We start from the raw sequence: 61657 nt of genomic DNA, 5'->3' as shown, positions 1-61657 counted from the left end.
AGAGAAAGAGAAGAGGCGGTGGGGGGGGGGGGGGGGGGGGGAATCAGGGAGGTTAAAAAGGTGGGGGAGGAATGATAGAGAGAAAGAGTGTTTTGTGTCAGCTTTACAACGATGACATTACGATGCTGATGTTGACCAGTATTGACAGGGTCGAGGGAGTGTTTACACTAGAGTCCATTATCAAGTTTGCTCAGCTGAGAGCAGATCCATATTTTGACCTCAGGAGACCCCCCAACCCTTCCTGCCACTGGAGCCCAGAGAGGACAGACTCGGCCCTGGGCAGGGAGGGGAGTGGAGGGGTTTGGATTCTGGATGTCAGAGATGTTTCACACACTTAAAAAACAGTGTGGTGTGTGTTTGCATCATTACCATAATTGAGAGTGACTGCTAATGGGGCATGGATGGGGAGGTGTTGGCACTCCCCCTCCGAAATTCCCGTTTGACAAATTATGTGAATGAATGAGAGGAGAGGCAAAGCTGGCTCGGGCCCAGGCTCCTGAGCGACAGACGGGGTCAAACAGAGTAGATATGGGACTTGTGTGAGTGTGCTGGGTGAGCTTACTGCTGTGCATTGGCTGGCACTCTCACAATCACAGTTTAGGCCGTGTGCCAAGCAAAACATATCCACTTTATCTAGCAGACGTCTACCAGAGACAAGCTCAGGATCATGCCAAAGATGGTAGACCATTGTATCTTTTGTCCTTCCACGGCTGTGTTTTCCTCCAGCTTAAAATGTTGAGTTATGTAGTAAGTCTTTGGCTCCTGCTCAGCGGAGCAGCCGGCGAGGCGAGGTTACTCCATGTCATTGGAATCTGTGCACAATGGACTCAGCCCCCCCTTCCTCCTCCTTAGCACCAGCTTGTGAACCCCTCTGCAAGAGCTCTGGCTTTATTGACCCCCACCTCCCCTCCCTGCTCCTCTACCCCATCATCCATCCATGCACATTTTGGGTCCCCACACACACAGGAGCCCTCAGTGTTAAATGGCTCCCTGATGGAGCAATATAAACATCAGTGTTCAATTCAAGGCCACGGTTCACTTGGAATGCACCCCACCACAACTCCTTGTAGTAAGCACTTCATGTCTCTCTTCCTCTCTCTCTCCTTATTTGTCTCTCTTCCCTCCCTCCTTAACTCTCCCCCTCTCTCTCTCTCTCATACATCGAGGACAGAGCGTCGTTGCCATGGCACCGCCTGCCTTAGTCAGTACAGCGTTAAAACACGGTCACTCTTCTGGCTTGCGCGTGGGATGTTCAGTCAGCATGTTGGTGCGCACCGGTTGAAAGCTGCGCTGGTACTCGTGTGTGTGTGTAACTCCGCTCTGTCCCGGGATGAGACTTCACCAGCAGCTGCGAGAGCTGTGAGGTCCATAGTGGAAGCACGCGGGGACACGTCGCGTACACCTGCGGCTGGATGGAGGGACTTGCGCCGCAGCCGCTGTCGCCGCACTCCACCGATTGCTTCACCTCCACTCGTGGTCCACGAGGGAGCGCGCTTGTAAGCTGATTTAACCCGGGGGATGTGAATACCTCTCCGGGATTAGTAGGTTATTGGGTGAACGACAATGCCCCGCGGCTCGGTCCGGCACTCCCGGCTATTGTTCGTGCGGCGGCGGACGCTGGGTGCCCGGTCTAGCCCGGTTCATCTCCAGTAAACTGTACAGCGTCTGCTCCTGTGGCCCCCCTCCCTCGCTGCTTCGCTCAGGTCGCCCTCCCGGTGTGGACAGGATAATATGACTTCCTGGCTCCGCGCATACGGCAGCGTCCCTCTGTGTCTCCTGCTCTGCTGCGTGGTGGTCGCTGTCTGCGCAGAAGCTTCCAGTGCCGGTGAGTGGAGGCTCATTAGGGCCAATTACATCATCCAGCAATTAGCCGACATCATGTATCAGTGTCGAGACATCACTGCGCAACATCAGCTGCCGTGCTGCGCTCTCTGCAGGGGGTCGATGGTTTCCCAAATGTTTCATTTAAAGGACTCCTCATCCCCTTATATTTCCACTGTCATTGTGGCAAGTTTTAGGCAGACTACCAACCTCTGAACAAAGCAATCAAGCTTATAAACTGTCTCATTTAACACACATTAAAGCAGGGGAGTAACAAACTATTCATTTTTTTGAAGGGAAACCTCCAAACCCACAACAAGGGGACCCACTGGAGTAGCCCGCACCACATCAACCTCTTGTTTCAGCATGTATTGATCAGTTATAATTGCAACTTAAACGCTTCACCTATTTTGATGTTTGCCAGAGGCCAGGAGTGCTAATTGGGTCAACACTGCTTGTTAGTGGGCTGTTAGGGATGCTGGGACCTGCAGCATTTTCTCTGTCCTACATTCCAACCCTGTAGCTCACTGAAATTGCTCTGGAAAATTGAATTTCACCAGATAAATCACTTCAATGAATCATTAATCGCACCACGGGGAGCTCAAGGTTCATTTTGTGTTGCCCTGTATAAAGTCCTCAGTGTCTACGTCATGCTGTAATTTTTCTGCTAATGTTGCATAAAAGTATCTTGCATGAGCGATTTGTCACAGTGTCCCTCCATTAATTGTGTGCATGTTGCATTCACAGAGTGACTCATGATTAGTTAGTCCTGTCTGTGCATGTGTTTGCATATGTGTGTGTGGGGGTGTGGGAAATGATCCATTGCACCACTCCAACGACTCAAGCACCTGTTCCCACACTCCAGGCCGTTTTCCCACTACACGGCTGGCTGATGCTCGCTGAATAGCCTCATATGCGATGCTAAGTGGTGCTTCCATCATCAAAAGTGTGCATGAGATGTCTAAATATCCACAGGGGCTCGGCTGCATGGCTAATGAGTGTTGACACACACATTCTTTCATATGCTAATCGTAGACTCTTCTCTTTACATCCCGTTTCTGTCTCCCTTTCTACCTCTTTCCCCATCTCTCTCTCTCTCTCTCTGCAGGTGACAGTGTGTGTTGGTCTCCTAGTGTCGCTTCTTGTACAGAGTGTCTCAGACGTGGGCCACAGTGTGCCTGGTGCTTCAAGGAGGTAGGAATGTGTATACAAAGTGTGGGTTTGAGACAGAAAAAGAGAGAACGTGGCAGACATTCAGCAGCATTCCTCAGATGACACACACCAAAGCTGTGATGCCATCCACGGATGCGAATATAATGTGTGTGTTCGGGCTCAGTGGCCCGCCCTATGACCTGTGTGAGTGTGTCTTTGTGTGTGTGAATGTCTCCTCGCGTGCTTTCTCAGGGACAGAGCCACTTTCTATCCATGTGTTTAGTCTGGGCGCTCACACATATCACTGCATTTGTTTCAACGTGTGCATCTGCCTGTGTGTTTGTCTGTATCTGCTCTCTGGGTGTCAGTGTGTCTCGTAAAGAGCCCACCCTGAATCAGCCTTGGGAAGCTGTAAAGCCTCCAAGCGCCACACCAGTCATAACACACACACACTGCACCGTCTAGACCAGACTGTCAACATGTGTGTGTTTACAGACTTCAGGTGCTTTCCCATCCTGTGAGCCCTAACCTTAACTGACATCATTAAGTAGGGCCGGAAAGCATTCACACAGCAACCACCTACACACGACGTCACAGATCCATGATTGGAAAAGCACTGACAGTAAGCAGGTACAGTGCTTGTAATTATGCATGCTCACATTTTGCCACTGACATTCGGCATCAGGCGAAGGGGCAAACTCTGTGAGGAAAGTCCGGGGAAGTCGCTGTGAAACTTTCTGGTATTCAGAGTCCCTACAGGACAAATTATAGCCACAGAGACAGCCATAAATAAAGCTTTCAAGTTACATGGTCACATATTTAGCTGTAGTTTCAGCTTTCATTGCAGAGTGTTTGCTGCTCTGCTCTTGTGCTATTTCTGCTTCAGAAGTTGTAGTAATCTCAATCAATGGCGCTGTTTCATTCCCTATCCGCTTGATTATGTCACACTCGTACCAATCAGGCCCATGACATGCTGTAAACACACACATTTAATGGCGTAGTTGTATTTTTCCAGTGTTAGTCACTGTGTTGTTGAGTGAGTTTCTCACAGACGGAAGTACCAAAGGTCACTAATCCATCCCCAAAGCTGCAATGCGTGACGCTGTTGTGCCGTATTATTGGAGCAAGTAGCTATTAGGCAGCGAAGAGGTTAATCACAGCAAGATTTACGGAAATCTCCTATGGTTCTATCCATCAGAGCTGCTGCTTTTATTTCACCCTCCTTTCCTCTGTAATCAGATACGGACAGATTAGATGTGGACACAAGCAGGACACTTCTTCCTGATTCGCTAAACTGATGACTCACTTCAGAATTACATAATGATATGGTAATGGCTCTGAAGTCAGTGTAACTACGTCACAGATCAATACAAACATCATGAAAACGACAGAAACGAAAAATGAAACCAAGGTGAGTCATTGTGGCGTCAGTTTCAACGTGTGAAATAAAGGTCTTTCACACTGTGCTGTGCAGTGAGATCAGAAAATGAAGAGGGCGAAAGAGCTCATGCATTTCAAACCTTGCACTCTGGAGTGTTCGTACTCCTGCATGTGTGAGTAGAAATTGATTCTTTTGACCTTGAAATCTTGCTTCACAGTGACTCAAAGGGATGCATCTGACAGAGTATACATTCATGATGGTCATATATTTGGTAGCAGCAGTGCGTCTTGCCTGTGGGTTCATGGAGGATAATGTGGTATTCTACTTGACCTACTTGTTTGTGTCACTTGTTCTCATTTCCGAGATGCGACTATTGTGATAAAATCTTTAAAGACGGCTTAGTTGTATTATCTTCACAACTGTCTGGCAGCTTTTCCTCCTGGGTCTTGTTTAGTTTTTTGTGTTGTTCTCTGAATTTTACACAATATGATATCATCGGGGCTTATGAGATGTCTAAACTCACCACTTCCCTTCTTGACCTTGTGTGACCTCTAGGACTTTCTGGATGGGGCCGGGCCGAACCAGCGCTGCGACCTGCCAGTGAAGCTGCTCAGGAGAGGCTGTGGACCGGAGTTCATGGAACAGTCAGAGATCAAGGTGGAGGTCAACGCGACGGTCAGCAGCACTCAAGTGTCCCCACGAGACATCAGCGTCACCCTCAGACCAGGTAGATGAAGGGCACCTCTGGATTTGTGCCGTGAATGCAGCTTTAAGTCAAGTATAAAATGGTGTATCCATATCATTGTAGTGTGTGATCAGGCAGCTGAGGTAAAGTTTAAAACAGAGTTATTATAGTTTTTATTTTCATTTTGTTTATAATTTTTGCTTTCGGTTTAGTTTCCAGGGTTGCCACCCATTTTATTGTCTAAAATGTTTAGTTTTAGTTTAGTTTTGATGAGTTTCGGTATTGGTGTTGCTTATTTATTATTATTTCTATTTCAGGTACTTTTCAGGGGCAAAATTTAAGAAGTTCAGAACAGGTTTTAAAACATAAACACAACTCTTTGTGAGGACAGGTGACTCACAGTCATGTAGAGACCACAGTTTCAATAAACAAACATACCAGTGCCCCATTGTGGTTGTTGTGTTGACAGATAAGACCAAATTAACACAGATTAAACTAAAGACATTTCCTGTTTATTCTATCTCTAACTTTAATAACCTTGGTTCAAAATGAATGATTTTATTGTGTGTATGTGTGTGTGTGTGTTCCTAGGTGCAGAGGCTAGCGTCGTAGTGGCTGTGAAGCAGCTTGAGCGTTACCCTGTGGACCTGTACTACCTGGTTGATGTGTCGGCGTCTATGCAGGAAAACCTTGATCATGTAAGTGTCCGTCGTGTTTCTCAGTGCCGAAGCATTTCACTTATTTTTCTCAAACGACCTGTACACGACATTCAGAGCAATGTCTATGAGTCAGTGTCTGAGCTGGTGTCGTCTGCACATGGCTCTTAACATGGAGGTGACAGCTTATGGTGCCAACAGCGCGAGCAGTGTTGACAAGGGTGTTAACATGTGGAGGGACTAGAGGGTGGGCGTTTTGCGAAGACACTGTTGCTGTTTTTAGCGGTAATCACCCGTAATGGCTGTATGAGCACAGTTCAAAGCAATGGCGAGTAAGCAAGTCAGTGGGACACACACACACACACACACACACACACACAGCGACTCACATGCACTAACATGCACGCGCAGCTGGACTGTCTATCACAACAAAGAACAGAGAGAGTGACTTCATTCTCTGCTCTGGACACCATGACTCCACTGTATCTTTACACAGCACAAGTTGTTTGCTGCTTTATAATGCTCTGAATGTTGCGTACAGCACCTTTAAGGAAAGAGTGTATTTTTAAAAGGTTTAAATTCTGAATCCTCACAACCTCCTACACTGTTATTATGGTGGTTGGAAACAAACAAGCCCAGCTCAGATAACAGATATCATCATGGGCAGATATCAAGTGTAGAAATTTTAGAGCTCAATCTAATTTACTCAAGTGAGCAATCTCTTTAAAGATTAATTAAAAAGTTGTCATCTCATTCTGTCTCACCCTCTACCTTTTCACCGTTTCTGTTTCTCCCTCCTACCATCCTTTATCCGCCCTCTGATTTCCCAAATGTCATCAACCTCCCTCTGCATTTTCGCTGTGGTCCAGTTGAAGACAGTGGGCGTAGCGCTGTCTCTTCGTATGACGGAGCACTCCTCGGACCTTTGGCTGGGTTTCGGCTCGTTTGTTGATAAACCTGTGTCCCCTTACATCAATGTCCACCCCTCCAAGATCAACAACCCCTGCAGGTAAGATGCACAATCTGTTGGTTGGCTTACTGATTGTTGATAAAGCAGGGATAGTCCTCACAGCATAGCTCATTTTGTGATTTTTTTTTTTATTAGTATGAATAAAATAGATCTTTAAAACCTTAAAAGTTTGCCTTGCTATGTTCATCGGCGAACTTTTTTTCTTTTAATGAGACCGGAAGAGTGATGATTATTTAAAAATACATGCGAGCAAGCTGTTCCCATTAGTTGCTCCCAATTTTGTGTGACTCAGAGAGAGATTCATCAGTTGTTGTGGGGCAACATTGTTGTGATGATGAGCTGTGCTGGGAGACGGAAACAACAGATGTAGCATTTTGATTTGTCCTGAGATCTGCAGCTTTGGATGTTGCAATTTAAAGAAAACTTTCTGGACCATCTCCGTCTCTCACCAGTGATTATGAGATCCGCTGTCGCCCGGCCCACGGCTTCCACCACGTCCTGAGCATGACTGGAAACATGAGCGAGTTCACGCGTGTGATAAAACGCCAGCGAATCTCTGGAAACATGGACACACCTGAGGGAGGACTGGATGCTATGCTGCAAGCTGCCGTCTGCCAGGTGTGTATGCACAGATACTGAAAGCCAGGCTTGTGTGTGCAACAAACAGAAAGGGAGTTAGCGGCATGTTTTTTAAGGCGGGTCATTTTCAATGTTTTGAATATGTTAAGAAAATGAGGCATAACCCCAAATTTGGTAGTAAGCCTGCATGGTGGTGAAAGGGGCGTTTATCCTGGGAGAATAGTGGCACTCTGACTCAGCACTGGATATCACCACTGGAATCTCACTAAGTAATGACACCACCGCTGGGGTATGGCAGACACACACACACAGAGTTGCTTATGCTATGGCTGCAGGAGGGCCGTGAGTCACAGCACGCAGGGGGCCCCTGAGTAACAACCCTGCAGGGAAACACCACGGTGGTCATCGCTCTAGAAATAGACTCTCCATTATGTCAGGCCTACTTATAAACTCACTGGGTTTCCTTAAATACACACATGTGTACACACACACTCACATAGACCCATTTTTCTCACACTGCGTATGACAAGTCACAGACATAAAGAGGCAGCGTCTGTGACTGGTGGCGGAATTTCTGCTGTGTTTCCTTTAATTGGGCATAACAGACGGAGCTGATCACCACGGGAGCTAATGTAGGTCAGATGAGTAAAATGTTTGAATTTGCAGTTTCTTACCACATGTGTAAAAAATATAAAGCATGCACATATTTTCCACATCAGTCTGTGTGAATGCAGTTGACTAATGGGGATAGAAATGAGAGAATCTATAAAACTACTCTATGGAAACAGAATACACATGATTTACACACATTACACAATGTCCTGATTCTCCTCCGTCTCTCTTCTAGAGATCCGTGGGTTGGCGACCACAGGCCAAGCGTCTGCTGCTCCTGATGACCGATCAGCCGTCTCACCTTGCCTTGGATAGCCGACTGGCGGGGATTGTGACGCCGCACGACGGACTGTGTCACCTGGAAAACAATGTCTACACAGGGAGCACGAAGATGGTAAGAGGAGGAGGAAGCTTGGCTTATAAGAGCTGAACAGTTTAACTGGGTGTTTAATGCATCTTAAAGCTCACTTGGTGTCACATACATATGGAGTGTGCAGATAAAATGAGTCTTACAGAGTATTAAAAATGGGACAAAACAATATTAATTAATGAATTTTAGAGGTGCTGGTATACAGATTTTGTTACCTTTGCATATAGCCAAGTGTTTTCCAGCCTTTGTGCTAAGCTAAGCTGCTGCTGGCAATAGCTGCATATTCAATGTACAGTAGTAGTACAGTAGAGTAGTAGTGATCTTCTCATCTAATGCCTGCCAAGAAAATTAAATAAGCTTATTTCCCAAAATGTCAAACTATTCCTTTAAAGGAATACGTCACACCCCAAATGATAATCTGTGTATCAGTTTTTCGGCCCATGTTATGTTGACTTTGTGGAGAAAATGTTGTTTTTCCCCACATGCCTCCATGGTGAATTAAGAATCCAAAAATGGAGAAAACTCTTGATGAGTTGAAGTCATTGGGGTCCACGTTTAACAGCAGCAAAACTATATCAAAACATTAGTTTACAAACTCTCAGAGAACATGTGCAGTAATCCATGTCGCATTTTTCCAGTCGTAAACTCAGTTGCTCCCAAACACACAGCCGTTTTCGACGGGGGAAACAAATTAAAAGGGAAATTTGTCTCTTCAAAGCCAGACTCCATTGACAAAAACAGTAATTTAGTGTTTACTTTGGTGAATCCCGAACTACAATAACACAAACTAACTGATGGAGGCAGTGGTAGACCAGCGTCTAACATGTTCAGCAAGGTTCTGTTTTTGTCAATGGAGTCTAGCTTTGAAAAGAGTAAAGGCAAGTTTTACTTTTAGTTCAGTTCCTTGTCGCACAGGGCTGTCTGCTTGGGAAGTGCTGAGCATACGACTGATGCGACTATGACTTCAATTCATCAAGAAGAATGTTTGGATTCTCCATTCACTGGAGGCATGCAAGAAAAACAAAGTGATCTCTACAAATTCAACATAACACAAGGTGAGTAAATGATAAGCAACGATCATTTGGGGGGTAAAGTATTCCTTTACAGCTATGGACTGTGTACACTCTACTACATGGGGTGCAGTTGAATCGTGGGCCATGTAGATGCAAGTTTGTAGACAAATTACGGTATATCAGGAATAGTGGGCTTAAATTTGATACGGTACATTAGGGGGAAAAAGGGAGTGCATTCCTGAGAAAATACTTTTTTGTATAAAGCCTGTTGTTTGTCTCCCTTTCAGGACCACCCTAGTTTGGGTCAGTTGTCTGATAAGCTGCTTGAAAACCATATTTACTCCATCTTTGCTGTGGAGAAGCAGCAGTACCAGTGGTACGAGGTAATCACCCCCACACAAGTGTCCACAACAACATCATTTTTAGGGTCGAGAGGCTTCCATAAGGGAGTATAATGTCTTTACCTTCATCTCCCTTTGCTTCTCTAGGAGTTGGTACGATTACTGCCTGGCTCCCACCTGGGAAAGTTAGGCCTCTTCCAAGCTCCGAACCTTATAGAGCTGGTGGTGGACGCCTACAAGGTACAGAGCACTCACTCACTTCCTCTGCAACTTCTTTCTCGTTTTTATCCTCAGTATATTATTCATCCTTCAGAGTACAAAGAGAAGGATGGGGACAAGTGAAAGGTTAGGGAGAAGAGAGCAGCAGCACAGCATGAGCTGAATTCATGAGCCCACGCAGTATCGGTTCAGATGTGTTGAGGCATTGGTCCGCTGATCTGCTGAGGCAACATGAACTCAGATCATAGCACTAACAGCACATTCCTGTTTGCGGGAAACAAAAGGCCCAGGAGAATTAGGTTTGACTGCGCAGAGTCCAGGGGAATGACACTTTTATTTTAAACCTTAATTAAGTTGGAGATGATTGGAGATGTTTTGGGTCGCTGAAGGCGTAATCAAACAGAAAAACATGGATAAGAACATGAGGTTAAGGAGGGGTAAGACCTTGTGTGTGTGTGCGTGTGTGAGAGAGAGAGAGAGAGAGAGAGAGAGAGAGGGAGAGAGAGAGAGAGAGAGACTAGGGGTTTGTTCAGTTGGAAGCAGTTTAGGCTATAATCTTGCCTCAGGCACAGCGCTCCATTGTTTGCCTGGAGAATCTGCCGAATCCACAGATCTGGGTGCACAGCCATGCCTACGTGCAGACACACACACACACACGCACACACACACACACACACGCATACACAAGCAGCAGAGCCTGAACAGAAGCTGGCTTTATAATAGCTATCAGATGCCCACGGAAAACCATGTGTCCTAATCATGGACGAATACAAAGATGCTATTTTTGGCCCCACCTCCTGGTTCCCATACCACCACCCCCCCGTATTTCAAACAGAAAGAAAGAAAGGAGGGCTTTCTGGGGACATGTGACAACTTTGATTAATCACACTTCTCCCTTTCTATCTCTCTTTCCCGCTCTTGCCTCATTACTTTTCACTCACGCAGATTATATTCATTAAATTTTTAAACTGTCGCTGCTCTTCCCACTCTCTTTTATCGCAACCCACATTCCCTTAAAAGCAGCATAATACATTGGATTTGTTGCTATCAGGCAGTGAAGTTAATGTTGCCATTTCTCTCTGTCTCTGCCCTCGCTTCTTCAGAGGTTGTTGTCAGAGGTGTCAGTGTCAGTGTCAGTGGAGGACAAGGCAGTCAGCAGGTACTGGGTGTCTGTAACTCCTCTCTGTCCCGATGGATCCACTGTGAAGGACCAGAGCTGCACGGGGGTGCAGCCAGATCAGACGGTAATTACACAAGCATTCCTTCAGTACACAGTGGTGGATCATGCCACTGGCGACAAAGACGACCACCTAGGTCAAGACGCTGAAAAAATAATTTGTCTAAGTTGTTCATACACAACAGTATCAAAGCACACACTGCGCAAAACTTTGGCTTAATGTTACTCATATTTACACAGCAATCTTTCATTTAAACTGCCAGCAGTGTCACAGGACATTTATTGGGTGTATTGGATTACCGTGACACATACAAACACGCTCACACACAAACATCACTGAGCTAAAGATTTGGCAAATAATCCGAGTTGAGCGGATTACAGACTGTGTTTAACAGGAAAACATTTCACAGGGATTCCATGACCTATGCGTCCTAAAATCCTTACCTTGCTCAATATGAGAGGCTTTATGCCAACAAATAGGACATTTATATTTAGAAATAGGTCACTGGACTTCCATGGCTCTCATACCTGTTCCATTTATTCACCATGTGAAAAAATAAGTCTGCACCACTTCTGCAGAGGAGCTCTGCTTCAGTAGTTATGGTTGTACAAGAGGTTACTGTCCAGAAATGCTCAACTATAACGACTAAAGAAACCCCCGCTTTGGTACAAATTATAACATTTTCAGTACATTTGGAAATTGTCTTTCTGTTCACTCCCTAAACTGCTGATGAGACTCATCTCCTCCGTAACCTTCTGGGGCTCTTAACTCAGTCGAACACCAAGATGCTTAATGACTGCTCCATAGTTACTCCATTGTGCACATAGACTGAAGTTCAGCCTTTTAATCCATGGGTGGATTAAAGTGAATTATGGAAAGTACCCACATTTACCAGAAAGGCGATAAAAATCAAGTGAAAGGCCTGGCTGTAAATTCAAAGCTTCGGCGTGCACAATTTTCCGCCCACATGAGCAGAATAATTATTCACATTAAGAATTACACTTAGAATTCAGTTACTTATGTTGGATAAGTGACCTGGAAGTATTTAAGTCTTATCAGAGATTGGCTTAATTATGCAATGAGTGGTGGCTCATTTTGTGTTATTCTTTTCGAGAATCACAGCAAGACTTTCATGGGGGGAAATACATGTTTACTCTGCTGTAATTCTCTGGAACTGTGTGGGATCTGTGAAGCAACAGCAGACACATGAGAGAGAAATGTTTGTGAGTTAGTCAGTCATGAATCTGTTTTGTTGGTGTGCTTTTAAACCTGTCCTGCCTTCCATGAATATTTGTCATCCTCTACTCTTTCTATCAGGGAAAACCACAGAAACAAGTTTTAGTCTTAGGCAGTGTCCTCATTTAGTGTACTCGTGGCCTGAGGGTAGAAGCTCTCCCTAATGTGTCCCCCTGGTGTATCAAGTACCTTCTTCTCAATCTCAGCGGGGAGGAAAAGGCATTATCCAGGTGGTGGGGGTCCTTGATGATTCACCTAGCTTTATTCTTGCACATCTGGTATAAATTATCTCGGCAGAGTAGAGCGTCCTTTAGACCTTGCTCTACTTGCCTTGCATTCATGCACCAGGCAGTGGTGTTCCCTGTCAGGACACTCTCGATGGCACAGACATAGACATTCCTCAATATTTGAAGGGACACCCAGGATTTCCTCAAGCGTCTGAAGTGAATCCGTCTCTGCTTTGCCTTTCTCACCACTGAGTCAGTATGCAATGCCGAGGCCAGGCCCTCAATGATGTGGACACCAAGGTACTGGAACCTGTCCACCCTTTATGCCGAGGGCCCATTGATATTAAAGGTGGTGTTGTTCCGTCCCTGTATCATCTCCTTAGTCTTGCTAACGTTCAGGAGTAGGTTGTCGTCCTGACACCAGTGGGTAAAGTCCTCTACTTTCTTCAGGTAGGCCTTTTCATTGTTATCTGAGATCAGGCCCACCACACATCAGGGGGCTCACAACGCAGCCCTGGGGTGCTCCGGTGTTAAGAATGAGGATAGAAGAGGTGTGTCCGCTCACTCTCACCACCTGGGCTCCGCCTGTCAGGAAGTCAAGGATCCACGTGCACAGTGAGGTGTTTAGTCCCAGGTCCTTGAGCTTTGTGACGAGCCTGGAAAGTAGACTAGCTGAAGCTGATTGGAAAGTGAGTAGTTTTGCAGAGATTTGATCATAAACCATAGAACTACTAGAAATAGTCCCAAAAGTTATTAGAACTTATACTCTGGGCACTATGAATGTCTGTATCAAATTTAATGGCAATCCATCCAGTAGCTGTTGAGATATTTCAGTCTGCACTGAAGTGATGATTGTCTTTTTGTCCTCCCATGAAGGTCTACTTCAATATCACCATCGGCATGCGCTCTTGTCCTGACGACGGCAAAGATGAAGATGTCACAGTGTTGGTTCGACCTTTGGGTTACAATGAATCGACAGTTGTAAGGATCCACTCCAAATGCCGCTGCAATTGTGGACCCACGGGGCGCTGCAACGATGAAGACCAGTCACCATGCGGAGGAGCACAGGAGAGCTCCAATCAGGAGCAGACGCCAGCGCATGGACTAATTAAGGACTCAGACGGAGATTCAAACCACAACTGCAGAGCAGATGGGTCTGATGTGGACTGCAGTGGTCGGGGAGTGTGTGAGTGTGGGAGGTGTGTGTGTGATGAAACCAGGCTTGGGACTGTATACGGGAAATACTGCGAGATAGATGACTTCTCCTGCCCGTATGAAGGGGGACTGCTGTGTGGAGGTAAGGGAGGAACACAGAGATATCAAAAAGCAACAGTCTACTATTATTTTATTTGTCTCTAAAACACTCTTTCCTCCCATGTCTGTCTGTTCCTCTCAGGGCGTGGTGTGTGTGTGTCAGGTGAGTGTGTGTGCGAGGATGACTGGACGGGTGATAGCTGTGCTTGTCCCGTCTCCACAGCAACCTGCCAATCCGCCGACGGCTTGCTTTGCAGCGGGCGGGGCAGATGTGTGTGTGGCCAGTGTGTGTGTGACGACCCCCGACAATCTGGAGACTTCTGTGAGAGATGTCCTGCTTGCCAAAGCACCTGCCAATCATACTGGTACTTGTCAGTTTCTGTTTGCTACCACAAAGCATGATGGGAGCTGTTACAGAACTATTCGTAGCTGAGGCTGACACTGTTGTCCTCTGTCTTTCAGGAAGTGTGTCGACTGCCACCTTTCTCACGGTCTCACACAGAAAGAGGCAGGAGTCTGCAACAACACCTGTGCTCCATTGGTGGGCTACATGGACGACGTATTAGGTAAAGCTGGGTTTAATTCAATGTCTGGGCTTCTTGTAAAAAAGATTGAGCTTCCTGTTTACCATTTGACCCAGAATTTAACCATACACCATGCAGGACTGTCCTAAAAAGCAAAGTATAAACTGCAGAAATGCCGAAATCATCCCTCTCAATCATCACGTATGACTCACTGGAAGTGTGTGGTGGTGTATTTATCTGCAGAGACTCTGCCCTCTGCCAGTATTTAACTGCCAGGACACTATTGTAATCCTAGGTATTCTTCTTCTTCTTCTTCTTCTTCTTTATTCTTCTTCTTCTTCTTTATTCTTCTTCTTCTTCTTCTTCTTCTTTATTCTTCTGAGGAAATCATACTTCCCATGGGTGAAAACTCACCAAACTTTGCACAAAGGTCCAGTCTCATGCCAGATATCCTCAGCTGTAAACTCAAGCGCCATCAGGACGGTGGCGCTACAGCAAGCGTCTAAAGTTCAAAACTTTGAAAATTCATAACAAATCAACCATACGTGCTACAACTTCACAACTCTCATCAAACTGTAGCCCCAATACTGAAGAAACTTTTGTACATTTAAACCTATTAAAAATTTTTTTCAAAAACTGTAAAACTTCGTAAACCTATCTCCTCCCACAATTTTTGCTCAATTGACACCAAACTTGCTACAGAGCATCTTCAGACTGTCCTGATTTATCAAAAATTGAGCCTACAGTGCATCAAAATGTTTGACTGTAAACGGTACTGTAAACATATACATGCAAATTCTTGCTAAATAAATCTTCAATGTTCATGAAAAAAATGACAAAATTCTAGAGTCATGGTAGATGATGTGTGGCAAATTTCAGAATTTTATCTCAAAAAATGAATTTTTGACAGCATTTTGAATTTTGCTCTAATGTGAACAATTGGAGTCAATGTAAAAATGGCAATTTTAAACATCAGTTTTTCACTTATGGAGCAAATCACTCATTCACTCATCATCACCAACATCTCCATGCTGTCTAGATGCAATATGTGTATTTTCAGATTTTTGTTTCAATAACTGAATTTTTTACAGTGGTTTGAAATCTGCTTTTCCATGCATGGACGGCTGCTAAACCTGCACGTCTGGCTTAGTCAATTTGTGAAGCTACACATGAATTGTCACTGACTAATTAGCTCAGTGAGATAGAGATTGATCCTTAGTCTCAGAGGTTGTGAGTTCAAGCCTCAGCTGATGCAAAAGGCAGATTGTGTTGCTAAATTCCTAAATGTCTTCCAATTCTTCTGCTTGTTGCTCAGAATTGCCTAAAAATGCCCGGACCCGACCCATCGCTGCGCAGCAGCTATAATTTCTTCTTATTTTCTGTGTTTGGGACATTTTGCTTTCTACAATTCGTTTTTTGTTGACCACCTCATAGTTTTTCTATGTGAGCAAAATTATCTTTGGTATCATTTTTTCATGGTTCTCTCCTGCAGATTGTTCGGATGCTATAGGTTCACACAAAGTGGATTTGGGAAACTATTTGTCGACTGGTTGGGACTGAATAGCGTTAATGTTCATTGTTTCAATAAATCAAGGGAAGAAAATTGGTTCATGACACACATTTTAAGTAACGTTAATCTCTTGGCTTGGGGGGAGGTATCAAGTATCAGATCAAAAGGCTCAAGTCCAAGTGAGGTCTTGAGTCATTGGTGAGTCTTTTTTGATTTTGTTGAGCCCAAAGTCATCAAATTTAGTCTGACTCAAGTCCATTCGTGTGACTCGAATCCACATCTCTTGTTAAAAGCAGCAACAATGTGCAGTAGAGCTGAGGTTGCCTTGTGAGTTGTGGGACAAGGTTATGGATTTGTCACTTCCAGCGACACCGTTCACATTACACACACTGATTTGAGTCATTGTAACAGTGGTATAGAAATATTGATCAGTACAACTTTAACACAAAAGCTGAAGAGCTGTAAAACACAGCAGCTCTCTTGTAATGCCTCTCACATTGATTCCTTTGTTTTAAGTAATCCAGGAGGATTTTCACCAGGGTTCGGAGTTTAACGTGTCTGGACTGAATAACAACTCACTTCAACTCACGTCTCTCTATTTTCAGGCCAAGCAGGGGAGATGTGGATCCAGTGTATGTACATCAGTAATGACGGCTGTCGCTATCGCTTTCAAACAAGCTCGCAGTCGAGTCAGACACAGCTTCACATAAGCAGAAGACCAGGTATGATGTACACACACACACACACACACATACAAGTCTTCATTTGAGGTCACTTCCGTTGCTACTATTGCTTCACTACTACACCCTGGTGCGTTTGAGTCAGCAAGCCTGCTGTCAGTGTTACAGCTGTTTTTTACATTTCCCCTCGGCTCCCAGCTCACCTTCTCATGGCCACACACACACGCACACACACACACGATTTAAAGCCCACTAACTCAAACATGCCCTGGGTTACACGCTCACACATTACCGCACATCCAAGTGTTACAGTTCAACCCCGCCTTCCCGATTTTTGGAACAGCACCGTTCATTGTGCGTCCCCCCCCCCCTGTTCCCCTCACCCCTCCACCTCCCCCTGTTCCCCTCATCCCTCCACCCAACGGGACAGTCTCTTCCGGCTCACGCCTACTCCTCCCGGGTGCAGCAGGAGCCAGGTCTCCATGGAAACTCTGTTACAAAATGTCAGAGCACTCTTTGGGCTCTTTGTTTTGAGCGATGAGCCCGTCATCCACACATGCTCCCCAGCAGATACACAGCCAGCTGACTATTCAGTGCAGCACCACTGGCACAGCTGCCACCGACTGAGCTCTGTGTGTGTGTGTGTGTGTGTGTTTGTATGGAGAGTAGCTAAGTATATTTATTGAGGTATTTGTATTTTACATGAGTGTTTCCATTTTATGCTTCTTACTACTTCTTCTCCACTTCATTTTAGAGGCGAAACTTGTGAGTGTGAACTTTTTGCCCGCCACAGTGAAAGGCACCCTGTCCCAGTTCTCCACAGTGAAACCTTATGTCCGTGTCCACAGAGTGTGCCAGCAGCAGCCGACTGGTAGGAACATTCCTGAGCGTGTGTGCCCTGACAGTGCTGTGCGGGCTGGTGGTGGTGGCTGTGTCCCGGCTGCTGCTACAGAAGAGAGGCTTGTCACCAGAGGGCGTTGCTGAGGACAGAGGCTATCACTGCACTGGAAAGGTTAGATCTCAAAGGTCAAGTACGCTTGAGGCGGTCAGCAGGGTTTTAATTGGGGGAAAGGCTGAATTGTCCCTGAAGCCCGGCCTCAGAAGCATCAGGGACCCCTCAGTGCAGGATATTTTTGTTCATGTATACTGTCCGCTGAAACCAAGAGTGAGAAATTTGAGTCTGCTGTTTTGAGGTACAGCTGTATTTTACATTTCCTCTCAACTCCCAGCTCGCCATCTACAGTGTCCAGATTTGTGACCTTACAATGATGTACAGCACCTTTGAGAAGAAGGAAGCGATGAACATTTCACTGGGGGGGGGGGGGGGGGTTCTGGAGACATGTGTGCCCAAAGTGGTGTGAAAGTATTTGGAACCCCTCATTTATTGTTCATCGTTCACTGCAGATCATCTTAATGGCACAAATGACTGCGTGAATTCTTAAATGGAGCACAATTCCCTGCAGATGTTGCAGACGTAACGTTATACTCTCAGGGGGATCTTGTTCTTATTTACATTAGCTGGGAGTTTTGCAAGTGTTGGAAAGCTGCACATACTCCCTCAACAAATGGTCACTCTCTGCATTTTAGTTTGAATATTTATGAAATCCACCCAAAGGGAGCTCCTGATTTTAAAAGGTCACTATTAAAGTCAATGTACTAGTCACTTGGATAACAACACAGCAAAATACCCAAAATGCATTGCCCTTGTTAACCTGCCATCCCTGTGCATCTCCTGGGTGCTGACCCACATGCTGTCCTCTCCAGACCCAGACTTATAACCAGCACAGAATTTGTAGCGTTGTTTTACTGACCAGGAAACTCACCAACCAAATGCATGTGTTAAATCACCTCATGTGATGGTACTTAGCCAATCAGATCTGTGCATCACAACTTGAGCGAGGGAGCTGAGACACTCACACAGGACAGATGAGACGAGAGACAACAGTTGGATAAAGGAGAGAGTCGGAGAAAAGTAGTTTCACATGGTGTGTTTCAAAGAGAGAAAAGTAGACAGTGAAAACAGAGCTTTAATGAGGGCTGTGCAGAGACCTTTAGGGGGGCAGGTGCTCCAGGTTAAAAGGGGGCACATGGAGCAATATTTTAAACCAAGATACACCAACATCATTTAAAGCCTAACCTGTTATATTATACGCAACATGCAAAGTTGCTTAGAACAAACTGCATAAAATCAGAGGGGGATACTATGACTTAAAGTGAGGAAATTTTAATTTTTAATGTCATTTGAGTTGACTGCCCCTTTAAATTTCTCAAAAACTCTACAGAAAACCACATGGACTTGATCATGGTCATAATTAGCGTAATCCTGAACAGGAATCCTTTGACATTTTCACATAACCTTTGAAGGATTTTTAATTAAATCTCAAATACAATGACTTTCCTTTTATCCATCCATCCATTTTCGTAACTGCTTATCCTCTTTGGGGTCGCGGGGGGGCTGGAGCCTATCCCAGCTGACAGTGGGCGAGAGACTATCACAGGGCTGACACATAGAGACAGACAACCATTCACACTCACATTCACACCTACGGACAATTTAGAGTCACCAGTTAACCTGCATGTCTTTGGACTGTGGGAGGAAGCTGGAGTACCTGGAGAAAACCCACGCTGATACAGGGAGAACATGCAAACTCTGGGCCTCCATTTTTTTTATAAAAAAGCTGTACAGATGGATAACTTCAGTTTTTAATGTAATTAGATTTAATATAATATGCAATGTGTGTGTGTCGCTTTTGCTGACTGCATATTCCTCTCACCCTTCAGGACCTGTCGTACATCCCAACAACCAATGAGAAGACAGTCACCTACAGGAGGGATCGTCCACCTGACCGGCCCGTTGAGATGCACATCCAGGTTTCCAAGATGAACCTCAGCGACGCCTGGCAGTGCTAGGCAAAGGTCAAAGGTCAGACGGATATTAACACAGAGGGAGATTCAACTAAAGGCTTCTTTTCTGCCTCTAAACCTTCATGAAACTTCAACCAGCTGCATGTGGAGACGCAGATAACGAATAACTAAACTATGAAACCTCCATGGGATCCCATTGGTTAAACGAACTGACCAAGCTCTCATCAACTGTGTGACTGAAGTGGCCAGTATCCTGGAAGACGAAACGAAGAGCACATGTCCCCCCACCTCTTTTTCCTCTGTAGCAGCTTCTTCCGCAGGGTAAAGGGTGGTCGTTCTTCATTTTTTAGCCATGCAGCAATCACTGCTCTAACTTATGAGTGTGTGTGTGAGCGGGTGTGTGTGAGAAAGAGAGATAAGGAGAGTGCATGTGGTGCGGGTAGACACATTTTTGCTCTATTTAGGCCTTCTATTTATGATTTTATAGTAAAAACACTACATGTTTTGGGTTTATGTGATCATGAGGCACTCCAACACTTCAATGCTCCAACTGAACCATCTCCCTGTCTTATTCTGCCCCCTTGTGGCCAGCTTGAGGTACGACATTTTCTCCTCCAATAATACTGTCAACACATTACTGACCTCAGCTGTACTGCCTTGGGATTTAATCCACAAAGCACACCATTGACTCTGTATGCCTTTTTTTTTGTGTTCTTGATTTATTTAGATGTTTAGTCATGTGTGGCATACTTCTCGTTTCTTTGTTGCATTTTGTTTTTGTTAACCGATCAACTGCAAATTAGTGTTACCTTATGACATTTTTTTTTATCATGATCAGTGAGAGTATAGTTTCATGTGATTGTCAGTCGTTGACGATCTGATTAGACTTGCACTAGAACAATTGTTTTTGCATTATACTACTGAAGACTGTGGGATCTCTGGGGCAGGAGAGCTGCGATTGTGGGTTTGACATGTTGGGCATTAGAAGTCACCTATCTACGCATTAAGTGCATTTGAAGCTAATGTAACAAATCCACAACACTGGAATAACTATGGATTGGAAAATCTTATTTTTAAAAAAGCGACATACTGGCAAGTAATGGCAACTGCATCATCAAACGCCTGCACGTGTAGCCTCTATAACAGACAGAGAGCAAAGAACTGTGTCTGCATGCATCTACTGATCATCCCAGAGCCATTACTGATGCGTTTAGACTCCGAGACTAACTCCTGGGCAGAGGTACAAATCAGCTCTGAAGGCACTGGGATCAGTGAGATCAGAGGAGGACTTACACCCCTCATGCACTAGATCCTCTGGATCCAGAGTGCCAGTTGCATCTTGTAAGACTTGCGCTCGCCCAATCCTGTTCCTCTTTGAGTTTTATTTAACACATTGTTGTTTACAGCAATAGCTGCTTTCTGTTACTGTAAGTCAGGAACACTAATTATTATTTATTGTGATTTTTTTTTCCTTTTTATTTATGTTAATTGTACTATTTTATGATTAGGCTACTTGGGTGACAGGTAGTAAGTACTGTTTGTGTTTATGAAGAGTGGTCTCTGTCTCTAACCACGAGAGTAATGCAGCAATAAGGTTATAATCATCTCATCTGACCGGACACTGAGTTCGGAGTAACAACAGCACTTTCCTGTGTAGTTTTGCTGTCTATTAATGTGATTAGTTGCGTAGCGTGAATGTTTTCATCACAATAAAATGTGCAAGATTTTTTTTTTTATCATATCTTGAGTTCTTTTTTCCTCTAAAGGTTGTATTTGAAATATTTTGAAAGAAAATGTGGCCCAAGTCAAGTTAGTCTGGTGAAAAGTTTAACAAATTTTTACTAAGATAGTGTCTCATTTGCAAGCTGTATTTTTAACTATGAGCTCAATGTTTTTAGGTCAGGCTAATGTATGGTTTTAAGCAGATCAGGCAAATAACTAACAAAAAGGGAAAAGCATGGTGTGACCAACCTGTGTGCTCCAAAAAAGAGCTGCTATATAAACTGAACACTAGGTGGAGATGCACACTAAGGCAACTGAGATGACTTCCACTGAGGCAAGAGACAGTTACAGAAAGTGTGCAACATACAGTGTTTGATAAAGTATCAGTACCACTCTTTGTCAACAGAACAAGGCAGAACTGACATAATTTCAATACCATGTTGTGGCTGATTTTATTCTCACAAGCTTGCTGTTAAAAGGCCCCAACTGAACTGAAACATTACTGCAAGTTCAAATATAATTGATTTAATTGCGCATGTCTAATACAATGTACAGCTAAGCCTACATCAAAAATCAATTGATCAAATCCAAGAAGTGAATTTTAAAAATACTTTAAATTATTAAACTTAACTTGCCTCGTTTACAGTGTGATTAATTCTAGCAGTACTTAAATCGTATCTATTTTATTTATTTTTTGTTAGTTTGAAATAGATAGATAGGTATAAGATATAAGGAAATAGACTGTTTTATATTTGTAATTACCAAAAAAGAAGTAATAAATAATGTACAAAAAATGCTAAGGCTAAATCACAGGCCTAACAAGAAAGGAAATATATTCAAAAAATTGTCCTCTTTATTGATAACCATTTATATCCATAACTTACAAGCAGAGATGAATCATAAAAATTTAGTCTTTCATCCAAGCGTGTTTTGAAATAACCTATAATGGGATATATTAACCTTAAATAAAAATTAGAGTGATTAATGTCAGAAATAACCCAGATATTAATCTGACAGGCAACTTGTTTAATGCTGAACAAACAGTAGAGTTTGAAGATAATAAATTACGCGCATATAACTTGTCTTCAAATAACACAAGTCTGATAAAACTGTAGAGTAAAAATTTATTTTTTAAAGAAGGCTACAAATAACATTTGAGGTAAAGACACAGTGTTCATCCACAGCTGAGGTTCATCATAAAGTGCCATTTCTGTTTTTAAGTGTCCAAGAAAACACTCCACGTGTTGCTTTGTTCGTGTTTAGCTTTGTAAATTATTCCACCGCACCCTGTCCCTCCGTGGTTTGGACAGTCTCACGCACGTGCACCCCGGGTGACTGGCTCGGGCTACCGGAGAGGCTGTTGTCCGTGTCGCTGCTTCCTTTAGCGAGTCCCGGTTCCGCGCCATCCTCCGAGCCCTCCGCGCTGTGCGTCCTCACGTGCTTGCTGAGGTGGTCGGAGCGCATGAACCGTTTGTGGCAAATGGAGCACTCGAATCTCTTCTCCCCGGTGTGCGTGCGTAAATGCCGCTGGAGCTCGTCGGAGCGCGTGAAGCGTTTCCCGCAGAAGAGCCAGTTGCAGACAAACGGCCTCTCTCCGGTGTGCCAGCGCAGGTGGGCCTTCAGGTGAGAGGTCTTACCGTAGACTTTACCACAACCAGGGATGTGGCAGCTGTGTAAGCCCCTCCGCCGCGGGCTCGTGCCCCCCTGCCCGAGGCTCTCCGCCTCCTGACAGTTCGGGCAGTCGCACGTGGCCCTGCCGGAGTACCGCCGTGATGAGGAGCGGGAAGATGGTAGAGAAACGACGGTGGTTCCTGTCAGCGCAGGCGCACCCGTCGTTGTAGACTCTGTGTAGGGAGCCTGGACAGGTGGCCTGAAGCCGTCAAACAGGTGCTGTGTGGCGGGAAGCAGGTGCTGAGAGGCACCGGGGCCGAAGGCCGGGCTGTAGTCAGTGCTGTAGCCGCTCAGATGAGAGGGCAACCCGGCCGGGCTCTGTGTGTCCACCCAGCCGGTCCCCATGTCCCACCAAGCAGTGGACCCGTTACTGACGTCTCCCACTGGCTTAAACCACGACTCATATGGATGTGCGTGCATCCTCGGATAGATCCCCGTTATGCCCTCTACCGAGGAGGGGAATTTGGTCAGAAACACAGACCGCTGTGCGTGCGCAGGATCAGGAACACTGTTGTCTGGTGGCACAGAAGTCTGGTACATCGAAAAATCATTTCCAAAAGGAGAGTTGGCAGAGGTCACTGAGAAAGCGCTGGAGGTCTCTGTCAGTCCGGTCCCGTTAGTCCTGGAGGTTCCAGAGGGGACACCGAGAGATGTGAAGCTCGCACCAAGGCTGCCGGTCCCTGGAGCGCCTCTCCTCCACGGGTGAAAGCCCTTCACCAGTCCGGGGGCTCCATCGGAAAGAGCAGGGGAGCACGAGGGGCTGGGCTCACCGATTCTGCTGCAGGTGGCGGCCAGCATTGCCAGCGGAGCGCTGCCGAGCCGGGGCTCCTCCTGTTGGGAACACACAGACATTTAGGCCTGTCACTTTGCCACACATGCTGTGCGTAAAGACGCACAAAATGTAGCCTAAACTAATGTTGGTACGCGATCTGCGCAAAATTTTGGGCCTAACGGATTAAATTAAGTCATGTAAATTAATAACTTGACCTGGCTGACGTTTTACAAACACCGTGCGTGACGTGGATCAGTCGGAGACAATGGAGGAGCGTCTCCGAGTGTTTTGTCAGCCAGCAGCACTGACGCTACAGCAGGTAAACTTTTTCATACCATGAATAACAAATAAAGTGGACGTCTGTGCCACATTGTATCGTCATTAGATCAATCGCATAACACTGAGAGTTTCTAAAATCTAAATGGATAATGTGTCTTTCAATTAAAACGCTTTTACGCACAGCTCGACGAACTGACATGATCAGTGAAAACAACAGGTCAAAAAGCCAACAAGTGAAAACAACCGCTGTTAATAAAGAGTAAACACGTGATCAAATGCACAGTATTATGGATATCACTGGTTATGTCAGTGACACAACAGGAGTTAAGTAACTTTGGTTAACTTTGGTGTGCCTTGAACGCAACACAGACTGAGCGCTTTAAATATAGTATAACTATATAAAACAAATATTTTATCGACTTTTGGGATTATTAAGATGTTTAAGAAAATACATAGAAATATAAACTCACCCCGAGCAGTGTAGCAGCCATGGTCTGTGCTGAGATATCGTCCTCTGAGTGTGTGTATCTGTGTGTGTGAGCGCTCGCGGTGACTGGATGTGATGAATCCGTGTGTCCTCTCACACTGCTTCAGTAGTTGTAGCTTCTTCGTGTCTTTGAAGTGCCGCTGAGAGCCGGAGGACCAATCAGGGAGCAGCTCGCACTGTCTGACTGAGCGTTTGCGCTCGAGGACGTCGTAAATTTTAAAAGTGAGGTCTCGCGGCTGGCGCGCTGCAAAGTGCAACAAGTAGGAGAAAATATGAAGTCAGAGAAAACAATGAATCCTGTGGAGCTGTTTGACCACAACACATCCTTCACACACACCACACTCTTACTTTTATAAACAGGTGTTTGACTCATCATGTAGCCTACATGTGTCATCATTTGTGTGATACAGTTTTATTAGAAAAGGTCAATTCTTTACTTATTTACAGAGCTAAAAATGCTCCATTATAACCAGGCAAAGTGGGCAAAATGCAAGACACTTTGGTGAGATCCAGATCACTTTATTGCCCATTAGTTTTGCATAAAATGGAAAACTGTCTTTGGCACACAGGACAACACACACCATACACAACAATTATGCATCTTCAAATCTGAAACTGACCAAGTGGCAGTAATTAAAGTGATGAGTGGTTTGTTCCTACACTGGCATATAGGTCTATAAAAATGTCACAACAATGCATTATACTCAGCTGTGTTTGACAATGAATAAATAAATGTGCATTAAAATAAGTAATGGTTTTGGTAACAGATGGGGAACCGGCTAATCGATTGCATTTAAGATGTGTTAAATTTTAGTGTATATATTGACAATTTGACCTAAAAACAAAAAGCAACAGCACTCTCCAGGTAAAGAGACGTCTTGACAGTTTAGACAAGTGTGTTTAAAGTTTGTCACTCCAAGGTTTTGAATGTTTCAGACAGGAGAGGCTTTGTTTCTATACAACCTGATGTTTTTTTTCTACTGACGTTGTGACACCATGCAGATGGAGAGGCTGATGAATGAGAGGCAGGCCCGGTTCATCCCATCCTGTCCCTGGGGCGTATCTCGTCAGCCCTGGGGCAGGGAGGGGAGGACACCACCGCTGCCTCTGCAATTTCATCTCATTCAACCCAAAACAAATGTTGTCTTTCAAAAAAAAAAAGAAGGAAAAAAACACCTCTTCCTGTGTTTACCTCAGTTTTATAGATGATTTAAAGCTCAGACTCAAGCTGTGAGGGGAAACTTCTATCACTTGAATGCAAACAGGTAAAGAGGTAATCCTATTCTTAAACCATTGGATGGTCAACCAGTGTGATGACGCACACGCTGGAAATAAACCCAGAATGATCTTCAGCCTCTTAATATAGGAGCAAAACCACAGAGGGAGCATTTCATTTGAATTTCAAATTTAATAAAACAGCAGGATTTAATCCATTTCCTTCATTTGTTTGGTATTAACTGCTTCCCTGCCCTTTCTTCATCTCTCTTGTTCTATCACCAGCCTGAATGAAGTCAGCCGGACACACATAGATGGAAAAGTTAATCACATTCCTCATCCACTCAAACCCCCCGAACACACACACACACACACCAAGCCAGCGTTTACCCCGGGTGATTGATAGTGTGCAAGATTAATTTTGGTGATGCTATGCAAAGACAAGTAGTTCACTCCATCAGAGAGCTTCACATGGTCTGTTGTTTAAAAAATGTTTTCAGAGATATTTTTTGAAATGTGTAAAGATGAGTAGGTCATGTAGATTATTCTACATTATGTTTAGTGGCTAACACAAAGCACACAGATGCACCTCTAATGTCTCACATACAGATGCAATACATTTCCCCCACTCTTTTAAACAGAGCTCTCTGTGCAGGTAGTTTGTAATTTTGCAAAGGGATTATCATGACTTTCTATCTAAATCTGTGGGCTTTAAAAGCGGCCATGGCATTTTTGTAAATGCCATAAGATTATTTTTCTAAAGAACTGGTTTGACAGAAACCTATTTCTGATGAGTCAACTGATTCTCCCAGAAGGTCGTCGAATTATGAACGCTGATGAATTCATTTCTCATTTAAAGTCTCCTGTCACAGTTAAGGAATTGGATGGGTCCAACAAACACCTGACTTTCACCTGAAGTCCTGGTGTTCACCTCTCATATGAAAACTGAGCCGAACCCTAATGTTTTTTTCCGTAACCTAACCACATGCTTTTGTTGCATGATGAAGTAAACGTCATTACGAGGTGTTGACGATGCATCTAAGGAGCAGAAACTGCACAGTTCAAATACCAACTGATACCAATTATTGGATGTAAATTAACTTATAATAATGATTTCAGTAGGTCAAACAGGCACATCCACCTTACTCCTAGCCACCATGATACGTTGTGTGAATTATGGGGGCATCTTCCAGCGTTGAACTGAAACCGGCGATTTCCAATGGTAACAGTTTGTTTACAGCACTCTATTCTTCTTTCCGAGCAACTGGGAAATAAAACGTGGAACACACCACCTGTTATAGCTCAAACAGGATTATGTGATCATACCTCTGTCAGACAGCCATCTCAAAGCTTTTCAACCGAGCATGCTAGCAATTAGCTCGCCTTGCTCTGTTAAAATATTAACTTTAACATGGCCCGAACTAGCTTACGGTAAACATCTGCTCCTTCTAAAGATGATTTCTGATGACTTATTAAGAGACACTAACACACTCAGCAAACATTTAACATAATTCAGTTTTAACTGTAGCTCCATGTAAAGTGAATAAACGTGATGTTTCCCAGCTAATCCTCCGCTTGTCTGCGTTAACGACGCAGTTTACACGTTTTTTTAACTTCTGATTTGTTAAAAACTGTTCTGAACGAAACATGAAGCTGAATTTAGCAGCAGACTTCAGTCATAGTAATATAAAGTAGGAGTAAAAGAAATAACTTTTGGCATTCATTTTTTTATATGATATAAAGGAAGTACAGTAAATCAGTAACACATTCTCAGCCCTAATGACTAAATACATATTTTAAGGTATGTTGCTGAGTTTATCTTCTAATGTAGGTTGAGAATGAAGTCAGACGGGAAAACTCGTGAAAACTCTTGTGGTTTTATTTCTCATATCAATGGTAACCATGGCAACAGGAACAATTCCATTTTTGTTCTGGTTACATGTTCAACACACAGTTGCTGAAGACAAAAATTTAGCTTAGACTGGTTGTTAGCCGTTACAGACGCGGACAGTGCAACAGGTACCAGAGCTCTACAAAGACATTTTAGAAAATGCTAAGTTAACATTAGTTAAATATTTGTTAAAATAAATCAGTATTTGCTAAACTGAAGGCAAATTACTTTAGAAAAGAACCAGTGTTGTTGGTTAGCCACCAAGAGTAGCCACTGGGACTAACCACAGACAGTCTGTGGGACCAACTAGCTTACTGCTACTTCCGCTGTCTTCTGGGAGTTGCGCACATAATCATTTCTACAGCAGTGCGCTCAGGAATAAGGTGGATAGCAAAACATTTTTTGAGTTTTAGGATTTTTCTAAAGTTTTTTTTTTTATCATTTATGAGAATTTCTTATTTAAAAAAAAACACACACAATAAAATGGTGGTCTATCATGGATCTATTTAGGTGTCATTTTGGGAGACACTGATAACAGACCGGACAAAATCACAGGCTCCCACATTGGCCCTGGTTTTCCCCCACAGCCTGAGGCACGGCTCTATGCACAGGTGGAGTTTACAGTAGGCCATCTTGCCATCCTCACGAGCCACCCAAACAGCTGTCCCTCTTTTAAATGCATTCTTTTCCCACACTGAAAGTGTGTGTGCTTGCATGTGTGTGTGTGTGCTTTAAAGGCCCCCAGTGAAACCCTGTCTGAGCCTCAACCTGTTCCTTTGGCGATGATAATGACCACATTATCTCGCGCCATCGAACGTCGACAAAAAAAGATTGTCGTGTGCTTTCCAATCACTTTGTGGGCACTGAGACAGAAAAAGCAGAGAGAAAAGAGTGAAATAAAGATCTGGCACCTCTCGGGGAGAGGGATGGGTGAAGTATTTTATTTCTCCTTGGTGTTTTCCTCAACTTCTCTTTTGTTGGCGGGGTATAGTCACAGTTATCCAGAGGGCAGGGCGGCCATCTTGGTCAGCTGCCCTGCTGAGACAATTAGCAGGAGAATCAGAGAGTCAAAAGACAAGCTGCTAAACATGACACAAAAAATATTCATCACAACCAGGGGGTTAGCCAGTCAATTTGTGTATGAGAGAGAAAAAAGCAAACAGGTTCCAGATTGTGTAAAGTCCTGTGGTGCATTTGTGACGACAATAACCACTTGGTGCTCCCTCTTAGTAGTTACTTACTGCATTCTCATTTCTCCTGTTATTATTCTGTTGTTAATAATACTGAATATTGTGAAGCCTCGAATGATTGGAGTAGAAACATGACTTGGACTAGAGTCGCACTCAAGTAATAAATTTGATGACTTAGGAGTCAGCTTGACTAAATAAAAAAACACTTGCAACACCACTTGGTTGGACTTTAATACCAGTGACTGACTTGAGCCTTTTAACTTGAAAATACTTGATACCTTACCCCAAGCCCAAAGATTAGAAATATGTTATTTAGATAGTGTGCTATGGATCAAATTATTTCCCTTCATTTCCGGAATCAACTAACACTATGTATTCCCAGCTAGTCAACACCTGATTCCCCAAATTCACTTCGTTAGAACCAATCTGACAGCATCTGATCCAGTTGCACGGGAGAACTATGAAGTACTAATAATTAAATGAAACAGAAGCTAATTTAATTTGCATACAAAAACTATAAGGTGGACAACAACAATAAATTGCAGTACGCGCATGTGCAGGTAGAAAATAACAGACGGAGACACAACAACTTCCGTCTTTGTTTTGAAATTTGAAGTTGCACAAAGAACAATAAGTTCAGACCAAAGATCTGCGACGGGACGAGTTGAAACAGGCAACTACTTGCTTCCGTTCTAAAAACCTGCTGGTTCATACCAATGCAACTAGATAAGATGGTGTATCATCGCTATGCAACAACTCTCTGTCTTAAAATATGAATGAGGATAGTGAGAGTGAGATAGTGGCTGCAGCTGCATTTGTAGTCGTGATGAAATGGCAAAAACAGAAACAAAACAAGTGTCAGGTGGACTGTATTCATAAGATATACACCACAATGCGGTCTGCGGTCATTTTGACTTGACCAGCAGACTTCACTACATGCTCATTGGCTGTTGAAACAGGTGGCGAGCGTAACGTACTAAAACCAGACGCCAGCGATTTGACCAGCAGAGTTGCAGGTGACATCATCAGCCGGCATGAGTCGAGCTCAGACGGCCAGTTCACACCGCTGCAGCTTTTCTCTGCAACGTTCTAAAACAGTTTCGTCGTCTGAACTGGGCTGAATATTTAGCGAGCTAATGCTTAGCTAACGTTATCTTAACAGCTAAATAACTTTTGAACAAACTTGTTCTAAACATTATGTTTAAAAAAGCACGTTTAAAAAAGCATTTATGATTTGTTTACGACTTAAAACGTAAAGTTTAGGACTGCAGGAAGTTCATGATAAAATGTACCTTAGAGACAATACTGTAAAAAATAAACTGCACTGAAATGAATGAATGAATAGACTAATAGCATCATGTTGTCAAACTACACGCAGTTCTTTGTTAAAATCTCACGCTGACAGTGTTCATTTACTTTTGTAGGCTGAAACAAAACTTTAGAAACCGTAAAATACACCCTGAGTACAAAAAGTACGAGAGGAAAGCACGTGAGTATATCTCTGACAGACTGACTTGAATTTGTCTTTTGATGCCCTTTAAACTCAAAGCCCTAAAACAAATTGCAAGAGGATAAAGTTATCCAGGTGAGCCGTGTGCCAGGATGTGCCTGGAGCAGCTCCTCCTCGGCTTCCTGTAATTACGTGCGTGGAGAGGGCACGTCCGCCGTCTGTCAGCACGGGGCTGATGGACGACTGTAGCAGCAGAGCAGGGAAAACGTGTTCGGGTTGCCGTGATGAAAACTTTCACAAAAAAGCGATTTACAAGATCCCATTTCATCTGCACCTACAATACAGGATCAATAAGCACCTGAAACTCCTCTTTCTCTCATGCAAACACACATTAACTCTTTCTTTCTTTGCTGTGTGCATTTTGTGCATGCTGTCTTGCAAGTCAAGCTTAACTGCACACACACACATATGCAGGGGTCAGAAAGGTCATCTCTCATCAGTCTATATCCATGCAGCACACTGAGGGAATCCTGGCCAATGTAATTACTCTGTTGAAGCACTTCATTCACATTCATGTATACAGCACATCTACATACACCAGCAGACATGCTCACTCATGAAATGAGGTGGAACAGGATGGATTCATGGGTGAGGAGAGGCTTCCACTGTGTGTTCGTTAGGCACAAGTTTGTGCTGAAGGTGAATTGAAATTGTACTTTATGAGTAGCATCTCTCTCTCTCTTTGTCCCCCCCCCACCCCACTCACTCACTCACTCACACACACACACACACACACACACACACACACTTAGGTTAGGGTTGATGGATGCCTGGGGTTTGTTAAGTCATACATCACAGAGGTCATTTAAGCTGCCAACACATCTGCTGTCTCTGCCCTCAGAAAGAGAGGAAGAGGTGGAGAGGGAGGAAAGATTTATAAAGGCGAGGGGGAGAATTATGCAGGGTGAGAGAGAATGAGACTGTGATTAGTAACTGGAGTGGATGAAAAGCGCTCTCTCTCTCACACACACACACACACACACACTCGTGCTGTAAAGTGGTATCTTTACTGAAGCTGCTTGCGTTATGAGTTTCTCTGCTCCTCCATCAACTTTTCGTCTTGTCTCTGTTAACTACTGACAATAAAGTTGCTGATTAATGCCAAGGGGCTGTTTCGTGCGCCAACATATTAATGAGATGCTTCTGAAGGAGGAGTCCTCATTGATTTCCTCAGATGCTGTTGACGTTTGTGAGGTGGCTTTATCTCAGACGTTTCAATGTGTGTGTGTGTGTGTGTGTTGATTGCAGATCGATAGCTTTTATCCACTCATGCTGGACTGTTACTGTGACTTACTGTAGCTGCTTCTTAGTCAGTGTGTTATCTCCTTTTCCTCTTAACCTGCAGCTGCCATGAAGTCGCTACCAAAAGGAGGAATATCACACTTTTATCCATGAACTAGATGCTAACATAGATGCTAGCAAGACTCCAAAGTGCAGATCAAAGTTCTGTATTTGATCAAATCTAACAACAGAAATCTTCGGTAAGGTGGTGAGTGTGACATTGTGTAATTCAATAGCAGTATGTGACTTAAAAATATTGAAGTCCACTGCTAAAATCCGGATTTCTCACCTCCTGTCAACCTCGAATTTCATTTTTCACTTGACACCCGGTGATCAGTTTACATCCCAAGTTTCTGCACATTCATCTCCCTCGTGCTCCTTCTACTCACCTTGCGTTCCTTGTTTTCCTCTCTTACCGGCTCTCTTGGTGTTTTACCGTCAGCTAGCCACAGCCAACATTTTCGTGGCGACAGATCTGCACGGCAACAAAAACACATTTAAAGGCCACAGCAGGGTTTTCATGATATTTTGACATGTTTCATTACAGCCAACCATTTGTATTGTTTTGTTTAAGAAATGTGAATGTATTTCTTTTTATATACTTTTCCACACAGCCCGTTTCCATTCATTCTGTAAAATTCGAAATTCAGTGTTCTTGAAACAAAGTTTTCTGTCAAGTTGTTTTACTGTTGCGTTGTATTTGAGGCAAATCAATCTGCACTAAAATTCTATTACCATAAAATTATCATGTAACCCTGTCTCCTAGAAGTTACATTTATATACAACTAATTTGAAACAGCAACCTTTCTCCACCTTTAACCAAAGTGCTCTTGTTGCCTCAACCTAAAGACAAGAGTCTGGATGTGAACCCAGAGGACTGGTGTCAAGGTACTGCACTTTGTTTGCATGTAACATAATTAAAAAGTAATGCAGACTTGATGTAATATGTGTCAGGTTTATAATTTTTTTGCTAATTTGTTTTTTATACCCGACTGAGAGGAATGGAAACAAATGACCGCATTGCATGGAAAGAGAAGAACATCCAAAATTCTAAAACTGTACACCGTGAAGTTTAAAATGGTCCCCAACATTAAATAAAAATGATTTGTGGTTTGGTGCGCTTCCTAAGTCACAATTTTAGAATTAAAAGTTTATTAAAATTTATTAATGACATTTATTCAAATGTATTTTTACTTTTTATTAAAAGTAAAAATGTATATTTTTTCATGTCTGTGTGATTTAGACAAAGAAACTGTAGTGAAAGGTGGTACGATGTCAATATGTCTACCACAACACCGCTTTCATTGTCTATTTTTTTTTTATCATGGTCCGGCTGTGCCTCCCTCTCATTCCTGTTGTTTTCAGCTGTTTCCCCCTCCCTTGTGTTTCTCGTCAGTCCCCGTTTGTCTTCTGTGTGTGTGTGTGTGTGTGTGTGTGTGTGTGTGTCTCCTTCCTTTACCTGGCTGCCTGATTATCTGCACAGCTGTGATCACCTACTCACCTGAGGCTCGTCAGCTCATCAAGCCCTGCAATATAAAACCCCAGTTCTTCAGACCAATCTTCGCCAGATTGTTCAGTTTGCCAGCTTGGTACATTCATATGGTCAAATTTAGGCTTTTGTTTGATTCAGTTTTCTTGCTTTTTTTCACTCCTGCTGACTCATGCTTTTGCCCGTGTCTCAGGTTTCATCCAGCTACAGATCTCAGCCAGCCTGCCCGTTAGTCTCTCTGCCGCCTGCCCAGCTTCATCGTGGACACCTACCAAGATCACTATTCATTTTTGACAATAAAACACCCTTTGGAACTTTTTTCATAACATTTTGTCCGCATTCTGCTTTTTGGGTCCTAAGGTGTACAAATCCTCACATTTTTGTGGAAAAAAAGGGCGAGCAGGAGAATACTTGTGCAATGGTGCTCATGTTGGCAGTGTGGCTGCTCTAACCTGTTAACCCTTTGGGCCCAAGCCAAGGCCTTTTTTTGGGGTATTTTTACTGCCTTTACTTTAAAGCTCATATCACAGTCATTATAAAGGCTACATACACATGCTATATATTGGGGGGGGGGTTCAGGACAATCTGGGCTATCCAGATTTGCCATCATTTCATGTCCTTCTATGTGCCTGTATTTTATATTCATTTTTATATCAATGGAAAAATAAATCTGTGTGACTAAATTCTTACATTTTTACATGTATCTCACCATAGCAAGTTGGAAGGAGACATATTCTGCCATATATGAAGAGGGGAGACTCTCTGGAATCTGGCATTATAAGAACCATGATGCTGGGACATTCTGTCACTTCACAGCTGTCCAAAACATGTGGATTGTTCCAGGCGGACATGATTGCCAGTATTTTTTCAATATTGCAAGAAATTCCATTGACTCATTTTTTTTTGTTTTTCTTTTTTTTTTTTTTTGAAAGAAACATGCAATATTTACATCTAAGATAAAAGAAAAATACTAATAATATTATTCCTCACTATATGAAGTGACTGATAACAAGATCTGTATAATGGATTGTAAAGAAATTTGTCAGGTTTTTATTTTGTAGACATGTGATCTGTATTTCTAGCATGATGGGATGACAGCACAATGATGTGTTCGGTATCATTGGAAAGCTCCGGTCCTGCGCTTTCATGTGATATGTGTGGCATTTCTGTGCAACCCACGAGTCGCGAGTAATCCATCCAAGAGTAATGTGTGTGCAAAGCTTTATGAAAGCTTTGTTATACATCATTTTATTGTAAATTTATCTTTTTTCATCCTTGTGAAAACATGACTGCCGACAAATGGTCTTGTCGGAAAGCTGCGGTTCCACTGATTCACGTGATATGAGTGGCTTCTCGTTATGACGAGAAAATCCATAGAGAAGAACAGGTGTGAATTTGAACGCACTTTGCTTCGTTCGGGCCCATAGGGTTAATACTGCTTATAGAGCCAGGGCAGCTGATTCCCCTGCTTCCTATTTCCAGTGTTTATCCTCCTGAGACCCTGTGTCCTCATATGAGGACATCACATTTGGGTTTACTTGACCTTACACTTAATTCTGCTTAACTTAGACCTGTTGTCCTCGTTTGTGGACACTTTTTTGTGCCATCTAGTGGTAGTAAAAGCACAATACACCAATCCATGTAAAAACAAGATGGCAGCCATCTCTGCCAAGTCAGTCTGTGGATGATCTTGACACAAAAGTGGACAAGGTCCAAAACCTGATCACATTTTATGGTTGAAACGTGTTTATTTATGATTAATAATGTTTGTAGTGTGATATACAAATTTTACCAATGTTAGTAACGGTAACAAGCTAAGACGCTATTAATTAGCATAAGGAATTTATCATTAGCTTGTTGAAGGACATTGAGACTTTGTTATCATCTCGTTTGAAGATATAGGGACTTTACTGTTGTTGACAGTGTTTAGTTTTTTATTCTTACCAGGTCCTACAAATCCCAAATAGCTAGGAGAAATTTAAAATGCAAACTGTGGTTATGCTAAGCTAAACTAACCGACTGCTAGCTTTAGCTTTACATATGAGAATGGCAACGATCTTCTCATCTAACTCTCGGCAAGAAACCTAATAGTGTTTTCCAAAATGTCAAACTATAGCTTTATTGTTGTGCATTTTTGGAGGTAGCTATCCAAGGTTATTAGGGTGGGAAATCGACAACGCTACAGGCTAGGTTACTGATAACTGACAGATGGTGAATGGTTATACAATGAGGAAATGGTTGTTTGTCAAAATGAACATCCCACTTTGAAAGTTAACTCCTCAGTTCTTTGTTTTACTTGGAAAAAAGGGCATTCTTCTTTGAACCTAAATGAGTCCTCGTGTGCTACGTAGATGAACCGAGGAACCCGTGGCACTTTTTATGTAGCATGCGGTGACAGTTGTGGGGGTTAACATGATCAGTAGGAGCGGATGTGGCATTTAAAGTCTGTTATTATGGTCTATTTGCCACAGCTGGCTCTGACACACAAATTGGGTCAAATCCAACATACACATCACCATTTCTGAATTACACACACTCCGATAGCGCTGTGTTTCACACACACCAGGGAGGAAGGGTGGTGAGAGGGAGAGGAGGATGAGGAGCGGGAGATGAAGACATAAGAACAGAAAGGCTGGTGATTCCACGCGTGTCACACATGTTTTGATTTCTCTAATCTCTTTTAAAGCTTGTGTAAGATTTTTCTTTTTCGTCCGCTGAAGCTTGTGATGTTCCTCAGCATCAACCGCTGAAGAGCGCTGGGATAAACCTCCCCACTCTCACTCACACACACACAAACTTGTTCTCACTCTCTCCTTGATTAAATCCTGCTCTGACCGTGATCTCTGTTCTCTTCACCAATAACACTGTTCATCCTTCTTTCTGCTCTTCACCAACACACACACACACACTCACAGACACACACCTCTCAGACAAGGAGATTAATTTACTCTTGTTCATTTTTCAAGTTCTGCGTCTTCTCTGTGTTTAATGTGTGGTCGAATGTGTGTGTGTGTGTGTGTGTGTGTGTGCGTTGATTGATGTGTAGAAGCCCAGGAGCATAATCATACACTTCCAGACGTCATTTTTCACTTTCAGTGTTGATGGATGGACTTGATGCATCTGATCACTGCTACCTCAGCGTGGGGGGTCTAGGTCATCTTCGAGGTGTGTGTGTGTGTGTGTGTGTGTGCTTGTGTGTCTCACTGGCCAGCAGTCCATCTGTCTGTCTGCGGCAAGTAGTGATTGAGTAGACTCCCTCATTCCCACCAGAAGGCCTGTTTGTGGGGTCTCTTCTCCCTTGGCTGCCCCGAGGACAACCAGCCATGACAGCCAACTGTGCGTGGATTTAAATGTGCGTCTGTGTGTCTAAGTGTGATTTTTAAAGGGAAATTATACTATTTTAATCACCCTCTCTGTTGCAGGGATTTGGGAAATGAGGTCTCTGGCAAAAGCGTTCAAGATATTCCAAAAAACTTCCACCAAAGTAAGCCGAGACCACTGGAAATCCCTTCAGCTGTTTCTTGTTGTTCCAGCTGACAATCTAACAAAGCTATTAACATAATCAACTGCGATCAATACATACATGTGAACTGACACTTCAGCTGCTTTAAGTGCACACACACAATTAACTTCCAGTGCTCCCACTTCAACAACAATTTCAACTACTTTCACAGTTTAAACTTTGACTGATTTCAGCACGTAGAGGTCAATTGGCGTTTCAAACAATAGTTCAAGTCTTCTTAGTGTTTTCACTTCAGCAGAAATGTCAGTGACTAATCTTTAATTGCAGCAACAGAGGCTATCACTTATGCTAGACGTTTCAGAGTAAATAGGTCTAGAATGATTTAGACTAAGCACAGGGAGAGTAACAACGTAGTTATGTAAGGGACTGAAAGAGTAGCACCAAAAATCAAGGAGGAGAAAGAGGAGGCAGCGTCACAAATGGAAAGGCAACCCTGTCTCCTAGAAATTAGTTATATGATATTGTGACAACTTTTCTTTTCAACACTACAGTTATGTACTATGTAAGCTTCGCACGGAGGTAGTTGGGGAAGATGGCAGGCATACAAAGTGCAGGACCTTGACACCAGAACATTGAGCTCTGCTACAAAAGCACGTTGTTTAATTTTAGGGAAAGACTCTGATTCAACAGTATCAACATGTTTGCAACTACAATATAACAATACATTATATTAGTAGGAAACTTAATTTACTCGACTAAATGTAAGTTCTTGGAAGAACATGCAAACCCCGACAAATTAACTCCTTTAAGTTCTTATACTTCAAGTGACACTTACTGGGCCAATCCCAATTCTCTTCCCTTTACCTTACCCCTTGGTTTCACACTCGCCAGATAGATTCCCCCCAACAATGAAGGGGTTGTGTTGTGGGGTAGGGAATTTTACCTACGAATTGGGACGCCACTTCATGCAAATTAGTGTAACAGACCCTAACCTAACCCTACGTCACGTGTATCGTCGACGTAGGCCTTAGCATTGATGGCTACACAGAGAGCTCTGGAGATATTCATATTGGCTACATCATGAATTAGCAATTTTCAAGCATTCATATTCTAACTCAACGCTTACAGATATCAGTGCATATGCAGAAACACATTCCGACATATTTTTGAATTTTTGCATGCTTATTTGCGAAAATAGTACTTACAATTGTGCGATGGCTTTCTCATGGAGGCTGCCATCTTCCTGGAAAACTCGCCTGGCTGGATAGTTTCGCAATGCATCCTTGGAAATTCAATCTTCCCCTCAGTTGAGATGGGTTCATAAGTGTGCATTGCACAGCCCTTCAAATTAAGATTTTAAGGGCTGAAAAGCACTTCCCTAAAGTTTGGGACACCGTAGCCCTTCGCGGGAACGCGCAAAAACAAGGGCTAGGACGAATATTGAGGGGAAGTGTGAGTATTGGGACGGACCCACAAACTCGAGTGCTTCAAGGCCCAGTGTGTAGGATTTAGAGAAATATATTGGCAGAAATGTAATATAATACAATAAGTATGTTTTCTTTAGTGTATGATCATCTGAAAATAAGAATTTTTGTGTGTTTGTTACCTTAGAATGAGCTGTTTGTACCAACAAAGGGAGTGGGTAAAAATCTCCTGAACAAAGAACACCAAAGGAATTTTACCCAGTTGAAGTTTCAGCAGGTTGCAATCTGCAATCTTCGCTGCTAGATACCACTTAACCCCCCTAAATCTTCCACGCTTGGACCTTTTAAGTGCACTGAAGTGCTTCAATTTGAACTGTTTATTAGTACTGTATATACTCCTGCTGCTCTGACACTTCGGTTTCCTGTGTGGGATCAATAAAGTTTGTCTTGTCTTGTCTCAAACAACATGTCACAAGCAAAGAATTACAATTTAAAAAGACTTTAACCTGCGCACATGATTTCAGAATGCTAAAAAGAATCACAATATTCAGACATTTTGGAGAGTTTAAATGTTCCCAGTTCATGTGGGCTCAAAAAGTGCCCTCTTGACGGCCATGTGTACTTACTTTTTAATGTGGGATGTGAGAATAGGGTTACCATGACTTATTCTATGTGGACCAAAGCACTTTTCAGCACAGACCCATGCAGTAACACCCCGACACACACACACACACACACACACACACACACACACACACACACTATTCATGCTATGTTCCTGGTTAACTAGTGCTCCTCCCACTCATTGCGCTTCACCTCGCCACAATGCCTGCCATAAAATTTGGGGGGTGAGGGAGCAGGAGAAGAGAGGGGGTTAAGAAAAGCACTGAGAGATGGCTTGATGTTAAATTGACTGGAAAAAAGCCGCTTGCTTTTTCATGCTAATTGCCGTGCAACAAATTGTTAATTTATTCCACAAAGAAATGCAAAACACCCTCAGATTTGGCTGAAAATGCGCGCACGATCAGGGCATCTTAAATTGAACACCTTTTTACACTACCACCATCTCTGCACACACAAACACACACAAAAAAATCTGCTTAACGTGGTCATCATTAATCGGGAAGGGAGGAGAGAAAAGAACGTTGCTCAACACACATCCTCTTCTCTCTTTCTATCTCTCCATTGCTCTCATTCTTTCTGTCTCACATACACACTCTAACACACATTCTCGAACCAGGTTCAGGTGGTTTTGAGGTGATTTCATGGTTGCTGTTTTATTGATGGTTCCCGTCAAACATGAAACGCTTCTTTTCCCACCTAACCGCACACACATGCACTGCCTCTGGGCTGTCATTCAGGACATACACAGACAGCCAGAAAAAAGGGGTTGGCGTCAGCTCTACCGGGCCCGCAAGTCATGTCAGGTCCTGCACTGAACTACACACACACTTTTACACACTTATCTTGGATCTTTATGGTGTGCTGCACCCTCCACTTAGCACTGCTGTAAAGGTCTTCCTGAATTCGTACAAGAGTACCATCTTCAAAGAGGTCCACGCACACAAACACACACCTAAGAGCCACACAGACTTCTAAGCGGACTTAATCATTTCACATTTGGCTTCAAAGAGACTGTTTAAACACATGCTTGCTCACTGTCTGAAAGCACAGCATGGGTCCGGTACTCTTTAATAGTCTTTCAATTCAGCTTAATTCTGCATCTTTGAGTTCGGCTGCATTTGGAGAGCGGAGTTGTAATGGTGAGATAATAGGGAGCACATTTCCTTTTCAATGCATTTCTCAATAACACCCGCCCCTCTCATTAACACAGAGAGAAGGTTTCAGTGTCTTGAACTATAAAACCCATCACTGGGAGTCTTGTTAGTCGTGCAGAATACAGTTGTCTGGTTGAAATTTGTTTTTGCAACCTCCAATTCCGTTAATATGCATTTTACCTCCTCCATTTTCAACTACATTTAAAACTTCAGCTCAACGTATGATTTATGGGGTCACAGTTTAACTCAGAGTTCAGTCTTAGTTCAAGTTTTTGCTCCTATCTCTCCCATAATGATGTTACATCTTAGAGCATCTCATCTCCTGTCCTCGGGAGCTTTTCGTCGTGACCTTTGAACCTCTGGGGTCGTATACCTCTGGAGGCTGACCGTAGCTTGACTCTTCCCCTCTCTTGGTGCACGTGTAACGTCTCCAGTGTCATCTGTGAAGGTACCTGAGCTGCAGTATGAACACACAAATGTGTAAAAAGCAAAATCGCAGAAAAGTGCAAATGGTAAATACCTGAAGTGGTCACCAGCATACACATTCTGCACATTCTGCTCATTCAGACTCAGTCTTTGAAGGTGTCCTCTGAATCACAGGACTTGTAATTACGTTCAGCTCTCGGCCTCACTGTTGTTATTAGAACAAAGCTGCACACAGAGCAGTAAACAGTTAGAATTTAAAGTCTTTTGAGTCATGTTTGCACAGCAGTTCAGCACATAAGTGACCTAAATATGTCATTCGAAGACATCTGTTAAATATTTCGCACTCACTCATGACTAACTGTAGATGTCATCAGCGTCATGTTTGTACCTTGAATGCAAAAAATGTTTAAATGGCAGGGCTACAGCTAACTGCTACTTTTAACATTGATGAATCTGCCAAAGCATCTCTTACTTACTGATTCATGGTTTAGGCCATAACATGTCAACAAAAAATGTCCTCAACATACGGTGTAATTTATTGTAGCGTGTACCAGTACTATATGCACTGATACATACATGTAGGTACAAGTGAAGAAGATGTTAAGTTAAGGATTAAGGAGGTTAACATCTGATTTTTAATACATTATTACGGTGTTGTTGAAGTGACGTTACATTTGCAGAAAAGCGTTATGACTTGTGAGCCAAGTCTCACTCCAAAGTTGTCGAAATCCGGCGCTTGGGCAGTGACTTGCGACGTCAGACACTGACGAAAAAAGCCGTCCTTTAACGTCAGCATGACACGCGGCCGGTCGCCGTTATAGTTTAACAGTGTTCGGCAGAAAGTCCAAAAAGGGTAGGTGAGATGGGTTTTGGATGGGTCCAACAAACACCAACTTCAACCTGGGAGCATGATGTTCACGTCCTGTAAGATTATAGGTTAAACCCTGCTCTTTTTTCCTATACCTAACCACGTGTGTTAGTTGTTGGGCGAAAAAAAACGTCAATTCGCATTGTTGTACTGACATAGTGCGTTCACTTTGAAAGACACTGTATGTAAAAGGTAAATTTCCTGTGAAAACAGAAGTGTATTTTGAGAACAGACAATGCATGTAACAGGCAGAACTTGACACGGTGTCCCAGAAAGTCAACAACCAACGTACCCAGGATACCTTGTATGTCATATCTGGACGTGGAAAGTCCATGACCAACCGTCAGTATGTGATGAGGTTGGAGTGAGAATGTGTTGGACTTGTTTAGGACTTGAAACTCAAAGTTTAGGACTTGGGATTTGACTTGGGACCTGTCAGTCTCAACTTGTTGATCGAGTGCAAAGACTTGAGACTTACTATGATTTGCAAAATAGTGACTTGGTCCCACCTCTGCAAATAGGTGCATAAAAATTCCCAAGAAAGCACAAAATTAAGTGTTTGATGCTCAAACTCTGCTGGCAGATGACCCCTCAACTCCACGTTCCATGTGTCGTATCCCCAGCCCCTGGTGTTGAAACTAAAGCCCTTTTTAGATAGGAATTGTGCACATTTGCAGAAAAGCCAATCAGTCTTCTTTCAGCATTGGCAGTATAAAAGCAAAATCGGGGAGTGCGGCAAACTGCCGTCTACCTACTTTTGTTTATACAGAAAGCGCCTTTTTCGGGGCAATGGGGGGCGTGAGCAAGTAACAAAACATGTAGCTCAGCGTGTGACATTAAAGTGACGTGGGAGGGAAGCCGCGGCTGGTCAGTCCTTCGGCGATTCTCTCGTAAGTCGGCCCGTTCTTCACCGTCCCCGTCATCTGACGGTTAATGGCCTCTTTGTTTGCAAGGGTAAGGAGGGCGCGCAATTCCTTGTCTCCCCAGTTGCTCATCTTTACAGTGTCTGTCAGGTTTGCGTTTCCTTCTTGCTACTAGCTGCTCATTCCTGCTATCAGCTGTTTCCTGTTTATCCACCACCAGTGGGTTGCACGTGCAGCGTCATCAACAGCTCCTCCCACAAGTCTTCAACAGCCCCTCCTGTGGCGGAAGGCTGCTTCGGTCTTTTAAACCAAAAAGGTTCCCTTGGGCACCTCTGATCAACTCGCCAATCCGGCTCTGTGTGTCTAAACACTCGCAGCTTGCCAGCAAAACGGCCCAACATTCACGGAAAATCGGGCAGTGTAAAAGGGGCTTAAATATATGCCCTTGCAAGTGCAAGTGCCATTCTTTGCTTTTTGGTTTTCAAAAAGGCCTTTTTTAGAAACATGAGCTCATATTCATAAGGTTATTAAAATTCAGCAATCACAGAAAAACCGAAATGGTTTTAGTTAAGAATTCACCATTTTTGCAAACTTCCATTTCCAATTAAAACTGCCCTCCCCTGCAGAGAGCCCTGATTCACTCATTAATTATCTCACTGCAAGACATTAAAGTTAGAGGCAGAAAAAAGAACTTCTTATCTGAATACAATACACACAGCGCACAGTTCACAGAGACGACCTAACAGCACACAGGCCTTCAGACTGTCCTCGCTGCATGGATCTGTTGAACAGGATCTTTTGAGTGTTTGGATTTCAGATGTGACAAGTTGTACGATTTTTTTGGAACTGATTAACGTTTTTCTCTTTGGAGGCCTTCAAGAGTTTTATTTTGAGTCGGAGTTGATGCTCAGCCTCTGTGATGCGTTGCCATCCGGCCACTGATTGGCCGCTTCTCTGTTGGCTACTATGACAACCGTGGTTAACATTCCGCTCTGCACTCTGGTGTTCCGGGTAATTGCAAAAGAATTCCTTCAGAAACACTTCTGAGTTCAGACTGGCACGCCCCTTACACACACACACACACACACACACACTGAACCAGACACATTTATTCTAAAGCATTAAAGGATTGTTATTCCAGACAATTAAACCATATTTGACCAATGTTTAGGGAACTGACAGAATCTGTCAAATTTTATTTTGCTGACACCCCCACACACGTGCACACACACTAATACAAAATCACAGGGGAATTGCTATTTACTTTCACAGACACACACACACACACTCCGGCAGCCTTATCTGACTCTGGTAACGTTTCCAACCGTGGACTGTTAATAAACATGTTTCCATCAGAGACATAAAATCAAAGAGGGTGTGACAACCAGCATCGGATGTCTCAAAAACAATTTTCATAACTTGTTGTGTTAATTACAGTGTCGGACAGTCTGGATGAGCAAAAGCGCTCCCTCATTTCGGTTCGACACCCTGTTTAAATTTGTATGTGTTGCTGTTTAAAGGGAGGAAGGCGACAAACTCAATCAAACATCACTTGCTAAAACTATCAAGGCAATCTTTTAACATTAAAGCATCTGGGTTGAGACTGCTTTTTAGTTCATTCATTCATTTTCCGTAACCGCTTACCCTGTTGGGGGTTGCGGGGGGGCTGGAGCCTATCCCAGCTGACATTGGGCGAGAGGCAGGGTACACCCTGGACAGGTCACCAGACTATCACAGGGCTGACACATAGAGACAGACAACCATTCACACTCACATTCACACCTACGGACAATTTAGAGTCACCAATTAACCTGCATGTCTTTGGACTGTGGAAGGAAGCCGGAGTACCCAGAGAAAACCCACACTGACATGAGGAGAACATGCAAACTCCTAACCAGGAGCCCTCTTGCTGTGAGGTGACAGTGCTAACCACTGCGCCACCATGCCACTCTGCACCATTCGCTTTTTAGTATGTTGCTCATTTTACTTAAAGGAGCAGTGTGTGAGATTTAGGGGGATTTAGTGGCATCAAATGGTAAGAATCGATTGCAACCAGTTGAAACTTCTCCCGGTTAGAATTCCAAGAGCTGAATTATCAAAAAAAGAGGGTAAAACAATGTACTGAATGTGTGATTATGAGTGAAAAACAAATCAGCACAAACAGAAATGTCCATGTAGGAGCTAACTGTGTATTAAAACACTTGTATAAAAAAAAAAAAAATGATAAGAGAGGCTGTTTTTTTCCCCTTAAGACAACATAGGAACCATTTATTTATCATTTTTGTATATTTATAACAGTGTGTGGTGCCTGTAAGTAGTTCAGTAATGTGTTTGGACTAAATATGTCACTGGATATAAATCAGAACTGTGTCACCACTGTTTTTGTTGTCATAATATTGATCTGTGGAATAAAATTGTGCTTCACAGGTGGGTTATAGCGGCTTATTTTTTTGTCTGACAAATGCATTTATTGGACCTGTTGTGGTGGCTGTATCTTGAAATGGTCGTTAACGGAACCGCATGGAGGCTGCTCATATAAGTAAACCATTTTTACAAGAAAAAAACCTTAAGAGGGCCCAGGCTGTTAGATTTCCAATAGGGTCCTCATGCTCCGAGGTTTTTACCAGGAGGGAAATTATCCTCAGAGGTTTCTTTCTCTCCAGAACAAACGGATCAGGTGATTTAAACTGGTAAAAACACTCAATAAAGCAGCTTCACATTTAAAAAAGTCAATGTTTTCCAACGCTGGCTTTTCAAAACATAAACAACAGACACACGTGACACAATTCTGTAGCGTGTATGCTAAAGAAAAGGTCAAATAAAACATCCAACCACAGAGAGGAAAACAATCTCCTCGACAAAGGTGTGGGTTAAACACATGTCCCACCCACACCTTGAACTGGCACCATGCCCACTGAGACACACCGGTTGTTTTCCACTTGATACAGACACCAGGAAGCATCAATCAGTCAGCTATCATTAAAGGGAGATGCTGCCAACTTTTACAGAGCTTCATGCCAGTCCAGTTCAGTGTAATGTGATGTGTCATGTTTCCAGTAATAACAATAAAAAAAAAACTTTCATCACGCTAGGGTACATCTCCTAAGGTTACTGCGCTCATACTTCATAGACAGGAACAATTTAGATTTACAGGTACAGTTTGCGAATCACCCAAAAATGTGAGCTTGTGTGTAATACCAGGAGGAAGTGCAGTGACAAAGCAGTGACATCACCTGTTGTCATTCACATTTATCAACACTTCAGGATGAGTACAGAATGACTATCTATCTATCTATCTATCTATCACAACTTGTAGCTTGTTAGAGGAAAGTTATGTGAAACATGTCTGTTATCACCTTTCAACAAGTTCTCCAGGTCTACACACACACACACACACACACACACACACAGACTGTATGAGCAACATAGGCATCTGCCAAAAGATTAGCTCATGGTAGAAGTCATAAATCTTTTTGTCTTTACAACTTAACCTTTAGGAGAAGGAGACATCCTGACGCCGAGGGCCCGTGTGACAAACACACGCCTACACACACGACTGCACAAAGCTTGGGGATATCACGAAAAAAAAAAATGTAACAGTGTGCACTGACTCACACTTTCCAACATCATGCGTAGGTGCACCATTTCAACTTTACATTCCTGTGCATGCACACGCCCTGGTGTTTCATGCTCACATGACCGCTGGAAGTGAGGTGGACAACGCAGTCACCTCCAAGATGCATATCGAATCCATCAGAGGTGTTCGAGAGGATGCTCGGTCACTCCGAGAGGCAGCACTGTTTTCACTTTGATTTGAGTTTATTAACCGGGCACAAAACAAATTCCAGCTTTGATCAGTTTTCATGTCAAGATTGCGAACATGCAGACACACACACATAAGCTCATTTACAGGTTCAGTTTCTGCTCCCACTCGTTAGCTGTATTCCAGCTGATTCTGGGTGCTTAACATATCAGGATGACACTTAACTTTCGCAGTCAAATCAAAGGCATTTTGCTCTGCTCAGTTGGAGTTTGCATGTAAAAGACAGAGAGAGTTCACAGCTTTAAAGATAGAAAGTGAACCCTGCTGCTTGTCAGAATCTACTCATGCTGGGCTCAAAACATCTGAAACACTCACAGCTCTGGCTTCATTTGCTCTGTGCTTATCTCTTCATGCACGTTCTCCAATCTTGACCCCAAATTTGTTTCCACACTAGGTTGTAGTTGCTGTTTTGTGGTTGCTCAGTAGTTTTGTCATTGTGTTTCCAAACCTACTGTAACGGGCTGCACTGAAGTCAAAGGAAATATGTACTGTACGTTTATTTTTGCTTTCATGGACATGATGCTGCTTTGAACTTTCTGTTCTAATGTCATGGTTATACAGTGTTTAACAGTGCTATCTCCCACCTGCCCATTTTAATGTGTATTTCTCTTTGTCAGCAACCCTCCCCCCAACTTACAGTTCTTTGCTTAAACAGCCACAATTTATTTTTGTATGTTTGGGTTTTAGCTTCGCTTAGTACTGTCACATAAGTTTTTATGGTTGCTGACAAATATTGTTTTTTTACATCTTGTTTTTAGTTCACATATTTAATAAACCTTATTGTTGCTACTTGGAAACCATGTCTCTGCTGTGCCCTTTGTGTCAAATTGGTAAAGGGAACCATCAAGAAAGGGCCCCGATCCTCACCCTCTGGTCACTCACACACACACACACACATGCCATAGTAGTAGGCCTACGACTGAATACAAAAAGGAAGAGGGAAGCAACTTAGTTCCTCTCAGAGTGCAAACAGAGTTATGGCACGTTCATCTGAATATTATTTTCTTTGGAAAGTTGCAAATTGACCACAGTAACTCAAGTAGTTATGTATGATTTTGAAGTATTTGTACCCATGCTCCTTTGATCAATGAATCAGTAGGCTATATTTTCTGTTTTCCGTGGCAGCGTGCGAAAAAAAAAACTTCACGAATCCAAGTTAATGTGGTATGACGAACTGATATACAAGTGGTCATTCTGTGAGTGAAGTATTCCTTTAACATATAAAACCTATAAAATATGATGCATTACTGTTGATTGAAATAGCTCCACCTTGATGAGTTTCAATGTTAATGCGACAGTAATAATGCAATAATATGAAGCACATAATAAAAGAGTACTTTTACCTTGAATATTGAGGTATATTTTGTTGCTCCTGGGCCGGGTAATTGGGACACTTTGGTAGATGACCGAGAAAACCACCTTTAACTCTGAAGACGACCTCCAGTGTTACTTTTAGAACCCGTTATGGTTCTCTGCTACATCTCTGTAAAGAAAACATCCTGCTAAGTAAATTAATGTAGAAACTAAGGAGCTTAAAACACATTGGGAACTCTGACTGTATTCGGATGACACGTATGACGTTCAGTCATTAATTTATTAAATCATTAATATAACCTATGGCTATTCATTAAAAAAGATTGTCTAACTTTTCTGCCATGCTTTCCCTGTTCTTTTGCTGCCTGTTTCTTTGGTGACGTGTGTGTGTGTAGTAATGATGGCTGAAAACATGCTGGTTTCACTTCAGAAAAGTGTCCCATTTTAGCTTTATCTTATTTTCATCTGAATGCACGATGTTCAGTCAAAACCCATTTCCCTAAAAACTAAAGTGTATTGTGAAAAGATTTTGATTATAAGTCAAACACTGAATAAAATTCAATGTCCTACAACCATTTTTGATGTTATACCTTTATTGCTTTAGATGCAGCACTCTTATCAACATGCCACCAGTGGATTTTTGTTGTGGTGTGCCCATACTATCATGAATGATTGTTTCACGTACGAGGTCCTTTTCTGGACCCCCAAACCTGACTTAAAGAAGAACCTTGGGAGCCTATCCTCCAATGTAAAGCATTCTGCCGCAATCTGGGTGTCATCTCTGACTCTGAGCTCTGTTTCCACAAATAACCCAAATCGTGCAACTCAAGCAGATCTTGAAAAACTCATTCATGCTTTTATCTCAACACATCTGGACTACTGTCATTCGCTGTACTCAGGGCTCAGCCAAAAGGCCACTTCTCGTCTCCAGCTCGTTAAAAAACTCGGCTGCCAGACTTTTAAATAACTCCAAGAGACAAGACAAAAGCACTTTGTAACTGCGTTTTGAAAAGTGCCATACAAATAAAGTTTTTTATTATCATTTATTATGTAAAAATCATTTGTATTAACATGCAATGACATGTTTGGTGACAATCTGTTTATAGTTGAAGAGCCCAGGATGTAAAACCTTATTAGTCCCATTTTACCTGATGTCCCAAATCATGACTTCACCCTACTAGAACTTTTACTTGTTGCAGTGTTTTTACATAGTGTATTCCTACTTTAACATAATAAAGATCTGAATACTTCTACAAAAAAGTGGAGATACAGAGTGTAAAATATTACTGTAATAACAATGAAGCCCAATCTGGTATATGGCGCCATCTAGTGGCAGCAGCTGGAGCCACTTTGTCACTTTCCTCACATTGTATGATATTAATGTATTGGCTGTTTTTATTATTATTTTTTGTTTTCATCTATTGCTGGTCTAAAACTTAATCTTACATTTTAAAAAAAGGCCATAAAGACTTTTGTTGTGAGGATGATCACTGAAGGCTAAAGTAACTTTACTGAGGATTAATGTTGTTGTGAACACACTCCTCATTATAATAAAGTCTCACAGCACTGACTGATGGAAATGTTCCCCCTTATGTGTGTCACAGTTATCTGGAATAGTCGATAGATAGCCTTCTCTCCACCACACCACCCTCCCATCACCACCATCACACACAGACAACAACCCTTCTTCAGACCAGACCTCGTTGCCTAGCAACGCCCTGCCGAGTGGCCCAGGGGGCGGGAACAAGGCACTTGGCTTCCGCGGTAATTACAGTGCATGTGTGTGTATATGTATGTTTCTGGGCCACCCCAGGTGTGTGTGTGTGTGTGTGTGTGTGTGTGGTGTAGTTTGGTTGCGAAAACATGCTCAGACTTCAAGCAGCCTCATGACCAAAAAGAAACCACTGAAGTAGTGTATTATGAAGCCTGTGGCAGCAGCCGTGTTAGATACAGTCATTTCTCTTTAGGCCTCTGATGAGAAGTCAGATTGTGAACCCTTGAAGTCTTGATAAGAAATGTTGCAGCATGATTACACCCACATAAAAGTAGATGCATGTTGATCTCATAATTTTTGTATCAAGTTCAATAAACGAGCCTGAAAATGTTGAAATCTCAAATGAGGAGCTCAAATGTCAGATATTTATCAGTGTGCGGGGCACAATCTAACGTGAGGTCAACTGTAACACTGAGTTTTTAAGCGGTCACACCGGAATGATTATTTTGTGCTTCCGGTCAGTTCTCTTAACTCAGGGGCTGCCGCCTTCGAAGGCTGCATTTGAAGACTGATTGCATCACATTGGTGCGACCAAGGATGGCTCAGATGCACGACAAATGCACCCTTCTTTCCCAGAATTTGGAGGAAGCAATAGATGAATCCTTTGTGGCCCAGCCTATCCCAAGGCCGCAGCCCCTGAATTGAGTCAAAGCTAATACCGCCAAACAGTGACCCGCAAGATTTTCATAATGTGTGGACATGTTTCAGCAGAGTGACAAAAAGTGTTTTTGGGCGACATACGTAAATTTCTTTGTCATGCTTGTTTTTTCAGTTACTGAGCTGTCTGTGTGAGTCATCAAATTCAAACATATATCATCTGAATAACTGTCTTCTTGCCTAAAACATAGCATCATTTTGAAGTATGCATATTCTCATATTCTGACTCTAGGTTACCCAATCTACGTACATCTATCGGTCAAACCACTGAATACCGATGATAGGCTAACAGATGGATTTATACCTGCATGGATACCTGTCCTTCCCCTGATGTAGATGGAGAGATAGGTATCTACATACATCAATCCGTCAATCTATCACGGACGAAAAGAGAAAAATGTATCCACACATACTAGCCTATTCATCTTTGTGTTTATCTTTGCATTCGTGATGTAGAGATGTTTGGATATCTATCTATCTATCTATGACTTTTCCAGCACACGTTTCACCTCCGTCACTTCTCGGTGCAATTGTAGGTGAAAGGTAAGTGCAAGAAAAAAAAACGCAGAGATGTGCATGTTGTTAGAATAAAACAAAAAAAAAGAAGTAATCTCAAACTGTTTTAAAAACATTATCCCAAACAAAAATGTGTTAGGTTGTGCCCCGCTCTCCCCTTTCACAGAAAATCTATCAGTACTGAACGGCTTTCAGTATCATCCTGACTACATATGAAAGTGACTGGGTACATCTTAGAGAGACAGTGCCACTGTGGCAGAGTACTGCTCTGCCTGACAGCCTATGAGCCTAAATATTTCCCTTGTGTGCCAGGGGCATATCCTCAGTTGGCTGCCCGCTAATGATGTTTTCTGCTCGGTGAACCGGGGCTTTGACTCCACTTGGCTAAAGTCACTCCTCGCTTAGAGAGGGTTTCTCTGAAGCAGAGGACAAACTGGGCAGGGGAAACCGCAGCCCAGGACCATATAGGCCTACTACATCACCATGTAGCTCTGTTTGGTGGGATGAATTTAATTGTAATAACCTTTATTTATGAAGCACTCTCCATAATCCACGTTATAAAACTGCAACAAAGAACAGACAAGTCGTAAAATCAAAAGGTTTAAAAAGAAATGAGATGAAAAATAACTGGGGGGAAAAAGTGAAAATGAAAGGTTGGTAAATTAGTAGACTGTTTCAACCAAGCATCAACCTTTGAGGCTGAAAAATGAAGCCAATGTGAAAGTGCCAAAAGCTGCAGTTCATCAAATGGCCACTTGAGGCTGGCTCCAAAACAGAGTCGCTCCCCACAGGCCCCCTTGTTAAAACTTTACAGCAGAAATAAACATGTTTACAGCCTGGTACATAAAACAGTTTGGTCTCTATAACTAATGTCAACATTTATGTCAACTGCACGTGTGAAGAATTTTTTAAATAACTCAACCATTTACATTTTATCAAGGCCAAAAGTTACGCAAATTTAGGGACAGGGCTGCTTGGGTGACAGGCTGTCACCACAGTCTGTGAGTGAGATCGACCCCTCGCTCATCCACACCTCCACCCTCTCGTCCAAATATGGTCACTTCTGGCTCCAAAAAACCAAGATGGCGACAGCTGAAATGCCAAACTTAAGGCTTCAAACCAGCAGTCCACAAAGCGATGACTGCACAGTGGCTATGTCCGTTATTACATACAGTCTACGCCGATCAGCCAAGACAATAAAACCACTGGCGGGTGAAGCGAGTAACATTGATCAAACTGTTACAGTGCAATGTTGTGCTGGGAAACCTTTGGTCCTGGCGTTGATGTGGATGCTACCAGATGTGCTCCACCCACCCGTACACCGTTGCAGGCAAACTAAACCCCCTCATGGCGACGGCACTGCACCATGCCACACCACAAAAACTGCTCAGGCATGACCCCAGGAACAGGACAAAGAGCTCAAGGCCCTCAACCTGACCTCCAAATACCCCAGATCCCAATCTGATCGAACATTTGAGGGGCGTGCTGGTACCTCAGAGGTATCCCCGATCCATGGTGGGTCCTCCTTGGATTGGATTTGGCTCTGACCTGTCAAGGCATGGACACAATACCTCTGGAGGGTTTCATATAGTGTCTGGCACCAACACGTTGGCTTCAGATTGTTTGGGTCCTGTGGGTTGTGAGGTGGGGTACCAGCATGTCCCACAGATGTTTGATCAGACTGGGATTTGGGGAATTTGGAGGCCAGCTTGGTGCCTTGAGGTCTCTGTCACTTTCCTCGGGCCACTCCTGAGCAGTTTTTGTGGTGTGGCATGGTGCATTATCCTGCTGGGGGGCACAGCTACTGGGGAGTGCTGCTGTGATGAGAGGGGGTACCTGGTCTGCACGGGTGTTTAGGTGGATGGAGCGTGTCAGGTGGCAGCCACGTGAATGTCAGAACCCAAGGTTTCCCAACAAGATGTTAATTTTTTTGGCTGATTTGTGTATTGTTTCAACCCCAAACCAGGCAAAGTTATGAGCTTCAAAGTTGAATAACGATACAGGCAAAGGCGAAGGTGTCGGTTAAACATTCGGGGGCGCATATGAAGTGTGGGGGGTCCTCCAGACAGAAACCTTTGGGCACCTAACATTTAACTTCCTGCATTCTGGTTAAAATGTAATGCTCCAACTTGCACCTTCTCTGAAGCAATTAATGGTCCACATGTCATGTTTTTTTAGGGAGCAGCAACGCACATGTTTTAAATATTGAGGGGGGTGTGTTTCCTGTGTCCTGTGCTTTCCACTGTATTTCAGACTAAATAACCCCTCAGTTCCTGTTTTGTCTTCTTCTTTTGTACCAGAGCTGTCATCTTGTGACACCAGTGTACAGAGTGCAAACACACACACACACACACACGCACACACACACGCACACACACGCCTCCCTTTCCCGTTCGCCCAACCCCCCACAACACAGAAGTCACCGCCCTTCCCTCTCGCTCTCACACCAACATGACTACCAACACCGTGCGCTCCGACCCGACGACGCGCCGGAGCATCATGGGAGCTGTAGTCCCAACCGCCCAATGGAGCTCGAGAAGGCGAGGCCTCACCAAAATACAACTCCCATCTCGACCCTCGCACGCCGAGCCCCGTCGTCCAATCTGAATATGTGGGAGGAGCGCGTCCGCCCACAAAAGCCACAGCTATCTCCCCGTATCTCCCCCTTTAAAAAAATCAATTGTGCACGAAAAAAAGGGGAATACGCGTAAAATACAAACACTGGTGACGGTTTGTTTTCGGTGCACGACGGACGGCGACGAGGCGTCCCCGCGTCGTGCTGCGAGGGAAACGGCGGCGACAGGCAGGAGCAGCGAAGAGGGTGTTGTCCTGATGCTTAAATGGAAGTGGGTGGGCCTCCACGGTCACACACTGCCAACTTCTCTGTGGATATTATTCTGACAAGCGCTAATTTACTCGTTTATGGACTGGCTTTCCGGTAAAAGGGACATACGACGGGGCTGCGAGGGGGCCGAGGGGCCGGTGACGGTCACTGTGTTCTCCGTTATCTCCGTTATTTGTGGCTGCTTGATTGTGCCTGCGCTTGGCACCGCCCTTCCTGGCCGGTGGGTGGTTTCGTCAAACGGGCAGATCCGCCACGGCCCAGCGCCGAACATATAGGCCGTCCTCCGCCTCTGTACCCGGCCGGCCTTCTACCGTGAACTACACCCTCTCCCTCTCGGTATATTAATGCGTTATGAGTGGTAGGTACCCTCCCCCCTCTCCGTCTCCACCCCTCTGTCTCTCTCTGTCTGACAGATAGGAGGCTCCCAGTGCCTTTGATATTGATGATGAGGTTACTGGTTTCTCCTTTACCTTTTATTGATCACCTTTGTTGTGCCAAATCTGCATTATGATCAGATTGTGTTCAGTGTCTGCATGACTGCACCTCACTCTGGGACTTTGCACTATTCAGAAACACTCATGCGATGATATCATAACTGGAGATATCCTCCTGTTTTACTCTCTCCTGACAGACTCCAAGAAGGAATCATCTGGAACTGAAGGAGGGAAAGCATCTAAAAAGGGGAAAAGTTCTGGATCGCAGGTAATAAAGAAGGAAAAGAAATAAGAGTTTATCATACTTCATTACTTTTGCTTTGCCTGTAGGCCAAAAATGTACTCCCCTCCCTCCCTCTCAGCCAGCCAGACACCTCTGGGGGCGTTTCTCTGGTGAATTCCACTTCCTGCTTCTGTGCAGCCCTGCTGAGAGCCAGACCAGAGCCTCCTGAATAGGCTTATACGGCTGTCACACTTCAGCCACTGTAGTTTTGAATTGTCCGCTTGAATTAGGGTCAAAATGATTTAATTCTGCATGTGGATTTATTTTAAAGACCTGCAGCGTTGGTATGTGGCTCTACAACTGTGGAACTTCTATTCTTAGCTGCTTTTTACAGGGCTGGATGTAGCTTTGAGATTAATTTCAGCCAGGCAGTTATCCTTAAGTGTGTCTTTTGTTGTTAAAACTTGTATGACAAGCATTATGTTATTCCACGCTGTCGTGTTTGTTACAGAATCTAGGCTGTTTCCAAGGTGTATAACATTTAAAATTTGCCTGCGACCTAGTTCTTTTGAAAGGGAGGAGAGCGAGAGAGAAGGCGGCATTTTCCTCCAGTGTTCTGAGAAAAGAGAAATGTGGTTCTCACACGCCCACCCACTCGCTTCCTGTAATACCGCCCACTTCCACTGACAGCTCTCTCTCTCTTTCTCTCAGCTTTTTGTGTTTCTTTTTTCTGCACCATGTTTTCCCCACCCCTCGGTCCTCTACTCTTTCTCATCGTTGTTTCAAATTGTTTTTTCGTGTGAGTTCATAATGATACCTGCTCATTGACTTAGGTGTTGTGCTTCTCTTGTTTGTGTGTGTACAGTACATGAGCTCTCTGTGTGTTTTCATCTGTCTCTAACCCCCGACAGGCTTCTTCTCCCTTCCTCGCCACTCCTGTTTAACCGTTCCTCTCTCTGTCCCTCCCTTCCATCCCCCCTCCGCCCTTTCTCCTACCCTCCAGGATTCCTCGCAGCCCTCTCCGTTGGCTCTGCTAGCGGCCACCTGCAGTAAGATCGGAGGACAGGGGGGAGCGGAGGGGGCCCAGGCCCAGGTGGGGGCCCAGCAGATCCAGGTCCAGGCAGGTCAGATTCAGCTGCAGGCGGGTCAGCTTCAGGGTCAGATAGTGGTGGACACCGCTGGAGGTCAGGCCCTGGTGCCCCAGCAGCTGGAACTGGTCCCGGCTCAGTTCACGGGGAACGGCTGGCAGATCATCACAGCAGCGCCTACTATGGCCAAAGAGAACACCAATCAGCCTGTTGCTGTGACAGTGGCCACCACATTGGCTAATGACAGCTCACCGGGGGGACGCAAGGTGAAGGAGGTGGGGAAACCAGTGGGTGTGAGCAAATGCTTTTTGTTGACTGCCAATGTTTGTGCTCCTGACTGTGTCACTGTTCCTTTCCTGTTGGGCAGGTGAAGCCAGTTGGTGGGACCAATAGTGTTACAGGCAATCAGCAACAACAGCAGTTCCAGATCATCCAGGTTCAGAACCTGCCCAATGCCGGGGGCGGGGTCCAGTATCAGGTCATCCCTCACCTGCAGACTGCAGATGGGCAGCAGATCCATATCAGCCCGGCTCAGACAGCCTCCATCGGGGCACTGCCGGAGCAGGTCCAGCTCATCCAGACACAGAGTCCAGGCCAGACCCAGGCTATCCTCCAGCCAGCCAACCAGCAAGCCATCCTAACAAGTACAGCCAATCAGACGGTCCCACTGCAGATCCGCCCCGCACAGTCTTTCCCGCTGCAGCTGCAGACTCTGCAGGGTTCCCAGACTCCTGTTATGACCACAGTACCCATAAACCTCGGTGGCATGACCCTGGCTTTGCCTGTGATAAATAATGTTGGAGGGGGCGGGGCCGTGCAGCTTATCCAATCAGCAGATGGCACATTCTCTGTTGCCAATGGCAACCAGCTGGTGACAACAGCAGTGTCTGGGGCAGCTCATGCGACAGCATCAACTGGCGCGACGGTAGTGGCCGAAGGTGACAGCGTGTCTGATGTGACACAAGTGGTTTCTGCTGGATCAGAGGGTGGAGCAGCTGACACCCAAGTACAGAGCAGCGAGGCGGACTCTCAAAGCCAGAACCAGGCCAACGGGCTGCAGAACCAGACCGATACAGCGGGAACCATTCAGCAGGTGATTGTGGGTCAGGTGGGGCACCAGTTGGTGCAGCAGATCCAGCTGCAGCCTCAGGCACAGAGTCAGGGTCAAACCCAGGGGCAGCAGCAACCTCAGCACATTCAGACCCTCCAGCTGGCCCCTGGACAAACCCTGCAGCCCATTCAGGCCTTCCAGAACCCAGCCCAGGTCCTTATCCGTACCCCGACCCTGTCCCCCTCTGGGCAGATCACCTGGCAGACACTGCAGCTGCCCGGCGGGGTCTCCCTGCAGGGCGGCCTTGGGACGGCTGTGCCACAGCAGCTGACACTGGCCCCGGTGGCTGGTGGGACAACAGTGGGGAGCGGAGGGCTGGTGTCCCTGAGTGGAGCTCCCCTGACACTCAGCGCAGCTCAGATCAACCCGGGATCTGGGGTACAGACGGTCAGCATCGCAGGGCTGGGCACTGCTGGGGTTCAGGTGCAGGGTGTTCCCCTCACCATTACTGGTCTACAGGGTAAGGCCGCGCTGAGACTAACTGTGTGAATGTGTAGTGACTAATGCTTCACTGATCTATTCATTAATATAAACTAAAATGTGGTGAAAGCAAAGTGTGCAGGCGTTAGTTACTGAGAAAATATGAAGCTCTAATGAATTTCCTGTCTCAAACTTTCAGTCTCTGGGCTGAGTGGTACACTGCTTGATATATTTACCATTTAAAGTTGGACTATACCAGGATGTCCTGCTGGCCCAATCAAATAGTGCATCTCACTATACTCCAGACCGTTTTGGATCTTTGTTCTCTATCGTCATATTTTCCTTAGACTACCCCACAGACTTGTTTTGGATGAATATGTTCACACATTTTGTCATTTTCAATCACCTTTCAGGTCAACCACAGGGTCAGGATGGGGTCAAAGTTCAGTCGTCTCCAGTGACGGTCACTGTTGGCAACGTGGCATCAGGCTCATCGATGAGTCCAGACCAGCTGGGCTCCGTGCAAAGTTCCTCGGACCAGGAGGGACCACCCAGCAAGAGGCTTCGTCGTGTCGCCTGCTCTTGTCCAAACTGCAGGGATGGAGAGGGAAGGTATGAACGCATTAGAAACACATAATGTTGCATTCAGCACTTCACAACATCAGATTCTTCATGTTTTCACCCCACTCACAGTTCTCGATGTGTGCCCAAGTTCATGACTTACAAACTCATGTTTACATTTTTATGATTATTCCAACATTTTTGATAACTGCCATGTCATGGTGGGACAACTGGTTTGACAGATGGTCAGAACTCAGTGTAGCTCGTATCCCAAAGTGAGAGATCTGACCTCTCGCCACCCAGCACTTCACTTTGTAATGAGGAGCTGGCACCGAGAACATGCACTGAAATATTCAGAGAACAATCAAATTTATTCAGCTTTGCAGAATAATCAGTGAATCCCTTTGTTAAGAGTCTGATTCACTCAGAGAAATGTATAAAACAGAGTTTGCTTACTGTACAACCCTTCTCGACACAGTGCAGACCAGCTGTGATCCCATTTGTTTAAAGCCCTGAACGCTTTTACGAAACACACACACCACCATGAGCTCACTCCTAACTCGTGTGTGTGCTGTAGGAACAGCGGGGACCCCACGAAGAAGAAGCAGCACATCTGCCACATGGAGGGCTGTGGGAAGGTGTACGGCAAGACGTCCCACCTGAGGGCCCACCTGCGCTGGCACACCGGTGAGAGGCCGTTCGTCTGTAACTGGATCTTCTGCGGCAAGAGGTTTACCAGGAGCGACGAGCTGCAGAGACACCGGAGAACACACACAGGTAGGAGAGACGCACACAGAGATGTAGATTGGTGATGTGGGTCACCCTGGTTACGTTGGAGGTCATAGCATTTATGCAAATTTTAATTCAGTACTGAATGCAAAGTAGGGCTATAACCAATTAAAGGGATAGTCAGGCTATTTTGAAATGGGGTTGTATGAGGTACTTATCCATAGTTAGCGTATCACCTATAGTAGAGGGCGGTCGGCATACCCTGAGTTTAGAGAAGCAGACAGGTGCAGCAGCAAAACATATTTTAGCCACCTGAAAAAATCAGTGTTAGTTTAAGTGTACACTACACCTGCCATCAGACAGGCCTTTCTGACGGGGAACTGGACTGAAATTTATCATAACTCTCATCAAAGCATGCAGAGCACAGGAGTTGCTGGTCTACCACTGCCTCGATTGGTTACTTTGTTTGTGTTATTGTTTGACCCGTGAATCATTCAGCATTCAACCATTGTCATTGTTTACTGGTGAACCCTTAAAAACTCCAAAGTCACACAATAACACAAACTAATCAATCGGTGAAGCAGCAGACCAGCAGCTCCTGTGTTCTGGGAGCTAAAGTTACTGTTTTTGTCAATGGAGTCTGGTAGCTTTGAAGAGAGCATAGATAAGTTTCAGTTCATGTCTCCATAGCTAGGTAGAGCAGTGAAAATATTCGGAAGCACTTTACTTGAAGGTATCTACATAAGAGTGACATGACACTGTCATAACTATGACATGACACGGTCATGAACCTGTCATAAACATTATGTACATGTCATAAACGTTTATGACTGCTTTGTCATGACAAGTTGACATTAACAACAAATGCACCTCTTTTATGTTTATGACAAGTTGACATAATGATTGATACAAAGACATCTTCTGGTAATGTCATCCTGGTTAATGTCAAGTTGTCATAATCAAGACAACCCAAACAATGTCAACTTGTCATGACAAAAACCGAATGACTCTTAATGACAGCAGTCATAAATGTTTATGACATGTACATAATGTTTATGACAAGTTCATGACAGTGTCATGTCACCCTTATGTAGATACCTTCAAGTAAAGTGTTAACAAATATTCTAAATATAGTATACACTTTAAAGTTGTTGATTTCTTTAGATGACTGAAATACGATTTGCTGCTGCCTCCATTATGAGCACTCTTTTGAACAGGTACTTTGCTCAGCTTCCATGTCAGTACTCCTTCCTGTTTCTCCAAACTGGGGGTGTGCCAACTGCCATCTACTGAAGGTAATTATTGACTATGGATAAAAGAGGCTACCTCATTCAACATCACTACAAAAAATCTGAACTACTCCTTTAATCTTAGTGCATAAAATAAATTAAAAAAAAAAAAAACAGTGAAAAATGCAACTTCCTAAAGCCCAAGATGGCAGAGCTTTCTGTCCGTCCTCTGCGTGCATGTCATCCGTATTTGTGCATGTTTCTGAAAGCTTATGGATACAGACGTAATGGAGCAGTACCACCAGAGATGGTGGAGGCAGTGTAACGTAGTTCAAGAGAGATGCGACCATAGGAGATGATGAAGAAATGTAAATAATGGCAGAACAGAATGGATTGGTAATGAGAAGAAAAGAATTCTTCATCCACATATCAAGATTTAAAGAATGTCCACACAGACCACCGTCTCCGTTTAAAGGTACATTGTTACGACCTCCTCCACAGTGTTCTTGTTTATTGTTGTGAAACTTTTGACTCTGCCCTCTAGTGCCATCTACTGGCTGTATGTATGCAAACATAAGGGACATTGAAGTATGAGGGCAGTGATGCTGGTGTTTATTTTTGAACATAAAGGGGACTCCAAGAATGCACCAACCAAAGCAGGTTTTCTGTGTTAGTCTCGGGGTCCTTTCTTGATTTATTTATCTCTAATTCTCCGTCTCCTCCCCTTCAGGAGAAAAGCGTTTTGAGTGTCCCGAATGCTCCAAGCGCTTCATGCGCAGCGACCACCTTTCCAAGCACATCAAGACGCATCAGAACAAGAAAGGCGGAGCGGCTGTGGCAATCATCACCACTGATGACATGGAGGAAGACGCCCCCGAAGGCCTGGGTGCCTCCCCCCAGATTGTTGCCGTGGCGACCCTCTCACGTGACTCTGACCCCGCCACGCCCACCACCTCTAATCACCTGGAGGAAGAAGAGGAGGAAGAGGAGGAGTTCGAATAGGCCTGTTTCTTTCGCCGAAGGCTGACTTCCTGTTTTCTTGGGAGTCTTTGCAGGGACTGTAAGAGGTGGCTACTTTTTCTTTTCTTTCTTTTTTTTTACTTTTAATTTTGCATAATTTTACAAATGTTCGCTCACGATAAGGGACTCAAAAGAGACGGGTTCATGCGTTGAACGGAGACGGACAAATATAAACATCACAATCTAAAAATAACTAACATATAATAACGAAAATTTAGCGTAAACATATGAAAGATTAGTTTGGCATTTATGAAATGAATCTATAATAATTCCATTCAGTGGGGAAAGGAATGTAAGTAGTGACTAGATTAGCACAAGACAGGGGGACCTGCTGAATCTAAAATCATGTGACATCGAGAGACATTTTCTTAATCGCAACAGAATCTAACTCTATGCACAAAGTTGTGTTCCTGTTTCATACCTGTCAGACAGTGCTGAGGGTCAGTCACGGTACAGGGCTGTTGCAGAGCGATAATAGAGCAGGGGCAGTCTTGGGATGGCGTGTGTATGTGTGTGTATGTGACCTGTATGAATGAGTGTGTGTTTGTATTCCCACACTGTCACCGAGAGGATCTACCTAATTTGAGTTTTATTCATGGTTCAGGTTTAGTCCTCAGATCAGATTCAGGTGTTGCTTCCTTCGAGACCAGTCAACGGATAAACTGTTATTGAAGAAGAGAGGGGATAATTCTAAAAAAAAATAAAAGAAAAAAAGAATAGAAAAAAGCACATATAAAAAGATTTATAAATAATGCATTCCTATTGAGGCGCAGTGGCCATTAGAAGAAAAAAAAAGGTTTCTATAGAGAAAAACAATCTAGCTTTCTACAACTTTGTTTGTGTAGTGAAAGCAATACTATAATGACAATCCTAGTGAAACCATGTTTACATTGTCAGGGGAAGTTTTCTCTGTTAATAAAACAAGCCAGTTCGCTCTAAGATTAGTGACAACATCTGAAAGCGGCGCTGTCGTCTGAACAAAGCCTGTTACTTTGCAGATACCACAGGGTGGATTCAACATCACAGCTGCAGTCTATCCAGTGTTGGCTTGTAATTTTTATACGCTCAGTTACCACCACACGGCACCTGGTAGATGTAACGGCAAGTTTCATTGGACAGCGGCACCGTCACTGGTGTTGCTTTTTGCCCTCTGTGCTCTGGTGAAGACCCCTCTCTGACTCTAACCGTGCGACGTGACCGACGTACTGCAATTGCCTTAACACAAGCTGTTGTACAGACGTCAGAGTTAGCAGGGTGGAGAAAGAGGGGAGTTCTCCTGCGTTACGAGAGGCGACATGGGGAGCACACGACAGCACAGAGAGGTGAAGTGAGACAGAGTGAGAGGAGCTGTGGGTGGGAGTGGGTCGGGCTATTTAGCTATGTGGATATTATGAGATGTTTTCTGGTGGTGTTGCTCTGTGTTAGTTCAGTGCGTACATTTTTTTTTTTTTAATTGAAAGATAATTTTATTCTATAGAGTTTATCAGTTGTTTTAAAAAAGTCCCCTCCCAGTATGTTAACACACAGGACCCCGCTGTGTACGGCTAATTTATTATTTATCCTTGAGTTGTACTATTTGCCTTTTGCTGGACTTGTATTTGTGTGCGTTGATTCTGAGGTTGTGTACAGCATGTTTGAGTTTTTCGCTGTAGTGCCGCTTCTCTCTTCTTTACTCTTTGTGCTTGTTTTTTCTTTTTTCTACGTCCGACCATTGCTGTTCATTTCTTCTCTTTGCGCCATAACGTGTTTTTTGGAGAAAAATAAATAACACAAGAAGAAGAAAGCAAAAAAAAAAAAAAAAAAAAGTTACTATTGTTTAAAGTTGAAAAAGGTTGATACCAAACAAATTTAGATGTTTTTGGTAATATTTTGTGTGACAACCAACTTTTTTTTTCTTTGATATTTTGTAGTGACATCTCATTTGTAAAATCTTTTTCTAAAAAGATGTTTGTTCGTCTCCATGACATTTGATAATGGGTTTTTTGCCAGGTTAGCCTCAAAGGCCCCAGTTTATTGATATTTTTAAAACTGGTTTGTACAAACGTGTTATGTCGATTAAAAAAAACAAAGAAAAAAGGACAACTTCAAGCAGAAAAGATGCTTTGCCTGCATAACACTTGACAATAAAGTGATTAAAACTGTCTTAAATTCCACCCTGATGCTCTGGTATTTGTGTGCATCAATCAGATGGAAATGGAAGACACAGTGGAGCCCGAACAATATCTACACACAGTACACTAAAACACACATGTACAGCTCTACACAGCTCCTATAACTCCTCCCACCCCCTTATTACTGGGTAATCTCTCAG

At 43.8% G+C, this 61657-nt stretch overlaps 4 protein-coding genes across 6 annotated transcripts in view; 2 read left to right on the top strand and 2 right to left on the bottom strand.

Annotated features, from left to right (window-relative positions):
• Nucleotides 1-1218: 1218 nt before the first annotated feature.
• itgb8 (integrin, beta 8) lies at nt 1219-21008 on the top strand. Of its 2 annotated transcripts, none has more exons than XM_050034943.1 (16): nt 1219-1825; nt 2930-3015; nt 4910-5081; nt 5631-5737; nt 6565-6704; nt 7118-7283; nt 8092-8250; nt 9527-9622; nt 9728-9820; nt 10903-11043; nt 13317-13737; nt 13837-14059; nt 14157-14260; nt 16334-16450; nt 17257-17420; nt 19190-21008. In XM_050034943.1, exons 1-16 carry the CDS (start codon nt 1732-1734, stop codon nt 19316-19318), a joined length of 2412 nt encoding a protein of 803 aa, XP_049890900.1. In that variant the 5' UTR covers nt 1219-1731; the 3' UTR covers nt 19319-21008. The 2 variants fall into 2 exon arrangements, with proteins under 2 accessions (XP_049890900.1, XP_049890901.1); XM_050034944.1 differs by having other exon boundaries at nt 17163-17420; nt 19190-19328.
• Nucleotides 21009-22102: 1094 nt separating this feature from the next.
• sp8a (sp8 transcription factor a) lies at nt 22103-24303 on the bottom strand. Its single transcript, XM_050034945.1, has 2 exons — nt 24188-24303; nt 22103-23497 (listed from the first exon to the last, which is right to left on the bottom strand). The coding sequence occupies exons 1-2, from the start codon at nt 24206-24208 to the stop codon at nt 22268-22270; spliced, it is 1251 nt and encodes a 416-aa protein (XP_049890902.1). The 5' UTR covers nt 24209-24303; the 3' UTR covers nt 22103-22267.
• A 27978-nt stretch (nt 24304-52281) lies between these two features.
• Nucleotides 52282-60797, top strand: sp4 (sp4 transcription factor). 2 transcript variants are annotated; one of them, XM_050034309.1, is made up of 7 exons: nt 52282-52889; nt 53163-53233; nt 54192-54542; nt 54644-55847; nt 56221-56419; nt 56946-57145; nt 59057-60797. In XM_050034309.1, exons 1-7 carry the CDS (start codon nt 52883-52885, stop codon nt 59326-59328), a joined length of 2304 nt encoding a protein of 767 aa, XP_049890266.1. In that variant the 5' UTR covers nt 52282-52882; the 3' UTR covers nt 59329-60797. The 2 variants fall into 2 exon arrangements, with proteins under 2 accessions (XP_049890266.1, XP_049890265.1); XM_050034308.1 differs by having other exon boundaries at nt 54192-54551.
• Nucleotides 60785-61657, bottom strand: part of cdca7b (cell division cycle associated 7b) — an 11555-nt gene continuing 10682 nt past the window's right edge. Inside the window, exon 10 of the mRNA XM_050034310.1 lies at nt 60785-61657. This exon is cut by the window's right edge and continues 2395 nt beyond it. The gene's annotated coding sequence lies outside the window, so the exon portion shown is untranslated.

The sequence above is a fragment of the Epinephelus moara genome, chromosome 22 (assembly GCF_006386435.1).
Source record: "Epinephelus moara isolate mb chromosome 22, YSFRI_EMoa_1.0, whole genome shotgun sequence".
NCBI classification, from domain to species: Eukaryota; Metazoa; Chordata; class Actinopteri; order Perciformes; family Serranidae; genus Epinephelus; species Epinephelus moara.
This window is presented reverse-complemented; position numbering and strand designations above follow the sequence as displayed.

Excerpts from the sequence above, each read along its gene's own strand:
- itgb8 (XM_050034943.1), top strand. The coding sequence starts at position 1,732 with ATGACTTCCTGGCTCCGCGCATACGGCAGCGTCCCTCTGTGTCTCCTG. Across the intron at positions 3,016-4,909 it reads GTGCCTGGTGCTTCAAGGAG|GACTTTCTGGATGGGGCCGG; the intron begins GTAGGAATGTGT and ends TGTGACCTCTAG. Across the intron at positions 8,251-9,526 it reads ACACAGGGAGCACGAAGATG|GACCACCCTAGTTTGGGTCA; the intron begins GTAAGAGGAGGA and ends TCTCCCTTTCAG.
- sp8a (XM_050034945.1), bottom strand. The coding sequence starts at position 24,208 with ATGGCTGCTACACTGCTCGGG. Across the intron at positions 23,498-24,187 it reads TGGCTGCTACACTGCTCGGG|GAGGAGCCCCGGCTCGGCAG; the intron begins GTGAGTTTATAT and ends TGTTCCCAACAG.
- sp4 (XM_050034308.1), top strand. Across the intron at positions 53,234-54,191 it reads GGAAAAGTTCTGGATCGCAG|GATTCCTCGCAGCCCTCTCC; the intron begins GTAATAAAGAAG and ends CCTACCCTCCAG. Across the intron at positions 57,146-59,056 it reads ACACCGGAGAACACACACAG|GAGAAAAGCGTTTTGAGTGT; the intron begins GTAGGAGAGACG and ends CCTCCCCTTCAG.